Source organism: Carassius gibelio, chromosome B7, assembly GCF_023724105.1.
Source record: "Carassius gibelio isolate Cgi1373 ecotype wild population from Czech Republic chromosome B7, carGib1.2-hapl.c, whole genome shotgun sequence".
NCBI lineage: Eukaryota > Metazoa > Chordata > Actinopteri > Cypriniformes > Cyprinidae > Carassius > Carassius gibelio.
The window spans coordinates 36,628,574-36,700,662 of NC_068402.1; the positions used below are offsets into that span (position 1 = coordinate 36,628,574).

The 72,089-nt window shown below is 37.2% G+C and overlaps 2 protein-coding genes across 4 annotated transcripts; one reads left to right on the top strand and one right to left on the bottom strand.

Annotated features, from left to right (window-relative positions):
• Window positions 1–6,792: 6,792 nt before the first annotated feature.
• On the bottom strand, window positions 6,793–40,686 carry LOC127961662 (ATP-dependent RNA helicase DHX15). Of its 2 annotated transcripts, none has more exons than XM_052560877.1 (14): window positions 40,549–40,686; window positions 38,129–38,465; window positions 36,931–37,124; window positions 36,633–36,792; window positions 32,374–32,592; window positions 26,173–26,340; window positions 18,400–18,486; window positions 17,977–18,126; window positions 17,673–17,781; window positions 13,939–14,130; window positions 11,958–12,080; window positions 9,013–9,203; window positions 7,425–7,594; window positions 6,793–7,311 (listed from the first exon to the last, which is right to left on the bottom strand). In XM_052560877.1, the coding sequence occupies exons 1-14, from the start codon at window positions 40,554–40,556 to the stop codon at window positions 7,194–7,196; spliced, it is 2,226 nt and encodes a 741-aa protein (XP_052416837.1). In that variant the 5' UTR covers window positions 40,557–40,686; the 3' UTR covers window positions 6,793–7,193. The 2 variants fall into 2 exon arrangements, with proteins under 2 accessions (XP_052416837.1, XP_052416836.1); XM_052560876.1 differs by lacking the exon at window positions 40,549–40,686 and adding an exon at window positions 40,359–40,527.
• Window positions 40,687–47,267: 6,581 nt separating this feature from the next.
• Window positions 47,268–50,646, top strand: sod3a (superoxide dismutase 3, extracellular a). 2 transcript variants are annotated; one of them, XM_052560052.1, is made up of 2 exons: window positions 47,268–47,407; window positions 49,456–50,646. In XM_052560052.1, exon 2 carries the CDS (start codon window positions 49,471–49,473, stop codon window positions 50,128–50,130), a length of 660 nt encoding a protein of 219 aa, XP_052416012.1. In that variant the 5' UTR covers window positions 47,268–47,407; window positions 49,456–49,470; the 3' UTR covers window positions 50,131–50,646. The 2 variants fall into 2 exon arrangements, with proteins under 2 accessions (XP_052416012.1, XP_052416011.1); XM_052560051.1 differs by lacking the exon at window positions 47,268–47,407 and adding an exon at window positions 47,997–48,339.
• The last annotated feature ends 21,443 nt before the right edge of the window (window positions 50,647–72,089 follow it).

Sequence of the window (72,089 nt, forward strand, 5' to 3'; positions counted from 1 at the left end):
CCTGCTCTACATATCAAAGAGAACAGATACATTGATCAAATGTTTTAACAGATGTATTTTTTATCTTACAGGCGCAGTGCTCGGTAAGCGCTTTTGGAAGTTTACAGATGTTATCTATTGACTTTAATTTTAGGGATTCCTAGGGAGCCCTTTCATGCAATATTTCCTTTTGCTTTGTGAACAAATGTAGATATTGAAACTGAATAAATCTACAGCCAACAGAAGTTTCCTAATTATCAAAAAAAGCCTATTTTGAAGCTAACTCTGGGCTTTAAACTGCAAGAAGTGATTAAAACAAACACAGTAGATTGGTTTGTTCAACATCTGTATTGCGATGTCACAATATCAGATCAACACTTCATATTGGGTGTGCAATATTTATCTTATACAATAATATAATAAGTTGTTTAAACAATATGCAAGCTGACATGAGTCTGTTTTTGAACTAATCATTTGAGTCGACAGCCACTTGCTACATTTCTAAATGAATCCACCTTTTTGAAGAAATCATTTGAATGAATGATTCAATGAATCACTCAAAAAGGGACTAGCCAACTTTAAGTGGATTAAGTGTCATATTTATTAACCAGTCACATGATGAGAAATGGTGTCAATAATATTGTCAGATTACCTCATTTCTCATTTACCACTGAGAAATATTTCGGCAAAAAAATGCATATTACAATAGTAATGCTTTTCATGCTCACTCGCTCTGCAAATGCACTGAAGACGTATCATGTCTGTACAAACAGGGTGCAGAGGTATGCAAACTTAACTTAGTGATTGCTATCAGGATGTGAAGAAACTTTCAACCAGCATAACTATAATCACCTATAGACCTGCCGTTAATTATCGTAATTGAAAAATCCCCCAAAATACTGAAATTATATTTTGTCAATATTGCACACTCCTACTGCTTATTTAGCAATATGTACATCCAAGCCTGAGAAACTATGTAAAGCTAATGGAAGTCATAGCATATGCTCCAGAGTCTCGTGTTAAGATCTCATTTCTCACATTTGCAGCAATGCAGATGGCGGCAAATCTCCCTGAACTGTCTTTTAACTGAGCTGAGACTCATTTCCCAAAGATCCACCATTTGCAGTTTATTTCAAACAAGCAGGATAGTCCTCCTCTCCCTGTAGGGCTAATATATCAACAGCAGCCTCGCGCAGGAACCCATCACAGGTAGGGTAGGCTGCTGAGCTCCTGTCAGAGATGGCCTGATTGAATTGTTCCATCGCTCTGTCACCAGAGGGGTCATTACTTCAAATTAGCATACAAATTCAAACCAGGACAGATGGATTTGTCACATTCCAGTCGACATCTTCCTCCGAGATTGGCTTGGCTAACACTGTGCGATGAAGATAAGACACCTGTCTCTGCTTCATTCAGGACAACAGGTGGAGGACAACATGGAAAGAGAGGCAGGGAAATGCGGAGTTGTCCTCAAAAAAACAAAAAAAACAATTCAAACTGTAGGAACCATCCTCAGAGCGCTGCGGGTGCTCCTGTAGACCCTGTGCATCATCTTGATTGATATTTTGGTCATCGAAGTGTTTGTGAAAGTGTTTGTGTTTGCAGGAAACAATGCATGTGTCTACAATTGCTCCCAACTTTTAATTTAAAGTAATGTTTAATACTCTCAGGCCTGAATAACATATGAAATTAAGTATGCAAACTCATTCATTTGATCAAAGAAACATTTGATGCATGATGGCAGTGGTGTGCAGTTTTTAATTCCTTTAGTCTATACTTTAAACTCATCTATAAAACATTTATGGACCTCAAAACTTGCTATAAAACTGTGTATCTTGCATATAAATACAGAACAGGGTAGATTACTCACAAATTTCAATCCATTACTGATTACACATTACATGATGAAAACTGTTAGTAATGTAATCTAGGTAACTTAATTTAGGTAATTTACCTTGACTACTTTTTATCTAACTTGTTTTAAACTTACCATTAAACAACATATTGATGTAAAAAAGCAAAGAGAAATAAAACATTCCATTTATTATTATTTTTTCAACATCATAAAATGCGATAGATATTCAAATAAACCAAGGTTTCTTGAGCTGGGCTTAATGTAAGAACTGCAGTGGGTTTGTGCATCGATAAAAAGCTAACATCGGACTGTAAGCATATAATTGTGTTGGTAAATTACTGAAAGATTAACTTTCTTAGATTTCCAGAAAATTTTTCATGTCAAAGTGATTTTGGCTGACAAAAATTGAGTTAGGGAGAGTCAATAAAATTATGAATGATTTAGCTACTTCCATTATATGAATAATTTCCAGGTGTAACAACCCATTTACAGAGGAAAGATTACAATCAAGTTTGAGAAACATGATCAGTGCATCTGAGCCCAGTCTAAAGTATCATATTAACCCTTTAAAGCATGAAGAAATTTGTACTTTTTTCATTTTATTAAACAGTTTATTGAAACTTTAACGTTTGCAAGATGTTTTTTTGAGTGTCATATTTGATACATCAAGGTTTTATGGCTCACATTGAGAATACAGAGCTAAAACTTGAGGTAAAAAAAAAAAAAAAAAAAAGGCAATTTGCCACATTTACTGATATTTCTATGCACAAAAAGTAAAATGAAATTCAGCCTGTAATGTAAATGCACATTTATCCCTATTTCTGCCTATAATACATTTTATGTTTATTACGTTTCGATCATGTTAATCATTTAGAGGCTTTATACATTTTCTTAGCAAATATGATACATTAGGCTTTATAAGGTTAAAGGATAACTCAGGTACTCATCATAGATCTGTTAGATTAATAATTTATTACAAAAGTGGTTTCCAACACTGTCAATATGATGCTGCAGCAAATAATGCAATTCAGCCCAAACAATGCAAGAAAACAGTAAAAGTTAATTGCAAAAACTTATCAATTGACCTTGGATCTATTATACAATGATGTGGTCAAAAATGGGTTAAATTAAACCTTGTACGACAAAACCGCTTTACTGACACGGGAAGAGAAAGCCAAAATTGTAGGGTTTGTTTCCAGCTCATGCCAGTGACCAGTCTAACAAGCGACTACTTAGAAAAATAATGATTTTCCTGGGTAATTATGCTGGGAAGGATCAATTGGAAACACTCAGTATGACAAAACCCCTTTCCCTCGAGATCAATTGCACATAATTTCTAGATCAGCTCAAACTAATGTGTTTTCTATTGGCTTCAGCGAACCACGGTAATCTCTGGCACAATTTCACGGCTACATGTGTGCTCGTGAGTAGAAAGCCATCTATTTAAAAACTTTGGGCTGAACACTTTTTTTTTCCACCAACAGTCAGAAAAGATCAAAATAAACATGCTAATCTCTGCCGTTTGCATATGGCACACGTGGTCTCCTCCTCTCTTCTCATCTACTCCACACAAGCACCCCTCCTCTCTGCTGATATTCCTTTGAAACTTCAATTGAGGGCAAATGCTAACTTGAGGTCGCTTTTGAAGTTTGCGCATCTCGCTCACGTGTCACCTTGCCAATGGCTCATCCCCACTCCTCACACATAACCGTGCTGTATAATGCCATAGGTGAAAAATGGATTTGGTCTTCATCTACGACTAATGGATTAATATGGAAATAGAACAAAAAGACCCCCTGGGTGCCGTGTTCCCTCTTATCGAAAGTGCAGCAAAACACAACAATGAAACTTTAAAGTCTCAGGGCCAAGGGGAAAGGCATTGCCGTGGATTAATAAGACACTGCTTTCTGTACGTCTCGGGAAAAATGGTTAAACAAATGCGCGTGCACTTTCAGAAGACACTGAAAATGAGGCATTAAGCTATTTTTTCTCATCTGTTGGGAACATTTGAGCTCCAAGTGATGCTTTCGTTTTATGATGGCGCTACTAAAATGGAATGACAAAGGAACAACAATGAAACTTTGACCACCGGCAGTCGGATGCACCATTACAGTGGACCCGAGCTGACCGGGGCCTAAAGGAAGCCACTATTTTCAAGGATGCCCAGCTCAGCTCTTCAATTTCTGATGGTTTCACGCTTCAGCAAACTCAGCAGGAACTAGCCTACAGGATGAAAGTTGGAGAACTTCACATGGTTTTTAAGTTTTCATGTTTTATCATTTTACAACACTGACCCACAGAATAATTCATTTCGGGGTTTTTTTTAATACTGATCAACCAAAAAATGAGAAAAAAAAAAACTGGTACAAAAATGTATTTCACAAACTAAATAAGCAATTTAACCCACTTTAAGTTTTTACAAGTAGGACAGAGTTTTAAAAGCTGGCTTGCTTTCAGTTCATGAGCTTGAATTTGAATTAGCATTGAAAAGTTGTACTGAATTTTCAAAGGGTGCATTTGGCAACCCTGGTTCCTGAAGTGTTTTCGCCCTTCATTTTTCCCAAAGGGATTTCAAAAGAGCCTTTGTTAAAACATTTGCCATAAACCAATCAGCTACGAGGCAAATCAAAACATTATAAACCTCGATCTGAAGCAAAGAATTTGAAATTTGCAACAAAAAAAAAAACAAAAAAAAGTAAGATTCTGTATTTCCTGTCTTTAGTGAGGGACTGAACTGCAATCCTATTAAGCATCGTGTAAGACAATAAAAAAATAAAAATAAAAAAAGTTTAAATATAAAACCATGGATTTAAAGTTGATTATATATGTATTAAAAAAGCATATATACGTACAAATATACAAGTATTTTCAGAGCCGAGGAAAACCAACTTGCTATGGGAAAGAAGTTTCACAACAAGCTGGGTAAAGCAGATTTCATCACAGATTTTACTGTTAAACAGGACTACTTTAAAAATGTTAATAGATGGCTTCGGCAGATATCATCGATAAACAACCTTGGGGCTGACAACAGATCCGTCTTAAATTGATTATTATCATTTATAAATTATTATTATCAGTTTCCCTATGGAGAAAATTAATTTTACATCTGGAAGCTGTTGTAATTAGTTCAAAATTGTCATATGTAACCCCTGCACCACAAAACCAGTCATAAGGGTAACATTTTCTAAATTGAGATTTAAACCTTATCTGAAATCTGAATAGATAATCTTTCCTTTGATGAATGGTTTAGTAGGATCAGACAATATTTGGCCGAGATACAGATAAATCTGAGGGTACAGAAAATTTGTCCAAATTAAGTTCTTAGCAATGCATATTACTAATCAAAAATTACATTTTGTTATAATAACAGTAACAAATTTACAAAATATCTTACATGACTTTTCCTTAATATCCTAAAGATTTTTGGCATAAAAAAAAAAATCAATTTTGACCCATACAATGTATTTTTGGCTATTGCTACAAATATACCCCAGCGACTCAAGACTGGTTTTGTGCTCCAGGTTCATGTATTAATTTCTTTTAAATGAATGTAAATTCTACTTCCTTTCACATTTGAATTGCAATCTGCATCCCATTTCATTCCTCAGTTCAAATTCAGTAACTGATTTGGAATTGAAAAGCAATTCTCAACTCAGTTCTGAACTACACACAGCTCTACATAGATGCATCTTTCCAAGAATTTCACAAACTTCAAGTCTGTCTGGATGGGTCTCTGTCAGTCACTGCAATGCTTCCCCATTGCTCTTTGACAAACTGCTTAAGCTCAGTCTGGTTTCACGGAGATCTGATCTGAATCAGTTGGATTGAGATCTCAGCTTGGCCACTCCTGGACTTCAACATTGTTTAGAAGCACTTCTTGTGTAGCTTTGGCTTTGTGCTTGGATTGCAGTCCCAGAAAATAAATCATCTCCTGAGGCGATCGCAGGTGTCTCAGAGTGCATCAGGTTTTCCTCCAGGATTTCCCCGTGTTTCGCTCCATTGATTTCATCCGCTACACCCTACAATCCTTCGAGGATCTGCCGCAGAACTTCATCATCGCCCTTCACGGTCAGGTTTCATGGTGCATTCGCAATGATGCACAAAGATTGGTGAACAGCAAACATGGCATTTAGTTTGATGGCCAAAAGCTCAATTTTGGTCCCATCAGACCAGAGGCTCTTCTTCCATCTGGCTTCAGAGTCTTCCTCATGCCTTCTGGCGAACTACAGCCGAGATGTCATATGACATTTTCAAGTGGCTTCTCTCGGTCACTCTTCCATAAAGCTGTGACTGCTGCACCTAGATGACAGTTGTCTCTCCGATCTCAGCCACTGAAGCTTGTAACTCCTTCACTGGTCTCCGGTGTCCTTCTTGCATGGCCAATACTACTACTTTTATTAGACTCAATTATTTGATTTTATTATATCGATGTGTTCCAGAAAGGTGGGGAAGAGAGAAGAAACAATGTACGGTATGTGGAAAATAATCTTTTTTATTTATTTATTATTATTACCTTAAACCATGTAAACACATTGTATTACACTAAATACACAAAATAATGTTATTTTTAGCATCATCTTATGACCCCTTTAAGTATGTGTATTAAGAAATCAGACAAAAAAAAGGAAACTGTTGGAATCCTAAATTGGGTAATTAAAAAATTAATGCGGTTAAACATATGCAATTAACCTCATAAATGAACACATTAACACGACTGCCCTCATCTCAACCCTAACAAAGATGACCACTCTTGTACTACTTCAAAAATTTATTAAGCAATTTACAGAAATAATGGCAGAGCAGAACTTGCATCCAATATATGTCTACCCAAACTATTAATAAACTTTATTTTGATAAATGCTAGCTCCTAAGCTTTGAATGCATTTGTGCAATTTAGGTCCTCCTCGTAAGTTAACCATTTATATAAAAGTCAACAAAAAGAATGAACTTGAGCATGATTGATATCAAGGTCTTTTATTACTGAAGTGAAAGCTCCTTCACAGAATAAACAGGGACTTTTCTACTCAATAACATAGAAGGAAGATTTTAATGTCGATAAGGAATGTCAACATCCAAATGAATGCTCATGCAAAAACAGTTGGTGTTTATCCCTGTTAAGCATTTGCTCCCAACCAATCCTTAGAGCCTAGAGTGACCAATTAAACAATATGCTTTCGCCAGGTGCCAAAACACGGGGCGGAGCTGGGAGCAAACCGTTATAAAAAAAATAATTATATCTTGATGAGAAATCAAAACAGAAAATGAAACAGACAAAAACCTAACGTCAACGTGTGACAACTTCAGAAGCATTGCACAGCTCATAATTCAAAACGCACAGTCCTTACACCGTTGCGCATGTTTAGTATTGAGAGTACTCCTTGGTTTGAAGTTTAGCGACGATGCGCTCCAGTTGCCTCTTAGCCTCGCATTGAGGGAAGTTGCTCATTTCGTAGTATCCTGGAGCGATTTTCACCAGCCTGAAGGATGAGAAGATACGCAGAATGTTTGCTTGGTTTTTGCTTTCTTTGTTGCAGAAGTATTTGCCAACAATGCACAAACAAATTCTAAGCATTTGCACGTTTTATCTTACCATTCGGGTTTGATATCAGTGCAGGTGCGGATGTAGTTCTTGGTGGTCAGCACAAACTCGTTATAGAGAACCCACTCGGGCTTGTGGTCCAGTACGGTGGAAGGGTGCAACTGGACCACCTGGTTGTCCTTCACTGTGAGATAGTGGCCGGTGCGCTCCAGGTGAGCAACCTGATAACACCAGAGACGCAAATTAAGAAATAAATCAACCACAAGCAAACCAAACGCATATGCGCCCATTTCTTCAGACACCGTAAGGATGTCGAGATTAAGCTGGGTAATCGGTCTCAATAAATGGCCGACTCAAATAGAGACACTGGCAATAGAGCGCCCCGTAATTCGTACACTAAGGCGCAAATTTGTCTCATTGGTAAAGGTTAATGTTGACAAATATTTCAATATTAATGGAGTGATTCAACTAGTCAGGTCACTTGTTTCAGGAACCCCCTCCCGGAGAGCGACTCGATAAAAAACGTCATTTATTTTCGCTATGCAGGACCAAAATTACTGTGATTTCTTATGTGCATTTAAACGGTCACACTTTGATAGAAAGCCATGCATTATATTAGCAAGCTTCAGTGATCCTGTTTTCCCAACAGACACTGTAACTTTTAATTAAGACAGAGAAATCAAGCTTTGCTTTAAAACTATATGCAGTTTAGTTTAAGATTAAGAAAAATACAGTTGACTAAGAATTGACTTAAGTTATATGATCACTCTATGCTGTTTTATCATACTATATTCATGGTCAAAGGGTGTTACGGTCTTGACAACCCTTCTGATTCTAGTAAATTAATTTAGATAAATTGGTGTAGGATTTTATTTGAAACCATTTTCACATCAGAAAAGGCTAAAAAATATTGCGTTTAAACTATGGAAACAAAAAATAAAAGGTAATCACTAACTTTTCTTCCTTGCAATTTTAGGTATATCTCTCACAGAAAAAACAACTGAATTATAAGATAAAACTTAATAACACAAGCCTTTTTCCCTCAGAATTTCAAGAAACTTCAAAGTCCAAATTGTGAGATAAAAAGGTTGCAATTACCTTTATTTTTATCCAGTGGCAGAAACAGGTTTCCACAAGTAACAAACTTAAACTTTGTAGTAGAATTTTCTAAAAATACACTCCAATAAATATTTTCATGAAAATGTTATGTAAATTTAAGAGGTGTGCTTCATATATTGAACATTTTAATTCAGCTGGAACACTACACTGAGCAATCAGCATCCAGAACTGGTTTTATATTACTGTCTTCAGGCAATCTCTAAACTTGTATAACCACAGTCAGTGCATATTTATCAAGATCAGTTCAAGTGACCCACAAGGCCACATCCATTTTCTGTTGATATGCCAACACATTATATTTTAGGCCTCTGGGTTGACGACATTTCCACAGGATAAAGAGAGGAATATCGCAGTGGACATCACAATTTACCATAAAGCACATCTCTGTGTGCAGTAACATTCAGGAGGATCCACAATCACACACATTACAGATCACTCTGAATCAATACCTTGGCAAAACCAGGACTTGAGCATACTGGGGTGTTTTTTGTTCAGTAGTTTATATTTTTGGCAAACGCACCTGCATGAAGAAGCCTGTGACGAGAGCGCGGCGGATGTTGATGTAATAGTCTCGGCTGGTGAACTCTGTGCTGCGTCGCGGCAGGTTGAAGCGGTCCATGATGCGTGAGAGCTGCTGCCGCACGTTATCAGCTGACATCAGCGAGCGGTAGTTAACGAAGTTATCATAGCACCACTGCACCGCCTCGTGGTCTTGAAACAGAAAGGTTATACATTAAAACCAGCTTAAGAGCAACATGCAAGCAAAAGAGTTTCTAAACAGGTCTCCCAAACTCTTCTCCACTTATCTGCTCCTGGAAGACCAAACATATTGCCAATCTCACGTTGAGTAAATGTTGTCAGGATGTTCAAACTAAAAGAACTTTCACAAGCACCTCAAAACTGTTTCTGCTTTCAAACAAATCAACCTTCATGGGAACCATGAACTTTACTGTTGAGTACTAAGAATGCAAAAAATATTGTTACCGAAAACATACCGGTTATTGGCCCATGCAGTTATTTAGCTGGAAGAAACATATTCCTCAGAGAATTAGCATTGTATAGAGCAATTTAAAGAGCTAATTTTCACTAAACATCGGTAAAAACATTGCTAAAGTTTATTACAAAGACAATACAGGTCAAGAAAAAAAACAAACAAACAAACAAACTGATTTCTTTATTTCTAGTTATGTCCTGGAATTATAAAGTACATAAAGTTTAGACCATTTTTCTAATAATAGCAAAAATGCAAAGCTTGCAATGGCTCCATATCAAAATATAGAGCCTGTAAAACTATTTATGCAAGTTATTATTGTAGTTTTATTAGTTAAAGAATAATTACCACATGGTTTAAAATACGCTTTTGATACTGCTTAAGAATAGTGTTTAATTGGTCATTTAATGAAATTTCGTAATTTTCATAACTGTATCCAAACTGGTTGGAATATATTTTCCAAATACATGTGTGTGCTGAATTGTCAACAAAATTTGCCACCCTGAGCTTGGATCATAGACTGAAAGAGGAGGGAGTTAGCTATTAAAGAAAAAAATTAAGATTAAACTAAATGCGGCTGTGATTGGGACAGATTTCTGGGGGCGAAAAGAGGAACGAGGCAGGGGATTGAGGATATTACGCAGCCCCGCACGTCACCTGTAGGAGAAAAAAAAAAATCAATCTGTGACGACGGTTTTGCAATCCGTCCCCTCAGTTTATAAACTGTACTCATGAATTCATAAACTTTTCCCTCGGTTAAACAAACCGTGCCCACGCTTTCGCAATCCATTCCCTGTTTATTAAACATTATTTTTCATAGTATCCAATGAGTCTTTGAGCGTTTATTTTACATTAATCACCAATAGGATAAGACACAGCCGCCTGTGTTTTATGGACAAAAAAATAAACGCTAAAAAGAAGAAGAAAATAAGGGTAAAAAGCAAAACAAAACAAATAATATGCCGGTTACGTTTTCATTCCTTTTCTCTCTAACTGAATGCAATGTTATTTTTGGCCTCATTATTTAATAATAACATTAACAGTGAAACATGCATCTAACTCCGGCAGGTGGGGTGGATGGAGCTTAGTATAATAAAATAACAAAAATAAGTCTTCATGCATGTTAAGAAAGAATTGTACACAAGCATTTACAAAACTGTCAAAGTTTATTTAAAAATAAAGCAATTCATTAATTATTTTCTTGTACTTATTTATTTAGCCTACAAATTAAAATTATAAAAAGAACTATTTTTATCATTATTATATATTATTATACAGGTTATGCATAAGAATCTTTTATCCAAAACAATTTACAACCGAGGAAAAAATTACTCCAGAGTTAGTCACAATGCCAGGTTTATTGTACAATAATAATCAAGTGCTATTATAAGATTATTCCTTGATTATTATTAAACCTATTCCACATAATAATATTCAATAAAACTGTATGTTAACAGGAGCTTGCTGCATGAATCCGTGAGTATGGTTTACAGATCCGTGGGAACGGATTGTGAAAGCGTGCGCATGGATTATGAATTTGTGGGTACGGATTCAAAAACCGAGGGTACGGTTTACAAAATCTGTGCACACTGATTGGAAATTCGTCCGTATGATATCGACAGAGAAACAAAGAAAATAAAATGTAATGCCAAATGGCTGACGGGTCATGAATGGCTTGTGTTTGATCACAAGAATGTCGTAATTTTTTGTCAGGATTGCCGCATGTAAGTTACGCGAAAGAAAAAAAACAAAACAAGCAATTTCGTGGTGGGAACTAATCATTTTAAATTTGAGTCAGTGTATATTTTGTTGTATGCATTGTACTTTATGTGATTTTCATGCCAACAATGTTAATAAACTGATCAAATTCATTCAGTGGCACTCATCATTTGTTATTTTTACCGAAATTAAAAAAAATGGCTAGTGGAAATTCTGATTGGCTGGTAACTTTAGAAAGTTACCAGCCACATTGGCTGGTCATCAAAAAAGTTAATTTAGAACCCTGGTTATAGGTATTTATTCACAACTTACCGTATTTTCCAGACTATAAGTCGCACTTCATAGTTTGGCTGGTCCTGCGAATTATAGTCAGGTGCGACTTATCAAAATTAATTTGACATGAACCGAGAGAAATTAACCAAGAGAAAACATTACCATCTCCAGCTGCAAGAGGGCGCTCTATGCTGCTCAGTGCTCCTGTAATCTACACTTAACGGCATAGAGTGCCCTCTCGCGGCTGTAGACGGTAATGTTTTCTCTTGGGTTCTTGGTTCTAAATAAATGCAACTAATAGTCCAGTGCGACTTATACATGTGTCATGACGTATTTTTGGACTGATGCGACTTATACTCAGGTGCGACTTACAGTCCGAAAAATATGGTACATTAAAAACAGTACAATCCAATAAAGGCTAATTAAAAACAGGTGAAGGCAATCACAAGATGCTAGTGTGTGTGTGTGTAATGTATACATACTCTGTTTGAAGGCGTGGTAGACGTTGAGCAAGGTCAGGTGGTCACCGTCGATGTGGGCGAACCTCATTTTGGACTCGTCGGCTGCCTTCTTAGCTTCGGTGGGCCGCACAAAGCACTGTGGGACTAAACAAGGTTGGTATGGGCCCCAACATAGCCGCCCATAGGGATGAGTCAAGCGTTCACCCAGACAGGACACAAGGCCTAGTTCTGAGGCTAGAGCACGGCACAGGGTACGCTATACCAAACGGTAGGATGGGGTGGGGGGGGGGGGGTAGACGCTTCTCTCTGCTTTTGACTTGTCTTTCTGGAAGAGAGGAACTGCGGCTGTGCAAATTAAGTTACACTTGGGGTCTTATATTATTCTGGGAGTCACTCGATTGATGTTAGGTGTGTTCATTTACAAAGCATGCCCTCAAAATACTTAGGCCTGAATTTAGGATGTATGCATCTGAACTTTAGTGTGTTGAAGGAAACTTCAAAGTCATTATCCGCTTGTTAGGTCATGGTGCAAAGAATGCTGTTTCCGGGTCCAAGCCTCTACTCCTTTTATTTCAAAAGTACTGTCTCAACAGCTGTTTATGAGCACTAATTATTCAAATGATACATTAAACCCATTTGCACAGGATAGCTATGTACCTTTAATAGAAAATAAGATTTTTAAACTTTAAAATAATGAATCAACAATATGAATCAGTGTGTTTTTGCGTTTTGTGATTATTCAATTTATGAAGGTGCTGTATTTTTTTTAATGCTATGTCAGGGGCAAGGCAATCTTTATGGCGAAAACAGAATAGCAACACTCATAATTAAGAAGATATGAGACATCTAAGGTTAACACTAAGAAAAAACAAAAAAGAAAAACTAATACAATTAGGTGATACTTTTTAAATGTATCAGTTAAACATCTCTGAGTAATATCATTATGAAGGTGCTGTAAACTGAAACTTTATGGTCTAACTGTACAATTGTCATATTTTGCAGAACTGCAATTTGGATATTATATAATACTGTATATATAAAAATTGATCATTTCATTTATTTCAACAAGTTTGTCAATGCAGATACTACATCCATTGCATCTGAAGGGTTTCCGCACTGACACACTTTGCAGTGACTTTCATTTTAGTTTAAGTCTAATACAATCAGAAGTGACTTGATCACACCATATTACCCATCGAATAAAATTACTATGATGCATATTTACCAATCATACATCAATAAAATGGTTAAGAAATGTAAAGTTATACAGATTTCTGTACTCAAATAACAGCATACCATATGCAAATATTTTCAAAATGTGTTTAATCAAATTGCTTAGAATCACCTGCAAACCATTACATTAATTTAAATACATAAGCATGGTTACTTTTTGGCTAGCTGTTGAACAAGCAATATTTAATTAGCTGAAATGTAGGTATATACTAAATCTGGTTACTGTGACTGATAAATATGCATCACATTAAGTTTCTAGTTTGAAATTCTAGATGCAATTCAAAAACAAATCTTACATTTAGACCTAAATACATTTTCAGTGTGATTAGGAATAAGTGAGGCTCAAATGTTTATGAGTTTAGGTTATACTGGACACGTTCTGATGATTTACTCGGGTCAGATTAGACTGATGGACAAAGCCTAAACCTCTAAAGCACTAGTTAGTGATCGTATCCTATGTCCCTCTCTCCCCCACCCCTCTGCATCAGACATTTAATAGCTTCAAGCTCCATTCTGATTTGGCAGTCCAGCAGTGTGCCACATAAAGACACTGGACTGGTTGTGCACTTCCTTTGAGAGTCGTTCTAGATAATGGCTTCAGCCAAGCAGCTAAAAGCATAAGCAGATTGTTTGTTTATGCAACCATTATAACGAACTTGGTTGGCAACTTGAAATTATGCATATGTTGACAAAACATTTTTTCTCTGCTAATTGATAATGAGTGAGCTACAAAGAATTAATATTTCATATTCCACTAGCCTTATACTACCTGATAGCATTGCGGTGATGGAGAGGATCTCATTGGAGCAGTTGAAGTCGCAGCTGGCGATGACCATCTTGGCGAGCTGGGGGTCGAGAGGGAACTCAGCCATCATGGAGCCCAGCTCCGTCAGGTCACCGTCGTCATTCAGCGCCGCCAGATAGTTCAACAGCTCCAGGGCTCGCATCAGCGTTTCAGGAGCTGGCAGAGAAAATATATTACGATACATGAAATTGAAAGGTGAATCTAAATAAGAAAATACTACGAGAGCTTACGGGCATTCAGAGTAAAAGCATGTAATATTAAGACGAAGAAAAAAGATTTTGGGGGAAGTGTTTTGTTGATGACGATAATTAGACAATATTTAGTTTAGCAGTGTGTTTAGTGAGTGTTTGTGCTGGTTTAGGCCTGGTGTGGGGCCTGGCGCCCAATTACTTCCCTTATTAAAATGTATGTCATTTTAAGTGAAGTTTTACATTAAATTAAATAATTATCAAAATTAAATACATTAATAAAATTACAGTTCCATTAACAATTAATGAAACATTAAAAAATATGTATATATTAAGTGCCAGTGAGGGACAGAAAGTCTCTGTCTTAATGAGTAAGTCACTGAGTCACTCATTCAATCAGTTTGTTCAAAATCGCTGATTCATGAAGAAACAAAGTATGTGACTGTGTGCCCGTCCCAAAACCCACACCTGCAGTCTTGGCAGCACCTGAGACAAACACCTAAGAGGAGCAAGTGTGGGTAATGGGACAGTCCCACAGTCACAAACTTTGTTTCTTCATGAATTAAAGAATTCTGTAACACTTTAACGACCAATCTTCACTTTTAACTAGTTGCTTATTAGCATGCATATTACTAGCACATTGGCTGACTGTTTATTGTTACTTAGAAAGAACATGTCGCCTTATTCTGCATAACCATATTTTAGATCCCTTAATCCACCCCATACACCTAAACTTAACAACAACCTTGTTAAATATTAATAAGCAATAAAGCAGGAGCTTGAGGCAAAAGTCACAGTTAATTGTTAACAGTGAGATTTGGTTCCCAACTAAAGATGTGACCAAGGATTCCTTATGCATTCAGGTTTATTTCACTTCTGAAATAACTTCATAGTTTAATATTAAAAAAAAAAATTTCATACATTTATAAAATTGCATTATTTATGCGTATATAGTTTTTCAAATCTAACCCAAAGCATGAGGAAAAGTAATTGTGATACTTGTCTTAGATACCTTATTTAAAACAAAAATGCACATAATTAAAGCCATTTTCTTGCTGTGAAAAACATTGTGGCCGTGGTCTCCTGGACAACTAACTTTTAATTCAAGACAAAGGGGGCTAATTTTTCATCTGACATGCAAGTAGTTCCAAACAGCAGCGCACTAATTCAATTATAGGGAGGAAACTCTACTTAATGCATCAACACTGGTCACACACCAACAAATTCAATTACTGACCTTTAGCTCTAGAGAGTTTGGCTCTAATGACCAGTTGCATGTTAACTGAAAATTAGCATTGCCTAAGGTTTGGAGGAGTTTGCTGAATAAAATGAAAGACTGGGGCTGTCTTTATCAAGGAGTCAGGAAAACTTCATAAAAAAAAAAAAAAAAAAGAGCAGCGGTCAGTCTGTTATTATGAATGAGTATTGATCTGGTTTATCAGACATACTTTTTCTATTTATTGTGAAAGGGTGTTGCATTACTCGAGCTAAAGCAAGTAATATGTTTGAGGTACAAATTAAGTATAGGTGCCATGCAGTGAACTCAGCTGGAAAAAGTAATTTATTCATGTGGACAACACATCAGAAATGAACTATAGCAGGGAACGTGCCGGTGTTAACTGAAGGCAAAATCAATGAGAGAGAAAGCTTAAGGTATGTATTATTAAGAATTTGGCTAATTTCACCAGGCAATTGGCTTCCATTGTCTACATCCAGCAATACAAATCCCTGCTTCTTTTTTCATTTGTGTGTCTGATTGAGTGCATTTAAGTTATTTCTATATTTATAAAGTTAAAAATAAGACTTCAAACTATTTTTAAGCTGGTGAAAATACTAGTGTTCTATTAATTTAATTGAAACGCAACGATAGGTTAAGAGGCGGTCACACTGCACTTTTTGTTCCATTGACTTCCATTCATACGCAAGCAATACGTCATACTGGAAACGCAACCCCGTATGAAAAGTTTAGCATTTCACTGCATTGCAAAGTTTAAACTTATTGAACACTGACCTGCAAATTCGCATTACGTGAAACGTGACCTAACAGCATGACCTCGCAACTGAATTATTAGCTTGTATATATTTACATTTTAGTTGTGTTCAATTTAAGTTTTTAAAAAGATGTCATATTACAACTGTTGCAAACAATTTTGACGTGCTCAAAGTCTAGTGTGACCTCGGCCCTAAGATAGCAGACAGCTTATAAACAGGTTCCAATATTTTTAAGCCAATTTTAAAGCTCTTTTAAGGTCATGAACCTTTCAGAAAAGAAGATGAGCCAATCACATGAAAAAGTTCCAGTCGTTGCCATTCAGCGGTTACAAGTCTGGCCATCATGCACTTTTAATGAACGTCCACATCAGTCTTTCCTACTGCATAAAAGCAATTACATGATCAAAGCAAAGCTAGACTCAGAAATATCAGTCAATTTAGGAACGGCAGTGTCCAGTTACTTTTTTACCCAAGCTGCACCAGATACTCCAAAATGACCCGGACTATCTATGCATGATACTAAAAGAACTAAACAGATTTTGGCATTTCGGAAGAAAATGTGAATACCAAGCATTTTTACAAAAATGTACTTAAACACTCAGAACATCTAACCATTTTTACTGAAATATAAGTATGCGTGTGTTTTACAGAAATATATGTATGCGTGAGAAGATTAGGCAAGATTTGGGCCATATGACTTCATCACAGCTGCTTTACTGGAATGCTCTGTTGCTTAGTTACGTGCATTCCATCCCCAGTTAAACCGCCCTGTCAATCATCTTGTCACGGTTAACATCTTCAACATTTAGTTTTTTAGTTTCCTACTGTATTGGAGAGAAATGTAGAGGCATGCTGATCTGCTAGTCACGTGTCTTTCATACCGAGAACACTGGGTTTACATAATGACCCATTTTAAAAGTTAATGACCAAACATATTTTTATAAACTTCTTTACTGAACCGCCAGTCATGTTTATTTGTATTTGTAGTTCTAATCGAATCCACATCAAATCGGTTGCCAATATTAGCAGAGTGTGCAAGGATCTGAATTTTTACTGGAAAAACTAAAACATCCAGGTTTACACATTCATTTCACCTGACCTTGATTTGGAACACACCGATTCTATTTTCAAATACCAATTAGAATGGCTAGTATGCCAATTGGAATGCAGCTTTTTATAAGAGCTTTTAACAGTGTTGCTATGGTGTTCTCAACACTTTTAACATGTTGCTGTATGGTTGCTATTGATTTCTGAGTAAATTGCTGGAACCAAAAAAAAAGAAAAGAAATACACACCGAAATTTTAATTCCCAAAGAAATAGGATAAACTTTCACAGACAAGAAAGTGCTGTTTTGTGTTTTTAATATGTACTTAATACTACAGGTTTTAAACTATGGTCATTTTAATGTTGTGTAAACTAACAGCTTTTTCTCCCTGTATTCTGTTGATTTAGCAAAATCTTCTGCTGAAGTCTACTGCAGATATAGATATTGATAAAAGTATTTGTAAAACTCATACCTGGTGGGTCCATGAAGTCAAAGTGCACTAGATCATCTATACCAAGCTTCTTGAGCTGTAGCACCACAGAGCCCAAATTTGACCTGAGTATCTCAGGGTATGTGTTGTCCTGACAGAAGGGAGGACACAGAAAGAAAAAGAAAAATTTAGATGGAAATTTGCCTTGTTCTATATACAAAAAGGAGGCTAGGAGTGACCAAAAGACTTGAAGGAACCAGGGTCACCTGCTGATCGACCAAAACACGATCCAACCAATTTCACTGGCGTATAATAAAATCAGAATGCATGCATTGGTTTCACAAACCTGCATCTCAGTCTTGTAGGCCTTCTCAGTGTAGAGTCGGAAGCACTTTCCTGGGCGCGTACGTCCAGCACGGCCGGCTCTCTGCTGGGCCGAAGCCTTACTAATAGCTGTTACGAGCAGCGACTCAACTCGAATGCGAGGGTTATACACCTGTGCGACGAAAAGGAAAGAGCTGTGTAAATAATAAATGCACACCATTGCACCACAGCAATATGCCAAAGAGAAGCCATCCTTCATCTCTGACTGGACTACATGTATGACAGCAGCAGCTGGGCTAGGGAAATGTCAGCAGAATAAATAACTAGCTTTTCCATCTCCAGTCGCTGTCAGAGCCCCGCCACTGGGTTTATCTGGGGATTTCAGAGGCAAGAGAAACAGATGATGGGGCGAGATTAGACAAGTGAGGCAGAGGAGAGGACTAACCTTTTGCTTGGCAAAGCCAGGATCAATTACAAACACCACGCCATCGATGGTCAGAGACGTCTCAGCAATGTTTGTAGAAACCACAACCTACAAGAGCAAAGACAATACGATCAAAAGATCAAATTGACCAGACAGCTTGTATCACACACAAAAAAAGCACCTTAAAAACAAACAAAACACCCCATCCTCAATTCTTCATTTTTCAATAATTTAACCATACATTTGCATGTTCACATATTGATACATCACTGAACTGTCACATTAACATGCAGGTAAACTAATTAAATATTTATACTTTAGTGTTTGATAAATAATGAACTATCAATTCACAAACCCATTGCAGTTCTTGTATTAAACCCAGTTTAAGAACCTCTGGTTTAATGTAATGTTTAATGCATTTAAGGATTAAAAAAGAGAATAGCCTATATTTTCTTTGTCTTCGCCTGTCTGTCTTACACTCAATAGTAAGTTTAAAACACGTTAGATAAAACGCAATCTGAAAGTAAATAAAAAAAGCAGTCACAGTACATTACCCAAAATTAGTAACCTAGATCATGTTACTAAACTACAGTGTATCATGTAATGTGTAAAAAGTAATTGATTACAATTTGTAAGTAATGTACCCAGCTCTGGTTGCACATACTATTCTGGTCCAAAATTTGCATCATGCACACTGTACGCTGAACCTCGTGTACAAGTAAAAACCAAAGTATACTTTGGCCTTTAGCTTAGTCCATTTTTGTCAAATTTAAAAAAATGTCTTAAGATTACACTTTAGATTAGGGATGCACCGATCATGATTTTTCATGGCCGATTCCGATACCCTTTTTTTTTTTTTTTTTTTTTTAAGCAACAAACAAGAAAGAAGGAAAGTGTGCATAAACAAGATATTTGGTATTTAATAGGCCAAACTTGCTTTTGGCTTTTGAAAACAATAACTGTAACCATCTGAAATTAACAGCAGTAACTGCACAATAAGTAGCCTACAATTCAATACAAACATAGATGCTACAGACATCAGCATTTAGCTTCTGTTTTTGAATTGGGTTGAAACTACAGAGAACTGGCCTTAACTAAAAGATTAACTGTTATGTGAAATTAAAGGCAATAACTGCATAGTTCTACAATCCAAACACCACAATCAACACACATTCAATATGATGTTTCTTGATCAGCATTCAGTATTTTAGTTTTTACATTTGGTTTTAAATTAAAAAAGGTCTTTACCAGTGAGACTAAATAAAAGTATGCTATATAAATACATTTCCCAAAATGTTAAAATCAAATAATGTTGGTGCGAATAAATAAAGATGCAAAGTGTTTCATTCATCCAATAAAAAAAATAAAAATAAAATAGGGTAATGATCCACATCTATATTTTTTTTGCTTGAGCCAATTAAAAATAAATAACTTTTGTCTCAAGTAATTCGTGTGCTACAGCAGGTGATTTTTAAATCAATTTAAGTCTATGTAATTTTAAGGTAAAATAAAAATAATCATCCTAATGCAGAATTGACGTTTATTTCTGGCTTTTCAAACGTGTATGCAAAAAAAAAAAAACTTTCTGTTGTCACAGTTTAGTCCGTTTCGTTTCTCATCCAACACGTGAGAAGTTGAGCTGAACATCTCTTCACTGTCTAATCCTGTTCAGGGCGCGGACCGGTACAGTATACGCTCCGGCAGCTTCAGTGCGCAGGAAAGACTCTTATTTGTGCGCCAGTACACCAACGGCTGATCGCTTCCTGCTATCTGTGCCTCAGACATCAAACTCAGCATTTCCAGTACTGATCGGCTGCCTGTGTCCTGCGGACAGATTTCGAAATACTTCCACACAAACGACACAGCGAACGATTACAATGTAGTCTGTGCACGCGAGTGAACTTCCGGAAAAATCGGCGTGAAAAAGACCAAAAACCGGCCAATTGCCGATCGCGTATTTTAAGCAAAAACCGTCCGGTTCCGATTTATGGCCGGTGCATCCCTACTTTAGATATCACTTTAACCAAGCTGCACAATGTGAGACATCATTCATGCCAGTTGCACACGTAGTGGAGGACAAGTGATGTTGAATATTTAGCCTAATGGGTTTATTCAAATCTCTAACCTCTCTACACCAGCAGGGTGGCTTTTTTTAGCACATTTCATTGGTGATTAGACAGTTCTGCACTGCTCTGGGCAAACCAAAAATCAAATTAAAAGGAAAAAGTTCTGTGGTAAATGGAGAGGGGTGAAAAAAAGGCACAAAAAAATCAGTGTGAATTAAATCCTTAAAGACACTTCAGTGAGCTGTCTCAAGCTGGAAGACTAATACAACCCAACAGGGGAGTAAGGCAACAGTTGCTGCAATCAAGTCAAATCGGGAGTGTGCCGGCTGAGCCGCACTGCTTTCCGCCGAGCAGCCCGTCCAGACACATTACTACTACTCTTTTTGGCGGAAAGATACATGTCTGTGCACAGCATGCAGCCATCTTCCCCTCCCTAGAGATGCCCACCTCTAAGAAACTCCATTATTCATGCCAAGTCTCGCTCCTTCACTCTCTCTGTCCCTTTACAGTACAGGTGGCCTTATTCATATGTGCTAGTGACATATTAAATCATCTTTGAGCCAGAGACCATGGACCATCTTCGATTTGCTGTGATGATACAGTACAAGAAGCTTCGGAAGAGCTTTATAACATTGCATAGGGAAGGGTTTCTTCTTGGCCAAGTCCAAAAGAGCAAAATGGAGTTCATGAATCTCAGGACGAGAAACATCCGAGTCAAGTCAAAGGTAGCACAGAGTCTCTCATTAATTGAAAAGTTTGCCTTGTGTAGTGTTCTTGAAACAATGAGCAACCAACGGAGCTGTAGCTGGATGTGATCGATGGACAGACAACTATGGAGGTGTGAGATGCACATTTGCAGATAACAATGGTTTTGCATGTTTTTGCATGCTAATAAAGTTAATGTAGCAAAAGCTGCTACAGATCTTCTCTTTAATGTAGAGCGAGGACTTGGTTCTGTGCATCGGTTGTTGATTGGATGGAGGCAGATCTGAGTGTGAGCCTGCCGTCAATCGTAATAAAGGAATGGAGTAGTAAATGGCTGGAAAAGTCTGGTATGTGTCAACAAAAAGACTGCCGATTCATTGGAAGTTTGAGTTGAGCGAAAACTGTAAAAGCAAAAGAAATGCACGGATAAATCGATTCAAAAAGATCAATAACATGCATTTAGAAAATGGATAGGAAAACTTGCCATTTCGTGCTAACTTAGGATTTGAAAAGTATCCTAATTGAAATAACCCGGTTAACAAACAGATAGACAAATACGCTTCCCTTGAAACGGAGAGAATTTTTTCAAATATCTTACAGTAATACACAATCTGTGCTTTAATTCATGCCTCCAGCAGAAACAAGCTCCAAAGTTTAATTAAATGGGTTAGGCTTGTTTAAACACCCTAAGTGCTTTGGCAAGCTCTACCAAGAAGTTTTTGCAGTGTAAATTTTTAATTTCAGAAAACTTCCAGGCCCCTATTACTAACAGAAAACAAACAAAACTCATATTTCATGTAATTCAGCCTCCTGAAATACCTCGGAGGCATTTAAATCCTACTTTTATAAATGGATTTCTCCTCAGCCACAAATGTTTGGCTTGGTTTGGTAATGCAGCAGAGGGTCTATTCATGAAGCCTTTGACCTGATGTAATTCAGCTGCTGAAAAGAATCATCTGCCTATATATTCATGGAAAGGCTGGGAGAATTCACTGAAAAAAGGCCATCTGGAGTCTGGAGACTGAGGGCTACGACCCAATGCCCACAGAGCGTGCTCTTAACAGACCACTGAATGACAGCAGGGTCCGGAGCTTTTCAGACAGACGATAAAAAGAAATGAGGGTTCCTAACCAGTCTGCATCCTTTCAGAAAATAGGACCACCTGGGAAAGACCTTTGAGATGAAATGTATTCCAGAGCGGTAGCCATGGAAATTATCGAAAGGTGAGCACCGTTGGAATGAATTGCACAGCAAAAACACTAAATGCATTACCAGTACTTAGTCATAGTTGTTGAACCGTGAGGTGTTGAGAAATTGCATCTTTTAGGAGGCAATGATCCGTGTGCAAGTTGTCTGAAAAAAAAGGTGGGCTGACCGAACAAGGCTAATACCAGCAACATTTCACTTGAATAAGCGCAATTTCAAATCTCTAATTCAATGTTCTTTTTTTGTTAAGGCAGACACATACACTATAGGTCGAAAGAAGAAAAAAAACTAAAACAGTAATGGTTAAAATATTATCACAATTAAAGCAATTGTTTTAAATTTTAACAATTCTAAAATGAAATGTATTTCTGTGATGCAAAGCTAAATTTATCATCATTATAACTCCAGTCTTCAATGTCACATGATCCTTCAGAAATCACTCTAATATGCTGACCTGTGCTTAATTATTAATATTAGTTCTTATTAAAGTTGAAAACAGTTTTTACTGCTTAATATTACCGTGAAAGACAACTTTTTCATTACTCTTCGTTAAACAGAAATTTAGTTTGAAACAAATGTTACTTTTGATCAATTCATTGCTTCCTTGAAATAAAATTATTTTTCTTTACGTCACTCTTGAATTGTAGTGTATTACAGTTTCCATAAAATATTACACAGTAAAAACTGTTTCTACATTGATCACCGATGTTTCTTGAGCAGCAAATCAGAATGATTTCTGAAGGATCATGTGACACGAAATAACTAGAGTAATTAAGCCTAAAGCTCAGCTTTGATCACGGGAATAAATGACATTTTAAAATATATTTAAAAAGAAAAAAATTAATTTTAAATGGTAATACTGTATTTTTAATCAAATAACCAGTACTCCAAATTTGCAAATGTTCACCATCACTTTTTTTTTTTTTTTGCATTACTGTAGCGATAAAGTTACCTTCAAATATCCATGCTATTAAATCAGATGTGCTGCAATTTAGGTAACTAGCTATAAACACGCTGACAGTTTAACCTTGTTTTGCGAGATTCTCTTCAAACTGTTTCTCCACCACGACAGCAGTTGACCAGTCGCTCACATTTCATATTCACAAAGTTAAGCGAGACACTGCCTTCAATCACACTGAATTAAAAGTGACTATGGAAGCAATCGCAGTCACAAACAAGCCGAGACGGCTCCTGTCTGTCTAACTCTGTACTGCATGAAAAAAGACATTTCATCAGAAATATCACAATTTCATTGAACCTCTGGGTTTTAAATAGCATGAGTGGAAGGAGCTCCAAACATTATTATTATTACTGGGCTGTATCGACAACCCATTAAAACTGATGGACTCTCCTTCAAATTAAAACAGACATGCTTTGACTTTGCTCAGAGTGGACAGTAATGTACCAAATGTTTTAGGCACAGACATGGTCTCTATCAGGTTAGATGGGTATCAAATATCCATGAAGATGACTTTCTGCCCAGACACAGTTATTAAGAAGCTAGATTTGCCATTCAATATTAAGTGTAGGTATTCATTAATGATTGTTTTAAGTGGTTAACACACACGACAGCCTCACTTTCCCTTAATTCTTCCATAACCCTCCATTCAGCACAAGGGAGATCTTTCAACATCCCAATTAACTACAGGATCAACAAGAAAGTTGCTGCCGAAATTTGCCACAGTCCTCGATTTCCCTACATGTGACTGCTGAGAGTCACGTGAAGTTAAATCCCATCTAATAAATCCATGCATCAGCAGTGCAGATTTGTCCTGGAGGAGGATGTGACTGCACAGGTGCGGATCTCACAATATCCACACAAACACACACACACATCCCGTATCTGCCAAAGGTGGCTTTTATGCATCGCATTTAATACATGCCAGAGGGTGTGAAGAGTTGACAATTTTACAAGGTAATCTGAGCCTATCCTTATGTACTACTGCCACTGAAGGACAGAAACGCAAGGTGCCAAAAAAACTAAATTCAAGACACTGTAGAGTTACCTCGTTCTCAAAAAACAACAAAACGAAATATATATATATATATATATATATATATATATATATATATATATATATATATATATTTACATATTTTCAAAAATACTATTCATTTCGATACAATATCACTGATTGCAACCAAAAACAATTGTTGGGAACAGTCGGTTTCCTTGTTTTAATCAAACAGAATGATTCTGAATAATAAGCAGTTCTCAGTTCCCAACATTGGTTTGCATCACAGGGGTTGCAGCATATTCACATCAGCCCCTGTGAATCCATGTCCACTTTCATTTTCTTCTGAACAGCGCAGACAAACAGCGGCGGATGTTTGAACTTCTGAAGCAGCTTATGCCCGGGCTTACGAGTAATCAAGCCTCTGAGAAACCCAGAGCCTCTTTAAACATGGAAGTGGTCAGGGGAGAGATGAAATGACACAATGCCCTAGTGGAGGGGGATGGAGGAGGCAGATACTTGATATGTGAAGCAGGAGGATGCTGATGCTGCTCGGGACATCAAGACACAAACCAGGCAGCAACTAAGCCTTCGTTTCAGCTACAAATAGAGCCATCATGTTGAAGGAACAAGAATGCGGAAATGTGCAGTTCAGTGAACGCTTGCATTCGTTCATTAGGACATCAGAAATCTCTGTCTGGCAATAATGACAAGCGGGAGCTGATTCTGTAGGGGAGCGATGACTCATTAATCAGCTCCTCATCAGATGCTCAGCTAAATGTTTGCAAACTCCTAGCCGCTGATCAGATGTGATATTCTGTGAGATCTTTGGCCAGCCACGCAGGAGTCATCAGGCTTGTTTGAGAGACGAAGAAGTGAACTGGGAGTAGAGAAAACAAGAGCGATTGCATCTGCACAACCTCCTGCTAAGAGTAACGGATGACAGATGATGAAAGACACTTTACAGTGGATGAGCTCTGATAAAACATCAAGTGAGTTTCATTTTTTTCAAAGCCAATATGCCAAAAATGCCAAACGACCATATTCAAGTCAGGAAGCAGAACAGCAAACCGTCAAAAAGCCGACTCGAGAAAAACATTACTGCTCCAACACTTTTCAAACCATCGAAGGATGAGTAATTTTCCTTTCCAAAATTAGAGAAAAGAATCATATGCTGACAAAGGCAGCATATGCTATGAGTCATTGCTTTACCAAAGCTAAAGGAAGGAAGGAGAGAAAAAAGAAAACCTTATTTCCACCATTCCTTGCTCTTCATCCTTCCCACTACTGACAGACTTTGAGTCATTCTCTCATCATCTTCTTTCTCTAAACGGACTGAAGAGGTTACTATAGCTGTGCTGATACACTCACATCAATATTTTGATTCTTTGATACCATACTTCACTGAAAAAAGGTGAAAGGAGTAGTTAAAAATAAATATAAAATGTTCACTACTTTTACAATAGCTACATGTAGTTTTAATGAATTAGAAGTTTTGCATGAGTGGACTTTTAATGCATGGACAAAAAGAGAGAATCCTAAAATTTGAGTTTGAACGATGAATCACAGTCTCAAGGCCATTCACACAGAATGTATCTTTGTGTCTTCAAACATGAGATGCAGCGTTTAGGAATGAAGTGCAGCACAGAATGCCTCCTTCAACATGTTGCTGTCAAATAAAAAAAGTTTCCATTCCAACGTGCTACTGTAAACAAAAGCTTGAAACACTTGCTCCGCCTCCGGGATCTTTTGATTGGCTCCAAGTTCTTGAACCGACATTCTGTATTTGTTGCGGTGTAACCCTCTTAAGATCTTGTGATGATCAGGATGTATTGAGACATATGAACAATGTTAATCTTTACCTTCCTGCCGATGGCTCCGCTGGGTTTGCGGGGTGGAGGCGGCTCGAAGATCCTCTGCTGTTGCTGTGGTGGAAGCGTGGAGTACAGCGGGATGATTTTGATGTCGCCAACATCAGGGCCGAGATCGTCAATCTCACGTTTGATCCGTTTGCAGGCTTCATCGATTTCCTAGAAGGTAAAAAAGACTTATGTTAGAGACCACAGACCGAAATCAGGTGCAACGAATGAATGTCTGGCGAGTACCAAAAGACATTTTTAGCAAGTAACTGTAATAGAATTAGGAACTGCAACATATTACAAGGAATAAATGGATGACATTTGCCACTGACATCTTTTTAAACACAAACTAGGCTCGTTGGAAAAATGTCCAAATGTCCAAAAACATACTAATACATACAATTCTCTGCAGGTTCCAGCTGGAATAAACACTGGTGGTAGCAAAACACCAACAACTTATTCCTTTTCACATGTATTATGATTACAAGGCAGATGAGACTTACTTTTGCACAGTTCTTTACAAATTACTAGGCTATGAGCTAAAAACACTTTTAACAATGTGCAGGATTTGGAAACTAATAAAGTTTTTGGCTCATTGGACATTTCGCTATGAAAGTGTCCCGAAACCTGCAAGAAGCAACGTTATATTTTCTAGAGATGTCATGTTTTTCCAAAGAATCTTGGTTATTTTATGAAAGTTCAGTCTAGAATGACAAGTTATTTCCTCCGGATTTCCATTTGGACCCAAAAGCCACCAAATAAAAACTAGAGCATGCTTTTAGGGATGTTTCAACTGTTTTTGTCCATAGAGCAAATGTCATTAGGGTCCAATGTTGTTCAGACCCCACTGACTTAAAGTTAAAACAACGTCTTTATGTTCCATGGAAAAAAGAGGGTGTCATAAAGGTTGGGATCGACATACTGATAACAGAATTGTCATTTTGTACAACCTTTCCCTTTAAAAACGGGAAGCATTGGGTATGTTAAAAAAAAACAATTATATTAAATCAGTGGGTTGTGTTAATCGACCCTCTCTTTGTCCAACTTCCTCACATCAACTGATTTTGGATCAGCTACACATTAAGCTCCATGTTAGCCACTTTTACAAACATCATTAACTGCTGGATCAATTCCCCCATTCTGGAAACACCAGCACCACCAAAGCTCGGGTGGCTGAGTTGTGGTACACTTGACGTGCCAGTCGTGTCAACAGAGTGAGAAAACGAAAGCTGGAGTACAAGGCGTGTGTGGTGCTTGGGTAAGATCCCTATGGCTGTGCCATCCGCGGCAGTCACAAGGGCATGTGTACATACACACACACGCTTTATTATTCCAGATGGCAATGTAGTAGAGCTAATGTGAGATGAGAAAGCTGCAATGATGCATAACTAGAAGCAAATCATAACAGATCAGTTAAGTGAAGCTGAATGCTACAAACACTGTGGCTTGAGATCTATAACTACATGCCAGTCATCTCAGAAAATAAGAAATTCGAGCAGCTCGATTGGGTTTTATAAAGCACATACTGTAGTGCAGACTTAAGCACGCCCTTCACAAAAGAAAATGTGTCAAAGTTCATCTAGACTACCATAACCAGTGTTCACTAAATTCCTTCTCTCACAAGTCAAGAGAAATATTCACTCTGACACAAATGAAGAATGCTTAGTATTTACTGCAAAGCTTTGTCTTTTCTTCATGCATGAGCACACTGCACTCGTGACAAGTGGCACAGTCCTACTGATTTGGAAGTCAAAGCTTATGCAGTACCGCCATCCTCAGACCAAAGTGTGCACTGCGACCTGAGCAGGAGAGAGATAAATGATAAATCTCTAGAAAAACTTCAGGCTGTTGTAATAAAGCATTTATCGATATCATGACATGCACTGCGACATCGAAAGGCCCTAAAAGTTCTTCACTTGAGACCCTTTTCATTGGGTGTCTAAGCAGCCATAGCTGATCATTTACCCATAAAAGCATTAAAGCTCATAAGCATGCTGATATCCCAGACACGGTAGTCCGTGCACGCTCCGAATCGCTCCCTGGGGCACAATATGCGCAGAAAATGGTGCCGGTGGCCATGTGCATCTTAATCAAAGCTCTGCCACAACGGAGCAGGACAAGGCAAATCTGAATGGATTGATCAAATTAGCCAAAGTATTAATAGTCCATCAGCCCTTGGGAAGCGGCAGCTGTCAGGAGGACTGCTATCTGTGCTGCCAAGGCACCGGAGAGAGAGGGACACGCGGCTGTGCCAAAGCAGAAGAGCCTGCACCTGGAGCAGGACGCCAAATCGAGACCCTCGCTTCTCGCAGAGGCACGATGCAATACTGGAGGAAAATATTTTAAATGGACGCTTTAATCTACATGCTGCAGATGCAAATGAGCTGGCACAGATCTAAAGGAGAAAACTAATCTTAATCAGTGGTAATTTAGGCCTGATTTGAACGAGCAAAGTTGAACAAATAACCGCAACCGTATCAGCGTGTGTTTTTTCTTTTTGAAAGATTGTGTGGTTTAAAACTAATTGCTGTTTGCGGAAAGCCTATAGAGTAAAGTCGTCCATTTCTTCTGCAGAGTTTCGATGCATTAGCAGGAACCAGGAAAAGATAAAGAAGCTAAAATGAAGTGGACAAACAGAATAAACTGCTCAACTAAAATGAGGCACCTTCATAGACCTTAAGGAGCAAACTGAGCTATTATGTGACCTGCCTAAAAACCATGTTCCTGGCCTAGATTTTAGCATATTCAATCATTCTTTAAATGGGTGAAATACAATGGCCAACTCCTCTACTGTGATCATTAGTCTCATCACATGCTTAAGATGTGAAGCACTGCACCATTTGAACTGGCCAAGTCTGTATGAACTCCATTAACCCAATTAAAAGCACATTAATAAAGCGAATATGCATTAAAAAGAAAGATCTGGTACTACAAAGCCAAGAGATGTCCAAATAGTCAGCTTGTAAGAATGAGTTTAAGTTGTAATTTCTTTTAAGTAAAAATACCAATTAAAAGGATATCCAGTTGTCATTACATAAAACGTCATGTCATTCCAAACATTTATTATGACTTTCTACAAATATCACAAATGTTGGTCATCAAACAGTTTTGGTTCCCTTTGAATTACATTGTATTTTTGTCTATATTTTGCAATCAGAATGAGCAAAATTGAAAATGGAAGGAAATGAGCCTTACACGGCAAGTTTATGTGTTGATTTATCAGCGTTTTAGTATTCCTCTGGTCACAGAGCTTTTAAAATGGATGTCGAGGCTTTTTAGGTCAAGTAAAATCTGCCATTTCTGACTCAGTTCGTCTGCTGGCTTCCATGCCTAAAATACGCTGTTTTCTACCAACTGGCAACCCGGGGTGTTGAAATCCAATTGAGTAAAATAGCAGCGGGTGGAGTTACACAGACCAAAACAAAAACAGACATCCCTACACAGTGCACACATTGAACTTGGCATGTTTCCTAAATATCTGCAAACATACGGTATTTTTATTCTTCAGTATAGTCCAAAAAATACATACAGCACCTTTAAGAACGCCATATCTAGGTCAATATTCTGTATAAAAACACTGATGATTTTAACACTGTTGCCTGACACAAAACAAAGTGGTCAACCAATGGTGTGAGTTCGGGGGAAAGACTATGTGTTTGGCAGAAAATGGTAGATGGGCGAGTTTAAAACAGTCATTAATTTTTCAATTACTTCTGAAACACTAGCAGCACAGAAAATGCACACAAACATATCAAAAGTGCAAACAGAGTCAGGCTGTTCGCGATAAAGACGAGCTCACTTGTATCCGTTCTGGACTTGATAATGATTCGTTCACAGCAAAGAGAACAATCCTGCGCATCAATAAATCTCCACTCAATAATCACCCGATGCTGGTGGAGACAGCCCAACTGCAACTTACTTCGAGTTCATTCATTCTGCAACGAGGCAGCGATCAATCTCACACCTGCAAATGAAAACGGATGTACACGAGCAGACCCACTGGAGAAACTAATGACGGGAGTCTTCCATTAATAAATAGGGTGTCAAATTATCTGATTAGGTGAATGGTGCGAAGATATGACTTCTCTTTGCAAAGGACTGTGTTCAGTTAGACTGTTTGTTCATTTGTCTAGTCTGCTTTGAATGCAATTTCAAATCGACTGAATTGTAGGATTGCTGCAATTTACTTGATTTTTCTGGCCTCCTCATTATCTTAATGTAATGCATTCAAGAAAATTAAGCTATTTTTTTTCTTTGATCTTCGCAAAAGGAGAAAAGGAACAGAAGAAATATGTGGGGAACACTGGTGATTCTCCATCTGTGAGGGTATTCATCACCTGGGTGGGTCCCTGAGCCTCCACTGCGCTCAGGTGAGCACTGGTTGAAGGAGACGTAAAATAATAAATGGCTTAATTTCAGGGCTGAATCTGGGTCATTCTCTGCCATCTCTCACAGGCTTTTGTCTTTGCGCCAAGGCCAGCTGTGTTCATGGCTATTATCAATCTAAGCATTGATCTCTTCTGCACTATTTAACAGTTGTGTGTGAGGCGGCTTGAAAAATGTCACAAATGACAAATGTGGCTCATAATGAGCATCTTGAATGTGAAGTCATAAAGCCACACACACACAGAACCAAAATAAAGTACTCACAGTTTATATATACACATATACACGCATATTAGGGCTGCACGATAAATCGCATATGATATTTAATGCACATCTTGTCAGTAAAGCCGGTTCTGTAATCAGCTGTAAATCTCCATCACCTGCGTGTTCACATTTAGCAGCGTTTATTACACAGAGCCCTTGTTCACTGACATATAGTAGTATAGTAATATATAGCCGCCTATGTGTTAGGGTGGAAAGATTCAACTTGTAATTCGGTTTGTATCACGTTGTATCACGTATAGCTTCCCAATACATTACTACAGCAATTAAAAAAAAGAACAAAAAAAAACCTTGGACAAACCATTCACGCTTGTTCTATGTGAATGCCGTATGCTGGCTTATGAGCAATTATTCCATCATCACCCGGGTGCTGAGGCGCACGCGCACAGGTGAGACCTCAACAGCACACGTTAATATCTGCATTTCAGCTTTTTGACAGCCGATGCCGAGATCTTGGACAGCAGGGGGCCAGATAGCCGATATAATTAAAAGATGTATTATTATTTCAAAAATCTTAGATCAATTGATTACAAAATAAATGTGTAAAATAAACATGTTTATACCTTAGTTGGCTGTATTTTTTTTCACAATAAAAAATAAATATTTAATACAAATATAATTAAAAAGGAAGTAAACACTAACCAACAGGGCACTCAGCTTTCTGGGAAGTTTGTGTGCATTGGGAATCACATTTTTCAAGTAAAGCCAGGGTAACCCTCATTTTACACACAGCACACAGAGAAAATGACATGAATAAGACACTGGGCAAATGCATAAAGCGCAGCAAAATTTGAAATCACGAGTTTAAAGTTTAAAACATTCAATTCACACGGACCGACAGTCACACAGAGAACACGCGATCATGCTGGATACACATACACACTTCTATCTGATTATTAGACAGAACTGTTAATGATGACGATGACCAAGAGAGAGAGTGTGAGCACTGTGCGTGTTATGGCAATGCCGCTGTAGTGCCATCAAAAAGTCCCGCCTCAAACACATTGGCCAAGCAGAAAAACTTATCGACCGATGCCGATATTTGAAAAATGCCAAATCGACCACTAGTCTCAACTGGCAATACAGCAGTGGGATGTTGACAATCCATTAGGTCTGTACTTGTGGGGGCTCGCGCTCTTCAGAGACAATCAAAGAACATGACAGAGCTCGTTTTTAAAATCTAAACACACTGGAATGAATAATTGACTGAAAACGCAACCCTAGTCTGTTCTCTCTGCAATCTCTGATGTAATCAGCTTGATTTCCTTTATATTAGCGCTGCTTTGGATGGATTGTTTAAATGCATTCGCTTACTGGATCATTGGACTGAAAACTTTCCCAGTTGTGATCACAATCAGAGAAGCAAAACTGGGTTAAAGGATCAGAATATAAATTGTGCTTCAGTAATTTTGCGTTAATTGCTTTAAATTATTTCAACAGGTTAAGGGTTGTAAAATGAATTGCATACGTTAACGTTGACATTCCTAGTTAAAATCAGGCACTCTCTGCATGAACCCTATTCAGAGGCGGCATTACCTCCTGTCCGGTGAGGAAGAGCAGCACATCTCCCTCATCTTCCTCACACATGTGGATCTGGATGACCGTGCGAATGGCCGCTTCCAGGTAGTCCCTCTCTGGCTCGGGCGTGTAGAAGATCTCCACGGGATGCGTCCGGCCAGGAATGGTCAGCAAGGGGCAGCTGTCGAAATAAACCTGGAACTTCCCAGCATCCAGAGTGGCGCTCATAACGATGACCTGGGGAGAAATAAATAGACTGGGTTGGCTTTTGACACCAGACACCATTCGGTAAGCAAGCACATCTCATTCTATCTGGGGATGTTACAATTGTAATCAAAGAAAGAGTCCTTCTGAGGTCTACCCTCCACCTTTCCACCTCATGACGCGTTATAATTGGTCTTAAAGCATATTAAACTTTAAAGCTGCATTGGGACACTGGGCTGAGGGATCACTTGGAGTCACGTGCACCTTATTTAACAGTCTCTGAACACATGTATAACCTTTGATTTGTTCCTGACAACAAGTAGTCATTACCCATCTGCTTTATGAGATTCGCTCCAGCACATTTCAGCCATAAAACTGGCTGTGCTTCTGCTCTCCTTGGGCTGATGGCTCTCAAATGGGCTGACCCAGCAGCAGAAGCTTTACCTCCACTAAAGTAACTGGCTGTGCATCTCTAACGCTAGTCTTCAAACAAACGGACACGCAGCTGTCAGGTGTGTCAGCGGCTTCATCGGCGACAGTCCACACACTCGCAAAATTATTTGCATTTGACAATTTCTCCTGGCTCAGCATGATCTGGCTTCAAAACTCAATGACTCGCTAGTTAGCTTTTCACTCTTCTCCGTTATATAAACAGTTATTCATTCCAACAGCAAAGGGATGATTGCTAATGTACATATGGAAGTGTATTAATCAAATATATGCATATGCACACAATATTCACATTCCAAAATACTCACCTTATTCATTGTATATTCAGAATACCCAATTATTTGATTGTTAATGTGCGTATTATTTTGCTTTACAAATTCACCTCCACAACTCAGGGGTTTTCCTACATTGAAAAGTTTTTGGCGGCCACCAAAATTATTTTTTGTCCAGCCAAATCCATATTTGATCTGTAATTGGGTTTTGTGAGTGAAGTAGGCTACTGACGGAGTGACGGAGAGAATGAACACAGCACCCCACCCCCTCGCCCGCATACTCTCCGTCTTCAGTTCTGTCTTTGATCTCTACCTCGCATCAAAATCAACTGATACTAAGGTCGGAAGACCGAATACATGTTTCACGTGGTGTATTTGGAAAATATTTTTGCTGAATTACCACTGGGTGTGAATTGCAGTAAATCAAAATGTGCCTTATCTTTTCTTACAACTTGTGACAAGCATTCCGCACATGCAGCTGTAAATAAACGGAGAAAAATTTTTTTTATATATATATATATATATATATATATAATACAGCAGACATAACCGGCTGAACGTAGGCCACTGTGTCACTGCATTCTCTTAAAGTGACAGTCTTAATATTAATCGAACAGCAACAACAAAGAAATCACTCACTGCTCTTAATTTAAAAGCTTTTGTAACTTTAATAAAGAACAATCTTTAATTTATAAGTCAAATATGCGATGCTGTTTCACATTTGATTACATTATTCAATTTCTTTAGCTAAAAATGAATGTAGGTCTGTAATTTGTGTGAACATATTTTTTAAGTATTGAAGGATGACTTTTGTAATAATATTTTGTATGATAGTTGCAATAACCTGAGTATTGCCATTTTGAAGTGTTTGAAATATGTTTTAAAAGGGAAAGTGAAACAGTACATTATTGGCTTAGGCCTGTAATTGACTGATTATTATGTTTATATACACGAGTAATAAGCCTGTGGAAATACTTAATGTTATATTACTGTTGAAAATGTTTAATTATAGTAGGCAGGTTGTATAGTTATATACTATTTGTATAGTTATATAATTTGCTAGTGATTAACAGGCAACAAGAATGTCAGAGTAGAACTTACATTGTGGCCTTTTTTTCTTTTCTTTTTTTTTGCAAGTGGTACATCTTGGTTTACATTTGGACTTTGGATGTGATCTTAGGCTCCAAAAGGTTGGTGACCACTGAGTTAAAGCAATTGGTCTTCCCGTCAGTGTCTGAATCAGTGTATAACAAATCATTACTTCTTAGAAGAACATACACATCTGAAATGAGAAAGTAAGTGTGCTTACCCCATTTAGCAAGAGTGTTTAGTTAAAATAAGCATTAATAAATAGGCCTATGACAATGTGTAATAAATAACCTATAAAAGAATTTAAAGTTAGACTGGAGTGAGATGAAACTAGATCAAAGCACAAAGCAAGCTGTTGCTATCTAGCTGCTAATTTTCTTAAATTTTATATGGGAAAAAATTACACTATTACACCTTTTAATGCTTCGTTTTTAATGCTACTTTTTAATTGATATGATTAAACTAAAATAATTATCAGGTCTATCAAAAAGGTTTTTATCTTTCTTAACTATGAAAGCCAGTCGTGGAAAAAAAAAAATTTTTTTTTTGCAAAGAGGGCAAGAAAAGATGAGTGATCGTTCTTTCATTAAATAGGATAGAATGTTTCTTTGTGTTTATTTTAAATGTAACATTTATTGTCAATATTGGACTTGTGGATCATGTGGGTACTAGGATACTCTTTACTGTGTGTTGATGACCATGTCGGTCAGCCACCACCAAAGACCAATTTTTACCCAGGAAAAACCCTGCAACTAGTGGTTAAAACAGCTGTTTATGAAATGAAACCTGGACATCCAGGAACAAAATCTATGAGAGCTTCTGCAGGCGTCATGAAGGTAAATTTAAGACTTTTTCTAGACCTTTTATAGACCAATTAAGAACAATTATAAAGAAAAATCTAAATCAAGATACATGTACTTGAGAAGCAAAATTACACAAAACATAGAGGTCTTGCTTTCTGAGAAAATTTAACAAAATTAAGTCTTTATGATTCGCAAGACCAAACATCTGCCAATGATTTCAGAAAAATCAACTTAAGTTTTCAAACCCTACTAAGGGACATCTGTGCTCATTTTAAGCATAAATTAATTTCATTTTGATAAATTTCTCAGAAAACAAGACTTTTTTATAATGTTGACTCAAATATATGTATCTTGATTTAAGGCTGTTTATATATTTATACTGGAAAGACAAAATCTGAGGGTGATATTCTTTTTCTTTCTTTTTTTTGCAGTGTATGCAACATGTAACGACAAAACTGTAAGACTTTCTGCTCCCATTACAGATCTTTTTAAGGCCTTCATTTTTTGGAAAGGCAAATAAAAACTTGTTAAGACCAGCGTAAACCCTGTAATAAACATTTAAACTACTTTTAAAAGTCAAATGTTTTCAACTGATCAAATAAACCTTACACTTTAGGTCCCTCAAATGCACGCAATGCTAATGCTACACGATTTTTCAATTAGTTCTATTCTTTCTTTCTTTCTTTCTTTCTTTTCTTTTAAACGCCATACAAGCTTCTAAGGCTATATTCATGGTGAGAATAAAGTGCAATTAATCAAAGGAAGATTGATTGAAAAGATGTTTAAAATGTATTTCTTGTAGAAATCTTAGAACCATGTTCAGATTCACTTGATTCAAAACTTTTTCAAAGGTATCAACAGAATAAAAAAGGTTTCTCACAGGGGCAGATGTAATACAATCTAGAAGGATATGTTTAATGGACAATGAATTCTGATGAATTTTGGAGGATTTTCTCCTGAGAGTGAAAATTGATGTGTAATTTTTGAATGTCCTATTCTGCATCTTGTTTAGAAGACTTGATTCCAACGATTCTCAAAACAGAGATTATGTTTTATCCTCACATCAGGATTTATTTCATGCACAATTAGTTCAATTCAACTGAATTTCAGAATTTGGGGTTAATTTACAGTGTACTTATATATATATGTATATATATATATATATATGTGGCAGGAAGTTGATTTTATCCATCGGTTGTTGTTGATTGGATGGAGGAATAACTTAATGCAATCTTCCAATGTTAACTTGGTTTTTTTTTATTAGACATTATGGTAAAACAAAACAAAAATTAAATGCATGGATGAATGGTTTGCAAGAAGATCATCAAGATGCATGTAGAAAAATAAGGTGAATTTTCATTTCATGCAGACCTTGACATTCTTCCCCCATGTCCTTCAGTTTATAAGAATAAATAACCAGAAGGTGGTGCAAGCATACGATCAGCATGACGTTACGTACCTTAAGGTCGGATCTCTGCCGAACCACTTCTTTGAGGACGCCCATCAGTATATCTGTGGCTAAGGTGCGCTCGTGAGCCTCATCCAGAATAATGACACCGTATCGCTCCAGCAGCGGGTCGTTCATAGCCTCGCGGAGCAACATACCGTCTGTCATATATCTGTAAACAAAAGACACCTTTATTCATCTTTATCTCAGATGTCATTTGTCCAAAAGTCCCTACACTACGACTCATCATGAAAAACCACATACACGTTGCTTGTCTGAACCTTTGTTCTCTTCCAGAACTGTAACTTACTTCAGTATGGTTTTCGCAGAGCTACAGTCCTCAAATCTGATGGAGTATCCGACCTCCTGCCCCAGCATGATGTCCATTTCATCAGCCACTCTCTGAGCCACGCTCATGGCTGCCACCCTACGAGGCTGTGTACAAGCCACGCCGCGCTTGGGCCCCGGGAGGGCCTTCACCATGTCCACACACCACTGAGGGATCTGGAAAACACCACCAGTTCATTAATGCGCTTCACTGTTTCTCTGCTCTTCCCTTGAACAAATGAAGAAGAACATTTGTTAACATGGTGTCAGTCTTAAACTCGTCAGAATGCCTCTCGGGAGGGTTCACCAGCTTTGGTTGCCGGAGCCTGTTAGCAGACAGCATAATTTAAATTACAAGAAAGGAGAGCAGGGAAATATTAGATATGCAAAGGATTAATATTCAAAATTGTGATAAACGAAGGACAAAAAAAAACTACAGAAACACTGTTAAATAATTTTTAGAGCACGATAGTTATACATTTCATTATTTTAATAATTTAATAAAATACTTGAATTACTACTGACTGAATTATTATCTGAATACTTGAATTAAGTAAATTAATAAATTCTTTTTTATTATTTTATCATTGCTGTTTTGGTCATTTATTTTTCAAAAAAAAAGTTTTTATTTGAAAAATTAAATCAAAGAATCATTACTATAATAATATACTATTAGCATATATACAATTTAGATAAAATAATAATAGAAAAAACTATAAAACATAAGAAATATTATTATTATTATTATTATTTTAGATAACAGTAAGATCACAAAACTATGACGATTTTAATTTCTTTGTTTTAAAATGTTCAACGTTCAACTTAAATCGTTCAGAGCTTTGTTTTAGTAGAAAACTGCAGAATATTATTGAGAACAGATTTACAAAATGAATCATTACAAATTTGGGGAAGATGGTTGGTGCATGTGACATTTTTTAAAAGCATGTTATTAGTGACCCAAACTCACAGTCATGGAAGAAAAATGATTGAATCAGAAAATCTGCACCAAGAGATGCTGCAACTCTTATGCTTTAACCAAAGGTACAAACGGTTCTGTGATAATGAAGAGCACGCTAATTAATACCCATCGCTCACAGATCTCTGAATGCTAGGATCTTCTGGCTACAGAGGACAAAGCAAGGTCTTCTGTGAGAAGCTGTAAAGCCCTTGTTTGGGCTAACCTGTGTGGTCTTTCCAGAGCCGGTCTCTCCAACGAGCACGAAGCTCTGATGGCGGTTGAGGATGTCGTTAAAGCGTTCCTTGTACTCCCAGACGGGCAGCTGCAGCCTCTTCTTGAGGATCTCGTAGAAGCGCGGCGTGTGAGGCAGGTTGGTGAAGGGGTTGATCTGCTGCTGCATGGCCGTCTGCTTGAGCGAGAGCATGCCGGCGATGGGCGCGACGGAGCTGAGGGACGCGCTGGACGCCTTGCTGTCTCGATCCCGGTCTCGATCGCGATCCCGGTCACGATCTCGGTCCCGATCCTTCGAACGCTCGTCCCGATCTCGGTCACGGTCCTTACTGATGGGAAGACATCAAGAACAACACAAGGATTTAGTTCCCTGGCAAAAAGTTCATGTTCAATCTGATAACATTCATGAGAACTTGATATTCAAACTATGCATTTATGCAAGCGATTGCATGACTCGGTTACATAACATCTTATTAAAGGGGTCATCTTTTTTCATCACTTTTACATGTTGTTTGAATGAAAATGTGTGTTGGCAGTGTGTGTACACAACCACCCTATAATGATATAAACCTCAGGCGTGATATTGCCGGCCCAAGACTCAAAACCACCAAAACCATTAGGCCACGACTTCCCCATCAATGTGTAGGACCCATTTAATAGCAACTTAGTGACCGGCCAGTAATTGATTTCAGACAACAATCTCTGAAAGTACAAGCACCATAACTAACTACTGAAGTTGAAATAATGCAGACAAATGGCTTTATGTAATAGAGCTGAAAGTAGGTCTGTTTTAGTGTTTAAAGTTATTTTTCTAAATCGATTCTCCTGTGAAGCAAATGAACGGGATTTTTTACTTCTGCTGCATCTTTAGTTTTATTACTTAAAGAAAAGTGCATTTGAATTTTTTTGGTATATGCTTGTAGTTTAGGTTGAACAGCGATGTCTGAAACTGAAAAGAATTTCAGATTTTTCTTTAAATGAATCAGTTGAGTCGGCTCTCAAAAGAGTCTGAATGATTCGCTCACAAACCTGATTAAACCAGTTTGGTCATCAACTCACGTAACCAAGTGCGAAAACATTTTGGCAATACAAATAAATTAATAAAATGACATATTTTGGTAAATAAAATAAATAAAATAATAATAATCTTTGGATGTTTTAACCAAATTTTACTAAAAACTCCCGTTTTGCATAAAAAAATAAAATACAAATAAACCATATTCGCAAGGTATTTATCTGTACCATTTACGACAGTCTCAGCACCGCAACGTTTAAATCTCTTAACACTATCCACCCATACTTCAGTTCAACAAGTTGATGACCGAACCGATTCACTCAGATTAACGAATAGTTCACAACACAACAGAGAACCAATTCAACCGAATCGTTTAAAAGATCCGACATAACAGAACAACTCGTTTAGAATTCAGAACTACTACTCATAACTAAAATTAAACCCAAACAATGAAAAATTAATAAAAAATAAAAAGTTATATTTAAAAAAAAAATATATATATATATATATATATATATATATATATATATATATATATATATATATATATATATATATATATATATATATAATAGATAGATAGATAGACACGGAAAACCAGAGATAAACAAAGCAGGCCGCCAAAACTCAGCCTCACTAACATAATATCCCAGTAATTACTCGCTCACATCCCAAACACTAAACATTTTAATCTTACTTTTTAAAAGTTAACGTTAGTTTTTTGAGGACAGAGTTTCAGAGTCTAGTTGTGTGTCACATTCCGACACCGGTAAACTCACGATTAAGTTACACAACATATTCACACTCAACATCATCCGCTGCTCATTTAGCGGCCTAACCGCCTCACACAAGGCTTCATATCTGCTTCTTTACACACTGCAAACCAGAAGTGTAAAGTAACTAATCCAACAACATCACAACACACACACACGAGAGAAATGTAAATAAAGCTAACGTTACGTCACCTCGCTGCAGCAGCGCACGTGCTAGAGCCGTCAGTCACAAAGACTCGCGCGCTTTTGAGCAAACTACGCGCTTCCTGCGAGCTACAGTAACCTCTCCGGAACACAACAGAGCTTTTTATACACAATATGTATTAGCAACGATGTCACTATCTGCAGTATTAAACCCACACCAGCACAAGAGTGTGGACATGATAGTACAACCTAGCCGCTCACTGCTAAAACACTCCTCCAGCTCAACTCACCCGTCAGATGACCTCTTCTTGCTCGACGAATAATCATCGCCTAAATCCAACCTGTGCCGCTTTGACATATCGTAAAATAAATATTAATAAGGCCAAAGAGAAAATAGTTTGGTCGGTTTCTCCACCGCAGCCGCTGCTCTCTCGCTCTCGAGCGCGGCTACAAGACAAGATGGCGACCGGAAGCACTTACCTCATCATTATTATTTTAGGTACACTGCAGCAGACTCCTCAGATTATGCATAGTATTCGTTGCAGTATATTTTGGTTTAGGTCGCAAGATATGTATACTAAATAATGCACATTGTGGGTTGTCTGCATCCTGTACCGGAGGATATCTAGCGACAAATAAAGCAATTGTATAACAGTTCCGGCATCCGCCGCATGAGGAGCCACAGAGTCTGTGACCTTGGATTTTCTTTTATTTTTCCGTTTACTCTCTCTCTTTCAAAACAAACATACAGAGATACTTAACGTCAAGCAGAACACAAACAAAAATTGGGGATACATATAAAAAAAAATACATCATAGAGGGTAAAACATTACATTTTACACATTTTTTTTTGAGAGAGAGAGAGATGTTTTTTTTTTTACTTTTCTTCTTCCTAGTGCCTAGGATTTTCTTTGCAAATCGTAACTGCTGGATTTTTATTTTTAAGTAATTAACTGTAGTTAAAGGTAACAACCAGTTGTATTATTTTCATAAAAATGTACATTTAAAATATATTTACCTTAAATGTGATATTGAGTTAAAGGAACACTCCACCGTTTTTTGAAATAGGGCTTATTCACATTATTTCCTACATTTAGATGGGTGGGCAAATGCATTTTTGTGTCAGTGCATGCATTGTTTTAGTTTGACTGGGTCGGCGTTAGCTTAGCTTAGCACAATGAATGGAATCCTTTGTTGCCAGCTAGCATGGCCTGAGTAAAAGTGATCAAAAAAATAATAAAACCCCACCTAATTACTTCTTTTGGCCTGCGTATTCACAACGAGTACAAATAGCGATCCAGATTAACACTAGGCGATTTCCTAGGCAGATATTGGCTTGGGACTATATTATGGGGAAGCACAGGCGAAGCACTGCTGCTTAGGCGAAGCACTGCTACTTCGGCGCAGAGATATCACGCAACACATGAAATCCCACGACTTCCGTCAACATACCGGCGTGAAAAGTAGCTGCCTGGCTATTTTCCTTACAGTACACGAATGGCGATGAACATGGCTGATTTTGAGAGAGACGAAGAGGGTGACTTCTCAGACAGCCAAGAACCAGAACCATACCTATTTGAACCAGAGTTTACAGAAGACGAGCTGCGTGCTTTGGAAATAGAACGACAGTAGGAGACTGCGGTCAAGCCAGCCGCACTTCAGAAAAACACCGTCAAGCCAGCCGCGAGTGAAATTTATATGCGCGTGTATTAGTTGCGATCGCTCAACAGCCTGAGGACGTGAGGATGAGAGCCAACATGAACTGGTGGTGTGAATGTGGGGGAATATGCCAATCTATGCCGACGGAAATAGAGTGTCTGTGCTGTAGAGAGTGGGACATGTTTTTGCCATTGATGACCAGGCTCAACACGTCAGATCAAGATGAGCGTGTCCGAAGTTGTGTCACATCTACAGAGGATTTCACGGCGCTGATCCATTCTGCAGTACTCGATTTTTTTGTCCGGTGTGACAAAGTGAACTGGAAAAAACGCCCCACGCCGAATGGACCAAATGGACAGCTGTCCACAGAGTAAGTGATTATTTTAATCATGACGCATGTATAGATCGACCCATATTATACCTGTATTCATATAGAGTTGATGTTTTCATGTGTTGCGTGATATCTCTGCGCCGAAGTAGCAGTGCTTTCTTCTGTGCTTCCCCATAATATAGTCCCAAGTCAATATCTGCCTAGGAAATCGCCTAGTGTTAATCTGGATCGCTATTTGTACTCGTTGTGAATACGCAGGCCACAAGAAGTAATTAGGTGGGGTTTTTTTTATTTTTTTGATCACTTTTACTCAGGCCATGCTAGCTGGCAACAAAGGATTCCATTCATTGTGCTAAGCTAAGCTAACGCCGACCCAGTCAAACTAAAACAATGCATGCACTGACACAAAAATGCATTTGCCCACCTATCTAAATGTAGGAAATAATGTGAATAAGCCCTATTTCAAAAAACGGTGGAGTGTTCCTTGAGTTAAAATTTTAATTAAAATCGTAAGGAACTTCACAGAAAATTTAACTTTCTACATTATAATATTTAGCAGTAGCTTATCAGCGGTGACTGTCAAAGTGATATCTATGTGACAGAAATATACAGTACAAATCATGCAGTTATTTAATGACATCAACTATAGCAGCAATGAGTATATGTTGCAATTAAACTTAAAGCATTATTTGGTAGTTTTGTATGATGTTTCAGTGTTGGCATTATGTCTTCTCAGGTGTTCGGTCATCTCAGATCTCCGTAGGGGCTGGATCCAGACTGAATATTACCAAGGGGCAACATGTATATTGAAAATAGCAGAGGACCTAGGACAGATCCTTGTGGCACTACATATGTACTGGTGTTAATTGAGATGATTCCCCATTTAAGTGATAATGATCTGACAAGTATAGTATCTAAACCATGTTAAAGCCTGCCCTTGAATAGCTGTATAGTTTTGTAATCGATTTATAAGTTATTTAATGACATCAACTATAGCAGCAATGAGTATATGTTGCAATTAAACTTAAAGCATTATTTGGTAGTTTTGTATGATGTTTCAGTGTTGGCATTATGTCTTCTCAGGTGTTCGGTCATCTCAGATCTCCGTAGGGGCTGGATCCAGACTGAAGTTTGTGTAATTCCTGGTTACGCAGAAAAAGAGCAGCAAATAGAGACAGAATTAGTGTAGCTGCTGTTTCAACCAAGCCAAAACTGATGTGTTCAACCCAAGAAAAAGAATGATAGTGTGCATTTGATCAGGTATAGCTGAAGTACTAGGATATGAGATAAATTATGTGAATGCTTGGCTAAAATCATGTGACTTTAATCTAGATTTAAACAGAGAGAGTGTGTCTGAACCCCGAACATTATCAGGAAGACTATTCCAGAGTTTGGGAGCCAAATGCAAAAAAGCTCTACCTCCTTTAGTGGACTTTGCTATCCTAGGAACTACCAATGGATTGTAGTGTGGTAGAAGACTAGTTAGGTACGCAGGAGCTAAACCATTTAGGGGCTTATAGATATAAAAATAATTTTTTACTGATAAGGAACTAGCAACTGCATTTTGGACTACCTGTAGCTTGTTTATTGAAGTTGCAGGATAACCACCTAAAAGTGCATCACAATAGTCCAGTCTAGAGGTCATGAATGCATGAACTAGCTTTTCTGCATCAGAAACAGGTAACAGTTGCTTAGCTTGCGTAGCTTGCCAATGTTTCTAAGATCATTTTATTATTGATATATAAATTCTTTATTGTCCTCTATAGAATAAGTTTTTTTCTAAGATGGAAGAATGTTGTTTTTGTAACATCGGAAATCTGATTTTCAAAAGACAAGTTGCTGTCTAATATGACACCCAGATTTTTGACTGTAGAGGAAGTAACAGTGCATCCGTCTAGATGTTAATTGTGATCTAAGAGATTCCATGTACTGTTTTCTTTCTTTTTTTTCTTCTTTTTTTTTTGGACCAATAATATTTCTGTATTATCTGAATTTGATTGGAAAAAATTATTGGTCTTCCAAACATTTAAATTTTTAACACACTCTGTTAGCTTAGATAATTTAGAAGTTTCATCTGGACTTGTTGAGATATATAGCTGAGTATCATCAGCATAACAGTGGAAACTAATATATATATTAAATATATATATTTTTTAATATAAACTATATATTAAAAAAAATATTACCAAGGGGCAACATGTTTATTGAAAATAGCAGAGGACCTAGGACAGATCCTTGTGGCACTACATATGTACTGGTGTTAATTGAGATGATTCCCCATTTAAGTGATAATGATCTGACAAGTATAGTATCTAAACCATGTTAAAGCCTGCCCTTGAATAGCTGTATAGTTTTGTAATCAATTTATAAGTATGTCAGTCATAATTTATGGTGTCGAATGCAGCACTAAGATCAAGTAAAACTAGCAATGAGATGCAGCCTTGATCTGATGCAAGAAGCAAGTCATTTGTCATTTTAACAAGTGCAGTTTCTGTGTTATGATGGTGTCTGAAACCTGATGGAAATTATTCATAGATATCCTTTTTTCGTTATTATTTTATTTTTTTCTGGAAGGATAAAACTGGAGATTTGAAATGTGTCAGTAATTTGCCAGTTCACAAGGATCTAGTTGTGGTTTCTTAATAAGAGGCTCAATAACCGCCAGCTTGAAGGGTTTTAGGACGTGACCTAAAGATAATAACGAGTTAATAATATTGAGAAGTAGTTCTTCTGCTACATAACTCTTTCAGTAATTTAGTAGGTACTAGATCTAATAAACACATTGTCGGTTTGGATGAAGTGATAAGTTTATTTAGCTCAATACAATTATTTTTTCAAGGCTCCTGGGTTGAGGGCTCTAATAAAGCACACAGAGATGGAGATCCTTGGAAGTCTTTTCAATATAGCTCAAAATATAAAGCAGTAGAAAACACAACCACTCCAACTCGATGCAAACAGAAACAGAATCAATGCAGGACAAAAGTGAAAGGAAAACTGAAGGCTTAAATACAACGTAGAACAAAGGATGAACCAAACAATACACACCTGAACTGAGGACTGACTGAATCAGTAACCATGGAAATGAACAAGAAGGGAACCCGAGGAGAACTAAACTTATTAAGCTAGAAAGCAGACAGACATGAACAGAAAACGTGACATACAGGTGAGTAAATAACTGAATGTTTATTTCTGGATGAACTAAAAGATTTCTCAGACATAAATGATCTATAATGTATTATCACAAGTCTGATGTTATTGCCTGTAGCAAATATCCAATTTTTACTATGCATATTATTTATGTCAAGATTTTCAGAAATCACTTTACATTACAATCCCCATATAATGTGCTTAGTCAACAGTTAGTATATTTCTATCCAATATGTAATTGAGAAATCATCAAAACCTGAACTGGCATCCCATGAGAGTATCCTGAATGAAGTCTCAGAATGTACTGAGCTCTTGTACATCTCAGACAGCTCCTGTACATTCAGACTGTGATAATCTACTGCAATGAATCAGCTAGTGCACAAGACAATCATTGCCGTCGACACCGGTAATTACACAGCCTAGGCATGGCTAACAAGCTACATAATAGCTACTGGATCATTGCCTGTGGCTGGGAATTGATGGTGATGGGAAAAACAAAGTTAACGTTAACAAGACTTTGTACTGCTCTTTGTATAAATCTGAATTACAGACCATTTTTATTTCTTCTTTCACAGACAATTAAATAATGGGCCAGTTGCACGTGGCTTAGGACTGTAGAAATGTTTTTCTTGAAACAGAAGAACTGTGAGATTAATTTATGAAGTGTGGTTGAGAATGAACTTCAAGTGGAGATGCATTTACAGAGCATGTTGGTTGCTTTGTAAAATCAGTTTTCTGTAAGATAACTAACCGTTGAAGCACAACTAACAATAAAAGTACATCTGATGTATCAAATGTTGTGCTTATAATCCTTGACATAATCTGTTGTCTCTGGTCAAAAATGACCATCCTTTTAATAGCTGCTTGTAAATCAAATATTATCTTATAATATTTCCAAATCAATCTTTTTGTCGACTTGTCTTCTTTCAGTAAGCATAGGTTTTGTATTTCTTTTTGGACTCAACTGGTCGTAGACCTCACTGATCTGAGCTTATATTTTTGAGTTAAATAAATAAAAAAATAAAATTGTGGATATTTTTTGATAGAGACAAAAAAAAACAAAAAAAAGATTAACGAAGCCTACGATCAATCATTTCCAAAACAAATTCAAACCTGCACCTGTTAAAAAAAATGGAAAATTTATTGGTAATTTTCTTCCAGGACATTATCCATTCGTTTTATGGACATTTCTATTAACGATAAAACAAAATGCAATATTTATTTATTTATTTATTTATTGCATTGTATGTGAATACAATATATGTGAATTTTTTACTCTGAACACCACAAGTGTAAAACGATAGAGACAAAATATCCCAAAAAAGTACAACAATTCTAAAGAAAAAGAATAGAGAAGTTAATATTCACTGTGTGAACAAAATCAGTAAGTTTTAGTCCAATGTGATAATATTAACTAGCATTCTAATTCTATTCTTAAAACAAATCTAACTACCTTTCTAATCTCTTTGTGCTCTATTTTATTTTCATTTATTATGCAATTGTGTGTGTGTGTGTGTGTGTGTGTGTGTGTGTGTGTGTGTGTGTGTGTGTGTGTGTGTGTGTGTGGAGTCAGACCGTCTGGACTGAGGGACGACTTCTCCCTAAGACAACAAACAAATGAATTTCTTAATAACTAACATTTGAACACTCTCCTGAACATCCTCCTTGCATAAGTAACAGTGCCATCGGAAATGCACCACGCCTAGCAGTTCACACCTCACCATCACACTCCCTCCTCACTCATGTTCCCAATCCTTTCTCTCTCACCTTAAACTCACTCTAAATCTATGCAATGCTAAGTGTATACAACAAGTGACTATATATGTTTGGTATCATTTGAAATGTCTCAGTATGCCTGGTAAAATGGTCTCATTCTCTTGACATAGTGCAAACTCCCAAGAAGTTCTAGAGAACAAGAAATATTGTGTGTCACTTCAGGTGTGTCCTCCCCCAGGTCCTTCATGCAAACTACCTCCTGTATGTAAATAAGTGTCCTCTTCTACAACTGTCAATGAACCATTCAAATTCTGATTGACCACTTGTGACCCCCTGAATAGGGGACCAAAACTTAATTATAATGACAGACACCACCATTTGACAAGATTAAATTATCTGAGTATTTAAGGAAGGATGGCGAAGGTTTCAAGGAATCTGTAGACAGATCTCCGCACAACTGCTGTGTGTAGTCCTTTTCATTGGCAGGTAAATACTAATAATAATAAATAATAACTAATAATAAATAAATTGCCTCTGTCTAATGACCAAGACTGACGAGTTTGTGATGAAGAGACCGTATTCCCGATTTGTGCGAGACTCAAAAAAGTTATAGGTTCGCGAATTAACAAGTATATTCAAACTAAGGGTTAAATAGAATAATCAAACATGTAGTGAACTTTATAAATAACCAAATGGGGTTAAACCCTTTTTCATAATTGGAGTCAGATGAAAACACACATACAGAGTTGTATTTAATTTAAATTTGTTGCGTTGAATAAGGGAAGACAGTGACATGCAGGAACCCTTCGACCATGCCATTGGCTACCGTCCTTGGACCAGTGGGCGGACCTTACAGTGTGTGTGTGTGTGTGTGTGTGTGTGTGTGTGTATATAAGACCTCTAAAACTAGCTTGCTCTATTTTTTTCTATTCTGTTTAATTTTTATTTATTATATTATTTAAAATGATATAATTTGCTACGTCTACTGTGTTAAGCTAACTGAGACTTGTTATATCATTGCTCTTTTTGTTGTTTTTGATTGCTTCCTCTGTCCTCATTTGTAAGTCGCTTTGGATAAAAGCGTCTGCTAAATGAATAAATGTAAATGTACATTTTTGGCAAAAAGAAAATCCTCTCTGGGTCAAAACGATTGGAACACAACACGAGGGTTAATATGCCTCATTTACATTAAAACTTTGATACTGTCTGAACAATAACTGTAAGCAAACATTACTAGGAGTGTTATCATGGTTAACTTGTAAGCTCTACATGAGTTCTCAGAAGAGCAGCAATCAATAATACAAAGTTTGATCACAAGCGGATGTTTTCTGGACGCCAGCACACGGATTAAACTTTCCATAAACCTTGTGACTGCAATATTCAGTCTGCACACTGTTTCAGGACAACATTTCAATACGGTAATGTGTCCTCACTGTTCTTCAATGTTCTTCTTTTATTTGTTTTGTTTAGTTTCGTTTTTTTTTTCATGAATAGCTGATGCAAATATCGATTTGGTGTTGACAAATCAGCAGTGTAGCTTTTGGTGGTATGAACTTTCCTTTGCTTTTCTTATTTTTTGGTTGCATAGCTAATAATACCAGACAGAATGTACAAAAAAACTTTTACTATACTAAGATTTTACTATATAAATAAAATATCATAGAGTGTTCTTTTTAGCTTTTCTCTTGTTAAAAAGTAGACTTCCACATAAAAAGAGTATGTTATGAAAATAACTGCTATTGAATGAAACCCATTACAGTTTAAATTTATATTAAATGTGATTATCTGAACATTAAAGTGCTTTTGTAGGACTTCTTTATATGTAATTTTATAATTACTTCAGTTGTTTTAGAAATATGGTTAAAGTACTGCTGCATGTACTGACAAGAAATTATAGCAAATAAATGTGAATAACACATTTATAATGAAGGAGCTGTAATTCAGTGCATTTAAAATATCTCAACTTTAAATGTAATATTGAATAACACTTTTACCGTAATGTGCTTTAGTGTGTGAACTGTACTTCTTTAAAGCACTACAAAAGATAATTAAAATATGATCTAATTTAAAATATACTAAAAAGTAACTTTTAATTTGACATTTTTGGCTCACTTTTTGAAAGTATGTTTAAGTGTGTTAAGAAACACAGTCAAAAAAGTGTCTCTCTTTAAGTGCAAGTAAATGTTTTTTTTTATATATATATATATATGCTTTCAAGATTTGAAGCACACTACAAGTGCACATTCAATACAAAGGACATTTGTTGTTCAGCAATTAAACATTTTTTTAACAGTTGTGCTGTTTTGCCATTAATGCAATCTATAATCTGGCTGTGCTATTTCAAGCTAATGCAATGCCCCCTCACAAAGCTCCCTGGAAGAAAGCTTTGAAATGTGTCTAATGCAGAGAAGAGAAGAACAAATCTGAGAACTTGAATGTGCACTCATTGAAACTATTTCCCTGAATTGCTCCTCTATCAAAAACACTACATTGCTAAAATTGCATGATTTCACTGATTCTACTCTTCATTCTAGGCTTTAAACGGCAACATGGAGAAAATCATCCTAAAATTCCCTCTGATATTGTTGACGCTGTATATACAAAGTGGAGAGTTTTCTGACAGTCCTGTTCTTGAGATCGCCGAAGCTCCAAAGCCAGAAGTCGTGGAGTTCAACAACACAATCTACGCCACTTGTGAAGTAACCCCCGTCCCAAATTTACCAGCCAGCCAGCCCCAGATCTTCGGGCAGGTGCTTTTCAAGCAGGTCTTTCCCAATGGAACTCTAGAAGTGAAAATCAACCTCCGTGGTTTGCCTGGCGATGATCAGCGAGCGCGTGCCATCCACATCCATCAGTATGGAGACCTCAGTCAAGGGTGCGTCACTGCTGGTCCTCATTACAATCCACGGGCGGTCGACCATCCCGGTCATCCCGGAGACCTGGGCAACTTTGTTTCTGAGCAAGGACTCATAAAGCAGTTCCAGAAGCTCCCAGACGCCAAGCTGTTTGGAGGGGAGTCCATTCTGGGACGCGCCGTGGTGGTTCATGAGAAGGAGGACGATCTGGGAATGGGGTCAGATGAGGAAAGCAAACGCAGTGGGAATGCTGGGAAGAGAATCGCTGGCTGTGTGATTGGCATTACTACTCCAAGTCTGTGGCAGAAGACTGAAGGGCTCCCTAGGGAAGAGTTGGAGGAGGGAAACGAGTGAAAGATGAGAGGAGCAGAAGAAATAATGCATCGTGTTTTAGATTGATACTTGATTCTGTTTAAATTTGATGAAATAAGCTAAATATTTGATATAAGGTCCATTATTAACTTTAAATGGATCGTTTAGGCAAAAATTTACATTTTCTTTCTTTTGTAGAATACAAAAGACATTTTGAAGATGTTGGCAACCAAACAATAGTCACTGATTTCCTTAGTATGGAACAAAATGCTATGTAAGTCAATGGCTGTTGTCAACCGATTACCAACATTGTTCAAAATAACAGAAGAAAGGTTTGGAGCAAGGTCAGTAAATGATGGCATGTTTTTGGCTGAACTATCCTGTTAAAATCTTCCAAAAGAGTTTTGTAGCGATACAACAGAAGAACCATTCTGGTTCCCCAGAGAACGTTTCATAAAAGAACAATATAAAGAACTTTTGTTTAATGGAAAGTGACCATTAGATAAATGTTCTTCATGGAACCACTGAAACCAATAAAGTTGTAAATGTTGTATTTTTTTTGGTCTGGGTCCTGCATTAATATAATATTTAAAAATACCTGGAAAATTCCTGGATTCATTGCCATAAAAAACAATATTATTTACATTTGAGTGCTCTTCAGACATTTTTACCTAAACCTCATCCAACAATGGGGTATTTTTAGACCTTAAATGCAATAGTTGTAGTGTTTTCAGTGATATTAAATATGAATGGGTTTAAGTCTTACCAAGTTTGCAGTTCACAGTGAGCATGATTTCGCCAAGTACAACATGATCAGAACGAGGGCCGTAAGTGGTTATAAATGCATTCTTAAAATGAACAGTCTCAAGATGCAGTCTAGACTGCTGTACCACTGTGACAAAAGCTGTCTCTGTTCCCATTCTGCAAAAGTATTTTGAGCAGATGATGTGAAACTGGGCCAAATATCACATTGCATAACTTTTACCACCTGATCGACATCAATGCACAATTCATTCAAACAGACTACAATGCTCTTTTGTTTAAGCATGTCATACTGGTATTTAAAAAAAAAGCTTCAAATTTGTTATTATTATATATTTAACTTCCATTGTTTCCAAACTTGTTATACTGATGTATGTATGCATGTATTCAGAACCAGCCAACAGAAATGCCATGACTTCCGTACACTTGCACATAATATCTTAAAACCAGTCAAGAAGTTTTCCCGGCCCCCGTTTCATGATTTGTGCTGAACAACCACCGACAGACAAGCTGCCTCCATTCTCAAGGCATAAACAAATCAAACAGAATATAAATAAGGGCATAAAATGCAATGTGCCGTGCGCTTCCTCTTAAGGTTTATTTGGGACAGTGCTCTTGAACGGAGAAGCACTGAAATAATTGGATGCAATGAATTACTTTCAGAAGGGAGATGTGATGTCTGCTGTGAGAGGACGCCATGGGCTAAGAGAACAGATTTGAGTTTAGGATTAGTGCTGTGCTTGAACTAAAAATGTTTATGCATAAAGTCTGAATCGGGATTGCTCTTGTGTTTGCCAGATATATCGTCAACTAAAACAGAATTATAATATTTTACTGTGAGCTGATGTATTCAAAGCTGTGAGCTGTATAGTCTTTCTGATTCATGTACGCTGCACAAGCCTGATGAGAGGCCGACTCCACCGGAGGCCCTAAATATTGGAAGATATAAGCTTACAAGCAAAACTGCTATTTCCAATGCTCACAGCTTAGGGCCAAACACAGAACTTTGAGTTGTGACTGTAGTACATTTCTTAAAGGAATAGTTCACTTAAAAATTTAACTTTGCTGAAGATGTTCTCATGCTCAGGCCATCCAAGATGTCATCAGATTTGGAAAAATGTAGCATCATTGCATCATTGGCTCACCAATGAATCCTCTGCAGTGAATGGGTGCCGTCAGAATGAGGGTCCAAACAGCTAATATTCACGATTTAAAGTGATAATGCCTTAACAATGGATTTTTTTTTTTTTTTTACAAAAACACAGCTTTTCACTTCACGAGATGTTAACTGATGGACTGGAGTGGTGTGGATTACTTGTGGATTATTGTGATGTTTTCATCAGCTGTTTGGACTCTCATTCTGACGGCACCCATTCACTGCAGAGCATCCACTGGTGAGCTAGCAATGCAATGCTACATTTCTCCAAATCTGATGAAGAAACAAACTCACTTCCATCTCTTTCCATCTTACACATTTCACCTCCTTCTTCAATAAAGTTATCTTGAAGTTAAGGTTAAAGTTATGCCAAATATGAATAAATTAATGGCTTAATTTGTGTATTTCAGTTTAATACGCTATAATAAATATGCTTTAAAAGTAAATATTATATATTTTACTAAGAATATAATTGCTTGCCTTTATAATTTCTCTTTTCTTTACAAACAAAAGTGACTTAAAAATGACACTTCCATCATCATACTTCCATCAAAATCCATTATTTTAATTATGTATGAGTATGAACTTAACAGCACGCGCAGGCTTCTCAAAATGCATGTGCATGTATTTGCATGTGCAAATAAATCCCTGAAGATTTCACACAACCATGCTCTCACCTGTTTCTGAATATCTTTGTTTCCCATTGAATAATTCAACAGTCTATGCTTGCATCCTCCTGTACGAATCTAGTGTTTCTTGTCTAATAGGACCAAAGAGCAAGAGAAAGCAGCTGTTGAATGTGTGTAAGAGAGTGCAGACGGTGACTGACGAGCTGTCGAAGCAGAGGACTCAAGCGCTGTCACATCTAGTCCTAGTTAAGAAGTGTTCCAGCGGTGGAGTGAAAGGCAGTCAGTGGCAGCAGGGGACTCGTCTGTGATAGGAGATGCTGGAGATGACAGCACTTCACCATCTACTTGTGTAGAGATCCTACAGCACAGACCCACTCATGACTGAACTCGTGCTGCACTGTAACTAATGCTCTTTATCTTACTTTTATGGTACAAAATCTGTTACTGGTGCAGTACCCTTTACAAAGGTACAACTCTGTACCTTACAGTCTTAAGGGATTCATACATAAATATATCCGTACCTTAAAGAAAGATTTTAGGTCTATTACCTAAAGTTTATATAATACTATACCATTTGAAAAGGCACTACCCCAGTTTTTGCAAAAATAATTTCCCCCTGAGAGTGTAGATAAACCTTTTTCCAAATATATTTTTGGATTTTTGGATTATGTTTTATAAGAAAATACTTTTTTAGCCTTTCTGCTTCAAAATTCCAAGCTTTATTTAACGTATTGCTTACCATTTCTATGCAATTATTTGTGAAATTTACAAGCAATTCCTGACTGGAAAATGAGGGAAAACGGAGTAAAAATAGTTTCAGTGTTACAAAACCTATTTTGCTTTCAGTGTCCACTGAACATACACAAATATTGACTAAGTCCCAAGTAATGCAAATAATATATCTGTCTGTCTGTCTGTCTGTCTGTCTGTCTGTCTCTATCTATCTATCTATCTATCTATCTATCTATCTATCTATCTATCTATCTATCTATCTATCTATCTATCTATCAATCTATCTATCTATCTATCTATCTATCTATCTAGCAATCTGGTAAATTAAAGTGATTAAAATTATTCTGTCTAGACAATGATTTAACTAATTTAATTATTGATTTACAGTGTAAATAATAAACATTTATAAACAAACAAACAAACATATGAATGAAAGAGAAATGTTAAACCCTTAAGAAATCAAAATATTTAAATAAAAATATTTATTATAAATATTTTATTGGACACTTTTGCACGTTTAATGTTTTAGTCGTTGCTAAGAAAAAAATGCAAAGAATCCATCTTTACTTACTAAAATGCACTAAGCCTGTAATACTTGCAGTTTTGTATGTCACCCCCCCGTGCGTGTTACGTCATGTTTGTTGTCAGAACGAACAAGAAAAAAATTACCATGTGGGTGATTTAAAAAGCAAAGCTCTGGGAAGCAGCGGGTGGAAAAACAACAACAACAAACCTTCTTTAGCCTATTTGTTCATCGGGGGCCTCTTCCATAAAACAAGTTTACCAAATTAGCAGTCTGAATTATTTTAAACCAAATCAACTCGTAATGAGTCAGACTAACTGAAATAAACCTGGCTTTTTTGGTTTACTTGGAACCGGCCCCTGATGTCATGTTTCATGTTGGTTTTGTTTCCCAACCAAACTATCTTCTTCCATGCAGTTCTATTTTTAACAGCTAGAGGGCAAAACCTTTTTAAATCAATATATGCTTAAAAAATTCTTGAGCTGGCCTGACCTCACCCTGCAGAGAGCCTCAAGAGTCCATGAGCTCTGACTACAGTACATCCGTTTTCCAAAAACCACTCCTTCCTTACTAACGCTGCCCGCAGTGGGCCTGTAATACTGAGGGAGATTACAAGAGATTATGTCTTCTGACGTGTTTGCAGTCAGGAGCAGCAAAAGGAAGTGTGGTTGTATTGAATGTGCACTACTTCATCTTAAAATATGATATATATATATAATTATATAAATATATAATTTTTTTAACTATACTTGCAGATAATATGAAAGGTGTACTTAAAACATCTTTCATGACTGTTTCTTAACACACTTAAGTACACATAAAAAGGGCACTTTGCATTAAATAGCAAATTACAAGTTCTGTTTCAAAGTACATTTTAAATTATATTCTTAAGTACATTTATTTTGATGTGTTGACTAACATACTAAAGACGTACTTGATTATAATTTTAAAAGTACTGTTATTTGATAGTGATACTTCAGAAATACAGTTGTTTATTTTTCTTACCCTGAATTATTAGGTTCTATCTGCATTCCGAGCAGTTTTAAGATATTGAGATTCAAAGTTTTTGCATTCCATTCGACTGTGCAGAATGGATAATTAAAATTCCATAATGTATACAACATAAACAAAATCTATCACATAATGTAAATAAGATTATGACAAAATTTTGACAAAAATGTCAGATAGAACCCTATAATTCCAAGGGGACGCTGTGGAAAGATTTTTATTTGCGTGTGTGTGTATTTCAGAATATTAAGTCAGTATTTTTAAGTAATTTTGCTTCTCGTCTATAAGAATAATTTGATATTTGAAATGGAAAACAAGAAAAAACTACTAAACTATATATCATTTTTGAATGATAGCCAAAATATTGAAAACCAAGCGTATTTGCGTCATTATTGCATACTATGTTTAATCTGAATTGGTTTATGATTTTTTTGTTGTTGTTGTTCAGCTGCTTTGTATCTGAACAATAAATTGCAACATTTAGGCAGTTTTAAAACCTTCAGTTCCCCTCCTATAACAGAACAGAGTCTCTTTGCTCAACAGCCTCCTCCTTAATGCAGTAACCTTCAGGAATATGTTGAAAGCAGCTCTCTTCAGTCCTACAGATGCGTGAAAGTTTACTCTTTCCCTGACGGTCTGCTCAAGAGTAACTGCAGGATCCTCTTCCACAGACAGGCTTCCCTCCGTTTCTTGACCGTAAAGTGTTTTTTTTCCAGAGGCGCCTCCTTCACCTCGGCCCTGACCTCAGCATCAGTCATCGTCCCACACAAGACGCTCTCCTCCCCGATGTCAGGGGTGACAGGTGTGTCCTCCTCCTCTGGAGCGGGCCACATGTCATCACCAGCTGTGTCCTGTTCCACTGCGACGGCCCTCCTCTTCCTGTCCTGTCATCTGAGCCAATCAGGGGACAGAGAAGATGAATGGTCACCGTGTCTGTGCTAATGACACACAGCTCTGCTGGAGCGGCTGATGTGTGATTGACCACCGGCGTGAAGCTCACTGAAGAATTCACACTGAGCAGATCACAGCGCTTCAGTTCAGTCACATAGAACTCTTTTTAGTGGTGCCTGTTTTTCATATTCTCAGGCAATATTCAAAGATATGTCTGGCACTTTTGCTGTATCAACAGCTTGTTCTCAAAATTCTCAAAAGGTGTGGTAAAACAATAAACAAACAAAAAAAAATTAAAAAATTAATTAATAAATAATAATTACATTTTGTAATTCCATTAGTGTACTTGTTACTATAAGATACGAGTTCACAATTTTCCTTCACAAACATAAATTTCTTTTAAATTTCTACATGATGAAAATTCTATGTTTGTAATACTAAGAACATGAATGGAAGCTTGTTTACACCACAGGATGAAAAAAGAAGAAAGAAAAGGTTATAGCGACTTTTTTTTTTCCTAATTCAGATTTTTCTTCTCTTTTTTTTTTTAAATCTCAAGATATAAACAAAGAATTCTAAGAAGAAAACGTGATATAAACTTGCTACGGAGCCCTGCACATGACATGCAGGAAACAATATTAGGCTAAATATAAAACCTGCACCTCCACCTGCACATGATTACTATTGCGTTCCCTCGATTTACTATTGCGTTCCCTCGATTTACTAGTTCGTTCTCTCGATTTACTATTTCGTTCTCTCGATTTACTATTTCGTTCTCTCGATTTACTATTTTGTTCTCTCGATTTATAAATTGTGCGCATTATTTAGCAAACCGAGGGAACACAGTAGTAATCATGTGCAGGTTTTAGTACATTGAGGGAATGAATCGTCACAATTTATTTATTTTTTTTCTTGCATGTGCAGGGCTACGTAACTTGCCATTGTGAGGGGGAAAAAAAAGTAAGAATTGTAAGAATTTTTTTTTTTTTTTATTCCATGGTGGAAACAAAAAGAGTTTATATCATAGAATTGCAAGGAAAGTAACAATTACCTTTTTTATTTTGTTGTGGAAGTGGATTAACATAACACATATATATATATATATATATATATATATATATATATATATATATATATATATATATATATATATATATATATATATATATATATATATATTTATATTTATATTTATATTTATTTATTATATCTTTAATCCTAGTAAGTACCTTACTTTAACCTTAAACGTAATAACAATGTAAATAAATGAATAAATTAATAAATAAATTGGTTATAAAACAGGTAGGAGAAGAAAACTTTTGAACTTTTGACTGGTAGTGTAAGTGTTACAAGACTCGATGGTAAAGCCAATGCTAATTTTCAAAAAATTATTAATTATAGCCCTTATACATTTCCACAGAAGGTGCACACAGTGACAAAGCGTGCATCTGGAAGATTAAAAGTTTCAAATATCACACAAGCGAATGAAACACACACAACAAAAGCATCCAGCTGGGAGAGGAGCGTGACGGCCCGTCAGTTTTTCTGCTTCGCTGCTGTCTATTCTGCTGGATTACTGATCCATAGTGCAGAGCATTCAACTAAAAGGTTAAACACTGCATGCAGCTCATTTGTGGGACAACGAGAACCCCAAATATTTCCTTACGCATAGCCATCCATATTTATGGGGCAGTGCCGACTGCAAAACATGCCCCAAAAGTGGGTGAATGTCAGAATTCACAAGCATTTGCCAAATGCCACGGTATTTGAGAGGGACTGGACAGTCGGATGATCTGACCAATGAGAGCGAGCGTGAAGAGACAGGAGGGGTGTCTGCTCAGAGAATGCGCTAATTACAGCTCTGCAGACTCTTGGCGGGACGATTAGCTAATGGCAGGTTTGGTTACAAAACCAGACTTCATCATTTATACAGTGAAAGCTGTCAGCAATGCAAACTACCAACACACAATGAAGCTCTCTGATATGACCACATGTACTATCGCACAATTAAAGAGAAATCCAAAAAACAACTTCAATTGTACAGTAAAATAAAAGAAAAAATGTAATTTTAAAATGAAGTGTAAATTTAATTTTATAATGGACACCACCATCTGTAATACATTTAAAAATCAAATAATAATGAATAAAAATTTAAAATGTAATTGTTGAACACGTTACATAATTTTGTAATGCACACAATTCGATTTTTTATTTATTTATTTAACCAATTTATGATCAGTGATGAATCCAAAATCTGACTCAAACACAAATATACACACAGCTCTCCCTCCCACACAAAAGCTGCCGGTTTTATAGCGGTACGTGATCTGATGGGCCACACTCATCTGTCTTCATTAGCACTGACTGCATGCATCACAGGTTAATAACATATGTTTCCCACAGTGGACTGAGCACTATCTGCTGGAGAACGGCCACCGCCATCTGATCCGGTTACACACCGCTTTCTAGAGCCACTGTGCTATGAAATATAACACACAGGAGAGGAACAAGAACTATGGCACCCATATAAGAAACCAACATCAACATAGATTATATAGTGGACACAAAGTTTTGAATTCCTATGATATTCACATTTCTAAGGCCTCCCAATGATCAAACTTTGATAAAACCTGCTGCACATAATCTACTACATGATTTCTGTCGTCTGATTGATAGACTTTTTTAGCAAGTAAAAGGCCTTTTAGCATAATTGTAAAAACATCCTCATTAATCTTGTGCTTCAAGTGTCTTTTTGCTTTGAAAACTAATTTATATGAAGCAAACTTATGAATAACTTTTATATTGTTGGTATGTTTCACAATGAACACTAACTAGACTTTAGCAGCTTAGGTTTACTTGATCATCCAAGCATCAGTTATTTTTTTTTATTTTTATTTTTTGAAAAATCGTGTAACAAATGTGAACATCAAATATGATCATCAAAAAATGCTTTTCTTATTTTGATTTTGATTTTGTTTCCAGCCCATATATCTAAAAATGCTTAAATCAAGAAATATTTTCTAGACAAATAAAAATGATTGTATTGTTTTAAGAAAAAATATTTTACTTGTCTAGAAAATATTTCTTGATTTAAGCATTTCTAGATATTCTGGCTATAATCAAGAATGTTTATAAATTTTACAAATTGTAAAAAGATGTTTATGTTCATTTTAGACAATACAATACCGATGTTCAGAAGAGTTAATAACCCTTTTAATTACTATATATATATATATATATATATATATATATATATATATATTTTTTTTTTTTTTGACCAGCTGTCATTTTCTACAAAAAATAAAAATATATATAAAATTGTAAAACATAAGTAATAATAATAATAATAATCAACTCTTAATGACAATATATATTTTTTAATTTGGAAGTTGTCAGACCTTTATATTATAAATCAAATATTTACCTTTTACTGAAACCTATATCTATTAAATGCAGATAAATATTCAAGTGGTTTCTTTAATTAATAAAAAAAAAACTGCCTAATATTTAAATTGTGAGGCTTTACAGGGTTAAAACATTAATTGCATTTAGATAATAAAATATTAAATCAAACTGTATCAAAATAATAAGTTGAATGTATTTCAACAGTTTTTGAAACAGTCCATGAGGTCCAAAACAACATTTTACTGGACAATCTTCTTTTGTGCTCCACACACAAGTTTGGAGCAACATGAGGGTAAGTGACGACAAAATGCTAATTTTTTGGGAGAACTATTCCTTCACACACTTTTTGGGGATACTTCATGTAAATCTACAGAAATGCTCCTCAGTGGTTTCCATATGGTCCTCTGGACTTGAAGATGAAGATCTGGAGAGAGTGAAATGATGCTGTATCCTCAACTTTCTTTGTTTGAAAATGTCATTGGTGTGTTATGGAGAGCGGCTACTGAGCTAATTAAAGAGTCAGGTTAATTCTGTATGCCGAGCAGCATGGAGCTTCACTGCGGCAGCTCCACAGACTGCTGTGCAAAGCAGGATGGATGGATGAGAGGTGAACCCCAGCTGGCAGCTGCCCATCCATCCATTCATTCACTGCTTGTCCCGCCGCACACCGGGGAACAAAACCATCTAGCTTTATGGACAAACCGAGCTTTGCATCACGGGTTGTACGGCTCGGAAGTCACAGAAGTCGCTGCTAAATTCCTCTTGTGATGACTTCTGTCAAACTTTAAACAAGAAATGATCTCTCTCACACGTTGTTTTGTCATCGCGATGGCAGGTAAAAAGAGTTGTGAGCGGAAAACAAGTTTAAGTCTGACAGGAAACAAGTAAAGCTTGTCACTTAAACAGACAACAAGAAAAGAAGAACGAGGGTGTCCAAAACGCTTCTGTTTTCTCTCTTGAAATAAAGGTGCACTTATTGTGTCTCCATGTTCACTTGTAAAAAAAGAAGTACACTTAAGCATGCTTTTAAAATGAGTCCTTATTACGGGGATGATATAGTGTAAAACAACTACAATTGGACATTACAATTAAATGAAAATGTATTACATTTTACGTTTATAATAAATGCACTTTTGACACTTAAGTGGAACTTAAGTGCATGTTTATATGTAATTATATAACTGCTTCTATTGTTTGTGAAATATCAATCATTTATAAACTAAAATAGACTTTAGTGTAATTTCTAGTGAAACTTATAAGTTATGTATTTAACTATATGTTAAATAACATTTGTTATGATAAAGTAGTGATTTAGATACGTCTAAAATATGTTAACTTTAAAATAGCACAAATACAGTTAAAATTACATGTGCTGTAGTATGTGAATATAAAGCAGTACTTCTATAAAGCAGAACAAAAGATTATTAAAACATCTTTTATTCATCTTTCAAACCTTTAATTAGATATTATTACAAAGTGCACTTTTTAAAAGTGTACTTAAGAGTGTTAAGAAACATACCTCCTGGTTTCACAGACTAAAATGTAAGTCTGAGCTGTTTCAACTGAAATAATTTTGCACTGACTGATCTTAAAATATCAGTTTTGTCTCAAGATGCACACTAGTAATATATTTTTTTCTAAGGCATATTTATAAAAAAAAATATTTAAATCTCCTAATTGAACTATGGTCTAATCTAGGCCCTGTCTGTGAAACCAAGCCATAGTGATCATGAAAGTGTCTCTCTTTAAGTCGCTTATAGCCTTTTATTTAATTAATAGTGCGTCATCTGCAAGTACAGTTTTTAAAAATAAACTTTCAAGAATTTCAGTACAGAATAAGTGCACATTCAATACAATTGACCACTTTTTTTAACATGTTGGCCAATATGCCTTATACTGACACCTACTGGCATGGAGGAAGCTTCGCACAAAATCATTAATTATCAATGCACTATTAAACAATGATTTACTTATTTTGTGACCAGATGTCCAAGTGGATATCAACATAAAGCAAGTTGAGGCCACTCACTCCATGTGAAATAAATATTGTATGTTTTATGTCTTCATTTCATATACACGTACACACATAACTTTAAACACATTTACCCAAAGTATTATTCATTCAAACTTTTAAATCAGGAAAAATTAGCGAGTGCACCTTCAACCGATTCTCCTGTTGATTTCTACGAGGCCATTCGATCACGTTCATAGACTGAGCTGTGATCCTCTCCCTCATCCACTGAGTTCCCTAATAATACCACATTCCCCAAATGTGTTTGTAATGTGGGCAATCAGTTTCAGTAATGGATGCTTGTCAGTTTTACAGCGACAGTCTTGTGAAGTGAGCATCTGATCTGTGCTTCAGTCGAAGTGCTTTACTACCCTCGTGTGGATTGAGACTGTAAGCTCTTCTCTTGAAGCTGGAACTTGTGTGACTATTTGAGAAAAGTAGGCCTATGTGGGTACTTGTTAAATGGCCCATATTAGCAATCAAGTATGGACTTTGAAACTAAACTAAAATCTGTACATTAGTGGTGCTTCGCCAAGTTAAGCATCGCTATTACTAATGCTCATACTTAGGTTAGTGATATGAAACAACCCCTAACTGGAAGATTAAAGTCTGCAACTACTTTTCTAAGTGATCAGACTTACAGATTTTCCCTGGCAGAAAGTACAATGAAAGAAATAGGGGCAAAAACCCAAATATAAATAAAAAATACATAAAGTCTTTGGTAATAATTCTGAATTAAAATGAATGGTTCTATGGTACGAAAATAAATATTTTGTTTAAAATATCCTCATCCTCTGGCAAGGTTTGGACTCTCATTATGACGGCACCCATTCACTGCAAATGATCCATCGCTGAGACACTGATGCAATGCTACATTTCTCCAAATATGATGAAGAAACAAACTCATCTACATCTTTGCTGGCCTGAGGATGGGTAAATATTCCACACATTTTCATTTTTTGGTTAACTATTCCTTTATTAATTTACTCATCAACACAATGGCTTTAAATACAATAACAGCAGTCGTGACAGTTCTCCTCGTGGTTCAGAAAGCTAGCATCACTGTCACATGACTGACTGTTTCTGGCTGCTTTTTGACGTTGAGGAATAGCTGATGAGTGATTTCACAAATCCCTGTCAGTCATCCCTTATATTTTAGGAAGGGAGTTGCCGTTTACCACAGACATTGACAAATGCAGCATGAATGCATTTATTCTTAACACATTGATGTCCCATCTGAATATCTGCTAATGAATTAAAAGCAGCATCTCTCTAAAACTATGAGAACTGCTTGTTAATAATTAAATATTTGAATATTCTATGCTGATCCTTAATGAGTGCTTGAAATAAACTGCTTAGCCGATAGTTTCAGACGATTCTGAACGTTCACAATCAGTTCATAAGGGAGTTGTCAAAAGTGTGGGATGTGAAGATGTTTCCATCTCCATACATGTATGTTTATACAAATTTTGGAGGGAAAAATCTGGATGGAAATTCCAAGATGTTCATAAAATTGTAAAATACTCCTAAAATATGTGTGAGGTGGATAATTTTTCTGAGATGAGAGACAATCCACGCAATGCAACAAGTTCAGGAGCAAAGACATTTATATTGGCAATCATTCCAATCAGACTTGAATAATCAGGATATGTGAGAGGCAGAAGACTATTGCATAACTTCTCATAGAATTATTTAATCTCAGTTTCTGCTCAGACGTCTTCTGCATCATTAAATTGAGTATATTTAGTATCAGATAATTGATTGTTTCTCCTTGTGCATTTCCAAAGTGCTGAAGACTGTTTGTTAGAATTAACATGAGATCACTGAATATCTGAGGAAAGATTATCTTGCTGATAGGTTTATAGCAGCATATAAACAGTTCAGTGCAATCAATCAGCCAGGGATTCTTAGAAGCGTCTGATGACTCTCTCAATGTATCTGTCTGCACTCTTTGTGTCTTTTAACCTCTTGATGGCGCTCTGATGATACTGCTCTGCACCTTTACCAATGACACCAAACAAAGTGCACCTCAAACAAAATAATATGATTAAAAGGATCCTCTTGAAAGAAATATTCCTTATAAACGTCATAAACCTCTGTATGCTTTTTTTGGTTGTACAGCACAAGAAAATTAGAAAACAAACAAACAAACAAACAAAAAAATGGTTTTACTTTCTCAAACACTTCACTTTGTGAAGATGGGCAAATTGACAAATATTTTTCTCCACTTTTTTTTATCAAGCTCTGGATTCACCCCATAGTTCCTTATAGGTGAAGCTCCAGCCTCCACAAGTGCTTTTTACAGTGTTTTCATGGACACAATGAAGTAATCGATACTCACGATACTCTCTAGGGTACTGGTGGTACTTAGGGTAATGGTGCCCATTGTATTGAATGCATGCTCTGCATTAGGTTATTGTGGCAGTCCTGTTATAACAATGGATTAGAAAGTGTGTTAACTTTTCCATGCTGCAGCCCTGTTAACTGTAAAGGTTGTGTAAGTTAATAAAATAAAATAAAATAAAATAAAATAAATAAAAATTGTCACAGTGTCTGGGTTGTGTTCCCTGGGTATCCACCAGATGTCCTCTTTTCCCACGGTGTCTGTCACTTCATTAACCACATTCCTCAGGTCCCTGCCTAAATCATTGCACCCAGCTGTCACTGGTTATCAATCATTGCACTCTGTCAATTTCCCCATTAGCGTTTGTCTCTCCCTGTGTGTTTAACCCGGTCTGTCTTATTATGTGTCATGGAGTCCTTGTTTATTCATGTCCGTCAGTTCATGCCCTTGCCCTGTGTTCTTGTTTAGTTTATGCTTGTATGGATGTTTTGGTTCTCGACTCATGCCTGGACTGTTTATTCTCTGTGGATTAACCCCTAATAAAGACATACTCGCAATTGGTTCTCTCTCCGTGAATCCTTGTATCACTGGTCGTGACAGAAGGACTCCATCACAGCAAGATCCAGCGGTATGTTGTTTGATGTTTCCCATTCCCCAGCCGAGATGGTGGAGCAGAGAGCTAAGTATTTGAAGCTGACCACTCTCCGCCAAGAAGGCAATGAGGTGGGTGCCATGGCACAGGTGTTCTGGTCCTTGGCTGCCCAGTATCACAGCACAAGATTGCCGCTAACCCAGCACCAATGCCCAAGATAGCCACTGGTCCAGAGCCACGGTCCAAGATGGCCACCCGTCCAGAGTCATGGCCCAAGATGGCCGCCAGTCCAGCGCCACAGCACAAGATGGCTGTCAGCCCAGCGCCACAGCACAAGATGGCTGCTAACCCAGTGCCAATGCCCAAATTGGCCACCGGTCCAACGCCACAGCACAAGATGGTCGCCAGCCCAGCACAAGATGGCCGCCTGTCCAGAGTCATGGCCCAAGATGGCTGCTTGCCCAGCGCCGCTGCACAGGATGACAGTCACAGCTGACCCTCTGGAGTCGAGTCAGTTTCCAGTTGACCCTGAAGAGTCGAGTCAGGTTCCAGTGAACTCTCCAGAGTCGAGTCAGGTTCCAGTTGACCCTCCAGAGTCGAGTCAGGTTCCAGTTGACCCTCCAGAGTCGAGTCAGGTTCCAGCTGACCCTCCAGAGCCGAGTCAGGTTCCAGTGGACTCTCCAGAGTTGAGTCAGGTTCCTGTTGACCCTCCAGAGTCGAGTCAGGTTCCAGTGAACTCTCCAGAGTCGAGTCAGGTTCCCGTTGACCCTCCAGAGTTGAGTCAGTGTCCGGTTGTTCCTCCAGAGTCAAGTCAAGTTCCTGTTGACCTTCTAGAGTCGAGTCAAATTCCAGTTGATTATCCAGAGTCGGGTCAGGTTCCAATTGACCCTCCGGAGTCCAGTCAGATTCTGGTTGACCTTACAGAGTCAAGGCAGGTGCTCGTGGACCCTCCAGAGTCGAGTCAGGTGCTTGTGGACCCTCCAGAGTCGAGTCAGGTGTTCATGGACCCTTCAGAATCAGGGTTAGTCACCATTGACCTTCCAGAGTCAGGGCTAGTCACCGACGACCTTCCAGAGTCAGGGCCAGTCACCGAGGACCCTCCAGAGTCAGGGCTAGTCACCGTTGACCTTCCTGAGTCAAGTCAAGTCACCGGTGATCTTCAAGAACAAAGGCAAGTCACCATTGATCTTCATGAACAAATGCAAGTCACAATGATCTTCATGAACAAATGCAAGTCCCCAATGATCTCCATGAACAAATGCAAGTCACCAATGATCTTCATGAGCAGAGTCAGACCACCAAGGATCTTCAGGAGCAGAGTCAAGTCAGCATTTATCTTCTGGAATCCAGTCTAAACACCATACGGTTGCCAGAGCCTTGTCAGGTCCCAGTCGAACTCTATGAGCACCCGACAGATCCTGTTGTGGCCACGGAGGCTACTCTTAACTTGTTCAGATTCTTTGTTTCAGACTTGCCCAACCAGACTCGTCCTCCTGTTGGTCTGGCTGCTCGGATGTGGTGGTCTTCTGCTCTACCCTGGGGGCTTTCTGTATCGACCACAAGGATGTGGTGGTCTTCTGCTCAACCCTGGGGGCTTTCTGTATCGACCACAAGGATATGGTGGTCTTCTGCTCCGCCCCGGGGGGACTCAGATCTGGACCACACGGACGTGGTGGTTTTCTGATCTGCCCTGGGGGGCAACCGTTCCAACCAAATGGTTGTGGTGGTCTTCTGCTCCGCCCTGGGGGGCTCTCGTCCTGACCACACTGATGTGGTGGTCTTCTGCTCCGCCCTGGGGGGCTTCCGCCCTGACCACACGGTTCTCCCATCTATGGCTTTAAGTATAGTTGTTTCACTGGAACACATTGTAAGTTATCCGCATAGATTCACCCTCAATATTAAAAAAGGCCATAGTGGCTCTTCTGATTCCTATAGTGATCTTTTGCTTCCTCCACAGCTGTATTTAACTCTTCCATGGAAGTCATCACTGCTACCAGCCCCAGGGGTCTCTTGACCCGCCATAGTCCCCTGCTCTGTGCTTGTGTATCTAAGAACTGGTTTCCTTGTGTTTCATTTATGTGTGTGTGTGTGTTTAGTTCTTCTGTCTAAATAGCTACATTTAGATCTGTTTTCTCTTCCTGCTTCCTTGGCTTTGTGCTGGGCACAGGTTTTTATAATATAAAGAAATGATTCAAGAAGAGGAATATTTCATTTAAACATTATGTTAATAAAGGCATTAATCACTGTTAGTGTCAGGTCCCCGGCTTGTCTAGGGGTGTGGGACTAACAAACAAATATATACCCAGGGTGGAAAAACCAAGGATAACTCAAAACATGTGTCAAGTTCATGTATATCTGTGCTCGGATTACATAAAAATTCTCATTGGGTTGCTGACCGTGTCAGTGTGTTATTGTGTTGCTGCTCACTCACACACAGAACACTGAGAAGAGAACAGCGCTCTCTCTCTCCCTCTCTCTGTCTCTCCCTCAGTCACTCAGGTTCGCGGGTCTTTTCCGTTAACGTTTAGGTGTTCTTCAGCTTCAGGCTTGTTTTTTACTTTGGTTTGTAGTACCTATTAACCAGTTGAGTTTTGGTAAACGTGGGGTTTGTTTAGACGTGGCGCTTGGTAGAATGCGACTCACGCTGCTTCCCTGCCTGTCGGAGATTTATTTTTCTTTTTTAAACGTCAGCTGGCTCTAACCAGTTTTTTTACTTCACGCACTGTGACACTTTCTTGCTCTATTTCACAAAAAAATAAAATAAAAGGTAGTTGTGGTATAAATAATATTCCAAATAAACACACACACACACATACCTGGGGCCCGTTCTTCGTATGTCGCTAACTCAGTTAGCTGGATTTGAATGTTGACGATTTGGCGTGATCTTGGATCGTTTGGTTCTTCGAAGCTCATCCCGGAGCTGCTGTCATAGCAACAGGTCCATAAGCTTAAACCTGCTCGGGAGCAGCTTATTTCATGTAAACAGGATTAGATCGCTTCTTTTCAACCAGAACTGATACTCAAAATATGTCTGCCACCACCGCTACGTTATTACAAGAGTATCGTACTGATCCAGGGACAATAATTTAAAATAATAATCATTTAAAAAAATATTTAAAAATAATTTAAAAATGCTGTGTAGTCCAAAACAGCCTACTATAGACAGCCAGTTTTACTCACTGAAATATTTATTTGTCATAAAATTATTACTGTAGTAACCCATAACATCGATACAAGTTTTTCATGTTACAGTGTGCAACAGTTTGTTGCGGGTTATTATTGTCATTCAGTAACACAAGCTTACTTCAAGCTGCCTTGAAGGACAAGAGCTCATCTTTAAAGACTGAGATGATCGAATGTCAAATGTTATTTACATATTTAGTAATACAAATCACCACAAGAGCTTTCCAATATGCGCACCACTGAGTGACGTGTTTGTACTATTCGGTCATAGAGCACCTGTCTATCAAAAGCTCACTATCCAATCAGACTAGATCACTGTTAACCCCACCCCCATGAGAAGTTTGTGTCAAAATGGCAAACGAAAAACTGCAAACCGTAAGCGAAATCTGAGGCAATGCATTCAGAATCCAAGTTAAGTGAAAACTAATCTGAAAAATATTAACTAAGAATGAAGCATATTTGAAGAGCCTATTAAATTTGTGCAACTGTTTTTTTTTTTTTTTTTTTTTTAATTTCATTGTGTTTTTCTTCTTTTGTAATGGATAATGGAAATATGTTTGATGGTTTCTGAAAAATGTATGTTCAGTTTTATAAAGTTACATTCATTATTATTGAACCAAATGTAATTCCATACACAAGTAGTGTACTGAAGCCAGAGTCAGCGCATCAAGAGTCCCCATACTCAGACGTCTTCATGAAAAGGGATAAAGCTGTCACATTCCTAGAACCATGCCACTCCTGAACCAGAAAAAAATGTCAGAAGCATTTCACCTGGGCGGAGGGGAAAAAGAACTGGACTGTTGCTCAGTGGTTCACAGTCCTCTTTTAGATAAAAGTAAATTTAGCATTTCAGTTGTAAATCAAGGTCTGGAGTGTTGAAGAAGACTGCAGAGGCACAGAATACAAGCTGCTTGAAGTCCAGTGTGAAGTTTCTGAAGTCAGTGATGATTGTCTGCTGCTGTTGCTCCACTGTGTTTTATCAAGTCCACAGTCAATGCAGCCATCTACCATGGGGCATTTTGGAGCACTATATGCTTCCATCTACTGACAAGCTTTAGGGAGATGCTGATTTGCCAGCAGGACTTTAGCACCTGCCCACCAGTGTTAATTTTGACACGAAATTTTAATTTAGTTTTAGTCTTAGTCTTTTGACTATAATTCTTTTTAGTTTTAGTCAAGTTTTAGTCATCTGATTTGTTTTAATTTTAGTCTTATTTTAGTCGACTAAAATTGCTTGGTATTTTAGTCGACTAAAATTGCTTGGTATTTTAGTCGACTAAAATAAGACTAAAATCAATAACAGATTTACTAGACATTTTTTTACTGCTGGTATAGGAAACAAACTTAACCAAAATATATAAAACACAAATTCAACTTTATTTCAACACAACTGTGTCTTTATTTCGATTCAAAAGCTTGTATGCAGCAACAAACACTGTCATGATAATGTAAACAATAACTAGCTGCCAATTGACCATCAATAAAAGAAAAATAAAGTTAGGTCCAGGACCTTAAAGCTTACAGCTGAGCTGAACAATAAGTGCATACATTTAAAGTAAATATTTAATAAGTTGGCAGCTAGGTGGATAAAAAAAGTAACAAGATTTTATAAGGTATTCATTTGTCTAGCAATATTGTATGTTTTAAATACTACAATATTGCTAGATTTGTATGTATAATGATAGGATGTGAACATTCATGTTTCACATGACTAATATAGAAATATTTGTGATATTGTCAACAAGTAGAACATTATAAAATATACTAAACATTACTATTAATCAAATGTATTTATCATGATATTACGTATTAGTATTGTGCTCGCATCTAATTTGAAGAAGGGGCTATTTTACAGTACTTTTCAGTTCGTAATATTTAATGCTACAACATCTACGCACTGCACTATTCCAATTTTGCTTAGCTCAATAAACAAAAGAACATCATTGTAAAATTACATTTGAGAAAATGTCCGGGTGGCTCGTCTGTAAATGTCTTTTCAGATTGGTTGTGTTGCCACGAATGAGCGCTCCGCGTGCTTTACGCTTTGTTTTGTTTTGTTCGTCGTCAAACGTGAAGTGAGCTGTGGACATTTTGTCGCTCTTTTAGACAGTAGGGACTTGGAACGAATGGAACGGCTACAGCGACCGGAAGTTTGCCGTCACACTGCTGTAGCCAAGAACGTAAAAGTCACTAAGCAACGATAAAACAGAACAGCGCAACGCAGCATTAATTCATTTATTGAGATCCAAAAAAATATATAATATAAAAAAGCAAGAGAAGGATTGCTTTTGGCGTTAAATGACAATCTTTTGTCAGAAGAGGAGTTTTTAATATTGTATGATGTAAATAAGTCTAAAAACATAACATTTATTTACCTAACCTCTCACGTTGTAGCGACTCTGGCAAATCAGCTGTTCTCCCGTAGTAGACCGTTAAATTAGAACGTCACAAAGTAGCAGTTAAATTCGCGCAGGCGCAATACAACGCCAGAATGGCGTTGCCGTTCCACCAGAGGCTGTTGCTTAAAGTCCCTATCACCTCTTCGAATGCCGACTTCCCGGGAGCTCATAAAAACTGAAAACCTTCGCTTCACGTCTCAATAAGTCAGGCTCTGATTGGTTCTCTTCTCTCATGCAGTCTGTTCTGTTTTGCCGGTTCTTTTGCTCATTCCTCGCATCTCTCCCGTCTGCTGATTTGATTTTCGTCACAGTCTATTTTCGTCTCGTCCTTTATTCGTTGACGATAATGTCAATCAATTTAGTCATAGTTTTAGTCTCCATCAGTGCCTTCTATTTTAGTTTTCGTTCCGTTTTCGTCAGCAAAAATATATTCGTGACGAAAATAATGACGAAAATATTTAGTCAACGAAATTAACACTGCTGCCCACAGAGGTATGAAGAGGTATCATATCGATCACAATTGGGTGGTTGTTCTGCACGCGTAGTAAACAAACTACAGCTAGTCCAAAATGCAGAAGCAAGAGTTCTTACTAGAACCAGGAAGTATGACCATATTAGCACGGTCCTGTCAACACTGCACTGGCTCCCTATCAAACATCGTATAGATTTTAAAATATTGCTTATTACTTAAAGCCCTGCATGGTTTAGCACCTCAGTATTTGAATGAGCTCCTGTTACAGTATAATCCTCCATGTCCGCTTCGTTCTCAAAACTAGGTATTGATAATACCTAGAATATCAAAATCAACTGAGAGCAGCAGATCCTTTTCCTGTTTGGCGCCTAAACTCTGGAATAACCTACCTAACATTGTTCAGGAGGCAGACACACTCTTGCAGTTTAAATCTAGATTAAAGACCCATCTCTTTAACCTTGCTTACACATAACATACTAATATGCTTCTAATATCCAAATCCATTAAAGGATTTTTAGGCTGCATTAATTAGGTAAACCAGAACCGGGAATGTATTTTTTTTTTAAAGCGCTATATAAATAAAAGTGACTTGACTTGACTTGGCACAGTGCCAAAACCCCTTCCAAGTGGTTTGCTGAACATGATATTACTGTTCTTGATTGGCCAGCCAACTCACCTGACCTGAACCTTACAGAGAATCTATGGGGTATTGTGAAGAGGATGATAAGTAACATCTCACAAACAATACAGAGGAGCTGAAGGCCGCTATCAAATAAACCTGGGCTTCAATAATGCCTCAGCAGTGCCACAGGCTGATGGCCTCCATGCCAAACCGCATTGAAGCAGTAATCCATGCAAAAGGAACTTCAACCAAGTATTGAGTGTATAATTAAATCTGCTTTGGAGATCTTGAACATTTCTGTTTTGTAAGTCTTTTTTGATTGATCTTTGATTAAATATTCTAATTTTTTGAAATACAGATTTTTTTTCCCCTAAACTGTAAGTCATAACCATAAGAATTAAAACAAACACACAAAAAAAAACGACTGAAATGTTTGTGTGCAATGCATTTAGAATATAAGAAAGTTAGCTTTTCTAAATTAAATTACAAAAAAAGAAAGGACTTTTTCACAATATTTAAATTGTTTGAGATGCACCTCTACATGGTTCTGTGAATCTCAATGGACTATAATTTTTCTGAACCTTCCCCAGATGTGTGGCTTGATCCAGACCTGTTTTTGAGCTCTACAGGTCTTTTGACCTTAGGGCTTGGTTTTTGCCCTGATATGCAATTTCAGCTGTTAGACGTTTACATTTAGTCATTTAGCAGACACTTTTATCCAAAGTGACTTGCAAATGAGGACCATGGAAGCAATCAAAATCAACAAAAGAGCAATGATATACAAATGCTATAACAAGTCTCAGTTAGCTTAATTAAGTTGGCTTGAGAAAGCCAACTTACTGATATTCTATTTAAACTTATTATTATTCTTCTGAGACTAAAATTATCAACTCTAACTCCTCCTAGAGCTTTAACTCTACAGACTCCAAACTCGGCCCAGTTCTTCAGACTGATCTCGCCGGGTGTGCTATATCTTTTCTAACTGATCGGACTTACGGTTTTCATAAAACTGAAGATTAAAAATCATAAAAATCCCATAGACTTGCATTGAAAAGCCTCTGCTCATCTGAACATTCCGTGAACTCCAACTGTCAAAAATTCAAATCTAAACACACTGAAGCCCATTAGACTCAATCAGACTTCCCTTCTGTGTACTATTACTAACCCATTCAAACTCATTCAAACTCATCTATCTATCTATCTATCTATCTATCTATCTATCTATCTATCTATCTATCTATCTATCTATCTAGCTAGCTAGCTATCTATCTA

What these genes read in the sequence shown, in the direction of transcription:
- LOC127961662 (XM_052560876.1), bottom strand. Translation starts at nt 40,426, where the DNA reads ATGTCAAAGCGGCACAGGTTGGATTTAGGCGATGATTATTCGTCGAGC. An exon ending in CTACCACGCCTTCAAACAGA is followed by an intron (nt 9,204 to 11,957) that starts GTATGTATACAT and finishes TTCTGTTTCAAG; the next exon opens with ACCACGAGGCGGTGCAGTGG. An exon ending in ACTGATATCAAACCCGAATG is followed by an intron (nt 7,312 to 7,424) that starts GTAAGATAAAAC and finishes CTCATCCTTCAG; the next exon opens with GCTGGTGAAAATCGCTCCAG.
- sod3a (XM_052560052.1), top strand. Translation starts at nt 49,471, where the DNA reads ATGGAGAAAATCATCCTAAAATTCCCTCTGATATTGTTGACGCTGTAT.